Here is a 64,525-nt window from a genome sequence, read left to right on the forward strand (position 1 = left end):
TAGCTGTGTGACCTGGTGAAGGGAGTTAGCCCTGCGCCTCTACTTCCTCATCTGTAAAGTGGGAACGGTCATGGTTGCGTGAGTGATTCAGTGGACGAAATGAGATGGTACAAGTAAAGCCCAGAGCATGGCATTCAGCAAGCACTTCATATATGCCCATGCCTGCCCCCCAGGCTGTGACCAGCATCCTTCAGACCCCAAGCTGGTCTGATACCCCAAAATTCACTGAAGGGCAAGTTTGAAGCAGATGTCAGTTTACTACAAATAAAGAGATCGAACCATCAGATGTTCATGAAGATCTTTCTCCTGTTTATTGCCAAGGCCCAGCCCAGGCCTGTCCTGCTCACTCCTTATCAAAGGAGGAGGCCACTGGCCGTAGGGGGCCGGGCCCACAGGCTCCAGATGAGGCTCCTCCAGAGGGCGCAGCTGAGTGGTGGTGTGTGGGCAGCTGGCAGACAAATCCTGCCCTTGTCAGTTCAGCTTCAACTTCAGGACCAGAGCATTCTGGAAGGAAACAAAGGGCCAGGTGGGGTGAGGGACTATGGGCAGGGGCTACCCTCCACACAGGAAGTGATGGCTCAGGTCAGTGGCCGGGAAATGGAAGCCAGGGTGGTGTGTAGGAGCAGAGGATAAACTAGACCTGCGTGTGGCCCTTCATGTCTCTAAAGTCAGTTTTCTCGACGGTCAGGTAGGGACAGCATCCCTACCTCCCAGAGTGGAGAGATCAAACGAGAAAAATGTACATTTAACACTCCCAGCACAATACGTGGCATGCGACGTAAAGCTAATATTCATTACACACTTACTGTATGACTTTAGGTAAATTATCTCAATAGCTCTCTGAGGTGGATACACCCATATTAACATCCCTATTTTAAGCAACAGATAAAGGTCATGTTATTTGCCCTGGGTGCCAGAAAAGGAAAGTAGCCGAATTCAGGTTTCCACCTGGGGAGCCCCTGGCCAAAGGAGGCCCAGGTTCTGAGGGGCAGGGTCTTGCTCAAGGGAGTGGCAGGATCCTGCGATGGCCCCTGCCCTTCTCAAGGCTCCTCCCTCTAGGCTGTGAGAGGCAGGCTCTCGCTCATCACTCATTGGCCAAAAGTACTGACTGACTCCTTTCCTTGGCTCCTTTCCTCACCTCCACTAGGTCCAGCTCTGCCAGGTTGTAATCCATGTCCAGAAAGTCCGGAAGTGGGAACCCGACTTGGAGCACATCTGAGAAGCACAGAGTCATTTTAGGTGGCTGCTCTGCAGTTGACTGATTACTCCTTTAAGCCACTCCTTGGTCACCCAGAACAGAGCAGCGGGGAAAGAGCACAGGGATTCATTCATGACATCTGCCAGCCGCCCAGGCATAGAGAACAGGAGCCCGATCTCCACGTATTCACATTCCAGGTCTGGACCAAGATCTGACTCATGGTATGGAGTCAAGAGCCCAGGATTCTGGACGCGTGGGTGGCTCAGTGGTTGAGCAGCTGCCTTCGGCTCAGGTCGTGATCCTGGGGTCCTGGGATCGAGTCCCACATTGAGCTCTCCTCGAGGAGCCTGCTTTTCCCTCTGCCTGTATCTCTGCCTCTCTGTGTTTGTCTCTCATGAATAAATAAATAAAAGGGAAAAAAAAAAAGCCAAGTGTCCCAAACTGTGGGAGGGGCCTTTGGCCCCAAGCAGGTGACATTGAGACAACATCAAAGACCCAGCAATTACCACCCACTCCCTCTTCTCCTCCTGTATCTGGGATCAATGAAGGGGCTTTGAGACCACCCAGGTGGCATCCCCTCCCGTTTGCAGCGCTTCTTGCCACCAACAAAATCAAAGCCTACTTGAGCCCTCACCGTTGACGACTGGGACGTACGCTTCCCGGAGATAGTCAGTAATGAAGTCAGTCAGTTTCTTCTCCTGGGGGTAAGAGGGAAGGCGAGCATACCCACATCCCATTGTTCAATTCAATTCAACAGATTTTTGCAGCCCTCACTTCAGCTGGGTCTGGAGACCACAGGAATGAATATAGAGACATCAGATTGTCCACCTAGCATCAAAACTGCACCGGACCCTGTCTGACTGTAGGCTGATGACCTACATCTCCACTTAGTCCCTACTGAGTGACATATGGGCCTTGGGTCATGGTGCAGGCACGGAGGAATTTGGGACACAGTGGGTGACCTATGGACCCCATTTTGCTCCTGCAGAAAACTCAGCAGTTACAATCAGTCATTCATTCACTACTTCTCTGTACCTCAGTTTTCCCATCCGTGAAAGTGGAATATAATAGTACCTATGCAGAAGGATTCAGCAAGTTTACATAAGCACAGCGGAAGTGCCCAGGAAGTGCTATTGTTGTTATTATTATTCTCGGTGCCTACTGGTCAGGCTCTGTCTTGGGTCCTGAGGCTACAGAGACTAATAAAAATGATAGCTGGGCCAACCAAGCCAGTCCAGGCTGCTACTATGCATTACAGTGTTATTAAAATCAATCCAGGAAAAATAAATAAAATAAAATAAAATAAAATAAAATAATAAAATAAAATAAAATAAAATAAAATAAAATAAAATAAAATAAAATAAAATAAAATAAAATAAATCCAGGGAGATGTCCAGAGTCTATCCAGAGAAGAAGATGAACTTAGAGAGGCTAAATGAATTTCCCAGAGTAACACAGCAAATCAGCTGCCCCAAGTCCTACAGTGAGCTGCTTTATTTACTTGATCTCCTTTTCAGGGCTCACACCTGCAGTGGCAAGTAAGAATAGGCACAGTCATGCCCTCAAACCAGACCAGAAAAGAAGCACTTGAGATACTTACATTGAAAGCACCAATCGATGAGGACTTCCGCGATAGGCTCAGTAATCTGCATGGGGTTGTGGGGGGACAAAGAGAGGGCAGGACAGTCAAAGCCACACTCATGGCCCTGGATAAAGGGGATCTCAAACACCTACAACCCCTCCCTGGTGCAGAAGTTCCAGTATGGCCTTCAGACCAGGTGCTCATAAACCCCTGCTTGGATGCTTCTTATGACAGACACTCATCATCTTTCATCACAGCCCATTTTGTTTCCTACAGCTCAAAACGTTTCCTTTTCTCATTGTTCTTGACTCTTCCCTCTGAGACCCCCAGCCATATCTGTGCTCTTGGCCAAGGCCAGGTATGCAGAGGTTTGCTGCCCAACGAGTCAGCCTCATATCCTTGCAGGACACAGGATTAGGACTCTTCATGTAACTACCCCCCTCCCCTGCACAGCCTCCAGTAAGCACTGATACATGATGGCATCACAACAGGCAATGTGATGGTCATCTGGCAACTTTATCGTCTCAAATTCTGTTCTCTATACCAGTAGCAGATCTCCCCATTTCCACTCTCATGCCAAGACATGCAGAGCCCCAGGCCTGGTCAATCAGAGCATTCCATCTCTGGAGTCAGTGATTAGTTTAGGGATCATGTGATCCCTGCTAAACCATTGAGAAGAGCCTTCATAACAGTGAGAACTATTGGACAAGAGGCCTCTCTTGGTGTTGGGGTCCCTTTGCCACCACCTGGCAAGAGAATTTAGCCAACAAACTGGACAGCAAATACCAAGAGAGGAGGGATATCCTGAGGACTTTGTGCACCTAAGACCCAGCCATGTCTGAAATTAAGATATACCCCTAGAGTTTTCAGTTATGTGAGCCCAAAGATTCCCTTTTGGGGAATTCCGAGTTAAGTTGAAATTGTCTCTCGTGCTAAAAGAATCCTAGACTGAGACAAGTCAGCTCAAAGATTAAGACAAATATAAAAAGTAATGAGTAACTGGATGTGAAAGCATGATGTTGAAGTAGGATAATGAATATAATGTATGGAGCCAGTGCCTCACATATAGACAGCTCTATAAATGCTAGCTGTTATTAGTAGAAGGGCAGGCTTCCAGGAGGAGGTGGCATTTGAGGGGGGTGCTTAGTGGCAGGTGGCATTTGGATGACACAGGCAAAACTCTATCAGTGGAAGAGGAGATAGGGACCCATGATCAGACTCACTGTACAAGAGCCTAGTGGAAGAGGGGGAGCAGAGGTGGGAGAGTTTGATAAGGGCCTTGAGTGCCAAGCTAAGATTTGAGAAAAGATCGTGCAGATGAGGGAGAGCTACTGGGGATTCTAGAAAAGGCATATGGCCAGAGCAGCCTGGCAGTGTGGACCATGCTGGATGAACCCGAATGGTTCTGGAACCGGTGCCAGGAAGAACCTAGAGCAGAAAACCAAGTGCTGTTGGTGATGCCCATGCAGGGGAACAGACGCACCAGGATGGGCAGCAGACTCCTACCTGTCCAGAGAGGTGACCATCTGCAGCCGGTTCTCATGAACTGAGTACTGGATTTTCAGGTTGAAGTGCTGGCAGGAGGTGGATGGGGCAAGAGCAGAAAGAAGGCAGTGGGATAAGGGCTGGTAAAACCAGGGGCTCTACTACCTTCCCAGCACCATGTCATGGCAAAGCAGTGGTCCTCCTCTCTGCCCAGCCCACCTTCAAGAACGGAGTCCAGTAGTCTCCTCGTGCCCCGAGCCCAGGCTCCCCATCTTCTCTGTACCTGCCCCAGGACAGGAATCTCAAAAATATCTGGCACACTACTGGTCCTTGTGCACGCCATGTTACTGCTCCAGCCTTTGTACATCCTGTGATCTCTACCTGGAGTGTCTTCCATTAGCAGCCTCCCCAGCATCAACCCTTTCCCTGGCCAGCTGCTGTTCAACCTTCAAAACATAGCTCAGGCAACTCCTGCTCTGGGAAGTCCTCTGTGATTTCCTCATCTAGATTTGGGATCTTTCTAGGTTCCCATATTGCCCTGGGTGAACTCTTCTCAGTCTTTGTAGATGCTAATGAATGTTGGAGGGAGGAAAGGGGGAAGAGAAGGGAGGAAGAAGAAGAAAGGGAGGGAGAGAGGAGAGAGAAAGAAAGGATTCAACTATTGACTCTCAGTTTGTTGATCTTTCTAGCCATTCAAAGGTTAGGTGGCAGAGCCAAGGATCAGACATCAGGTGACAGCTCCCAGGATCAGGATCACATAATTGGGATTAATTAAGGATCTTTTAATCCATTACTTGGCTATCAACTAAAATCCTACATTCCAGCTTTGAATATCCAGAAGGTGGGGCCTAAATGGGAAACAGATTCTACTCACAGTTTCCAGGAGAAAGAGGGATACAGAGGCCTTGCCCCGCCGCCGAGCAGCAAACATCTCCAGGGTGCCATGGAGGTGCAGATGGCTGTTGCCTGTCTTCATGGTGACCTTGGGGGGCTTGTTTATCCTGATCTGAGTCATCAACGGCTTTGGCTTGGGATAGGCTTTAGCTACCTACAGAAACCAGGACACTCTCCTCAAGGCCCACCCTCAGACGAGAGGTGTCTGTTGAAACCAGGAGTCCATCATGAAATAGGTGATTGCTACCTTGGACACAGGAAACATGACCTGCAAGCGCTGGGATGTGTCTATCAGGAAATAAAAGAGGCAAAACAAGCAGTCTGGCTCTTATCAGACACAGAAAGTACAACTCACAAAAGCTGAACTGTTTCTATGCTGGACCCAAAGAGTACTTTATGGAGAAGTCAGGATGATTTCACACCAGACAAGGGAAATGTGGCCTTGAAGCTGCCTTTCAAATCCCTTGTCCCTTCAACAGGAGAATAGGGCAGGGGAGGTGTGGTGATCATAGGGAGTCAGGGCACTCACTTTAGGGATGAAGGCAGCCAGTGTCTTTGTGGTTTGTGGGGGCAGCTGACCAATCTGTAAAATAAAAGCAAGATTAGGATTTCTGAAGCCTTCCCCCACCCATTCTAACAGACACCTCCTCTGACTCTATAAGGTAAGCACTCTGAGGTTCCCTCCATCATCATATTATCACTCTGTGATTAAGTAGATAAGGAACTCCTGGGTAGACCGGACTATGGCTTACACATCCCAATGTCCATGGCTCTTAGGACAAAGTCAGATGCTGAGGAAATGTTGGATGAAAAAGTGGCAGACAGATGGGAGAATGGATGAATGTGATGTATGAGAGGAGTGTGGGCAGATGGATTTGGGAGTGAATAGATGAATGGAGAAATGGATCAACAAATGAGTGCTGAGTGGATGTATGAATGGTTGGATGAGCACATACGTAGGAGAACAAGTAATAGATGGGCAGGTGGACAGATGGGTGGAGGTATCAAAGGAATGATGGATGGGAAGATGAGTGGGTGAAAAGATGTGGAATGGTCTGATAAATGGATGGGAAAGTGTATAAAGAATGGATTGATAGGTGGAAGGATGGATCAAAAAGTACATGGATGGATGGTGGGTGCATGAATGGGAGGATGAATGGATGGATCAGTGATAATGGATGGAAGGATGGATGAATGGATAGAGGAGTAGGAGGAAGGATAATGGAGAGTTGACTGGGTAGATGAGTAGGTAGTTAAGGACAGATGTACAGACTTACTTATTCAGTAGAATCAGATCCTGTTCTAGATGTGGATGATATTAAGGGTGGATGGATGCTAGGGGGAAGGATAGAGTCTAGGGCATGAATACATGATAGCGAGATGAATGGATGAGTGACTGATGACTGGGTAAAAAGAAGATGGATTGATGGCCAGTGCATGAGAGTTGTAGGCTGATGGATAAATATCTGCTTGCATGGACAGTTGGATGGATGAATGAGTAGATGGTGGTTACATGGGCAGAGAGATGGTGGGTGTTGGGGCAACCTGATGATAGAAACCCAAATAAGTCCTGGATCTCTGAGTCTTGGCGCTGCCCAGAACCCCAGGATAATTCTCAGAACAGATCCACCAGTCAGGGACTTTAATTACAGGGCAGCTCACCTTCGTATCCTGGACATAAACATCCAAAGACTTCTGCAGAAGGGCCAGCTCTGCGGTGAGGAAGGTGGCCGAAAGCAGCAGCTGTGAGGAACCTTCAGCATAGTCCTCGGGGAACTCAAAGACCTCCCCGTCATCAGCAAGCTGAATGGTGTTACCCTCTTGCTGCTGCACCACAGGCTGTGGGAGGGAACAGGGAAAGAGATGCTCAGCCTTGGCCATGAAGGACTGTGGCTGGGGGCAAGACTCTGTCCTCCAAATTAAGTGGCACTCAAACCAGCCCCCAGGTCAGCAAGTCACTAGATGGTAGAGCCAAGAGCAGGCTATCCTCTCAGTGTACAGAGGGGTAACTGAAGCCCATGAGGATAAGAGAATCAGTTACTATGCCATGGGTGGTTGCTCATGGGATTGTTTAAGTAACCCCAGTTAATCTGACTGTTGAGTTAGAGTGCTCATTACAAAGAGGTGTTTTCTGTTTATTCTCAGAAGGAGGTAAATGGCAAACAACGTGGGGGAAGACCAACCACACTGGAAGAAGACTTCACAGGGAGATGGTATTGTGGGAATTTTCTGCCCATTCCTGGAAGAGGCATCTCACCTAGTGACCTGGAGTTCTGGAGACCTGGCTGAGGACCCAATTCTGCAACCAACTCACAGTGAGACCCTAGCCAAGTCCTGCGTCCCCTGGGCCCCAGTGTTCCCATCTGTACAACTGGTGACCACTCATTGGGAGAAGCACACCTTAGAGAAGGTGTGAGTGTGGGGTCAGAGGTCCTGGAAGTCAGCTCAGAACTCAGGATTCATGTTGAGAGCAGACAGTGGGAGAAGGCTTTGGTGTCAGGGAACACTCTCATGGTGGGCCCGGTCTGCCAGGGCCTGAAGGACCTCCCCCACCTCCACACCACAGTCCAGCCACTTCCTTGGCAGAAGAAGGCTGGTGAGACCCCAGTTCCCCAGTGGCCCCCTTGGCACTTACGCTGAAGTCCACTTGGATGTAGCTGGCCGTGGTGGTCGGTATGGACATCAGGATATATTTGACACTGCCCATCTGACCCACGGGCATGGGGGCTGTTCAAGAGGAGGTTCTACTCAAAGAGGTGGCCACTTGGGGACAGGTCCTAAACACTGCCACCAGCCATCTGACACATGAGCTGGCTGGGGTTCCAGGAACCCTGGCCCTCTGTGTGATCCAAGGCAAGCTGCTCAGCATCTCTGGGCCTCAACAATTTCATCTGTAGAATGGAGGCAATAGTGCCTGGCCTGCGAATCCCACTCCCCCAAACTGCTCTGCAGGCACAGAGCTTGAGAGTTTCCTAAGGGGCGTTGCAGCTCAGTCCCCACAATAGACTGGTGTGATCAGGATTCTCGGCTCTGTTTGACAGATGCGCAGACTGAGGCTCAGAGGAGTAAAATGTCCCAGGCCACACTGCTGAGCTCATGAGCCAGTTTTCTTCTTTCCCAGCCATTGGGCTTTCCTGTCACCCCACTAGGGAACACTCTAAACCTCGAGATAACAGAGGCGGTAGATCCCTTTGGCAAAGAAAAGAGTCAGGTGGCATCACTACAGGATTACTATTCAGGGTGGAAGGTCTGTGGGTGAGCCCATCATGGCTGCTGTCCTTGGAGCCTGGGTGATCATGGATAGAAGACTGGGTAGAGGACTAAGACAAAAACCCCAGAGTCCCTCAGGCTTCCCATCTGGAAAGTCAGGGGATAGACAGACACGGTGACCTTAGATCTCCTCAGTCCCAAGGCTGGGCCTGAAGCAGGTGCTTAAATGGGGAGCGGGGGCTTCAAAACTCAGCCATCCTGATGTTCTCCATGTGGGAGCGAGGCACGGCTAGTGCTACTCACCATTCAGGTTGGCCCACTTCTTGTTCACATACACCAGGACCGCGTCAATGGCTGGACACATCTGGAAGCAGAGAAGGTGCTGGGCTGAGGGGGCCCCTGGTGGAGGGCCTCACTCCTCACAGCTGAATGATGCTCCATGGGGAGACCCAAGAGCCCTGGAGGGACAAGGACTAGAGAGGAACCGAGCCCACGAGTCACACAGAGGGTCAGGGGCAGAGCCCAGAGCTCCTGACCACAGCCTATAAAATCAGCGGGGACTCGTGTTCCCCAGCAAATGGTAATCAAGGCAGGTGGACAAGCTGTGGTGTGCAGGCCACTATGTCCTCCTTCGGTGCTCATGGCAGACATCACTAGATGATCAAGGCACTTTCTCCTCCTGAGCCAGCCACAGCCTCAGAATCCTCCTCCGCTATGGCCAGTCCGTGAGGGTCACACCCACAAGAAGACACACTTGCCAGCCCCGGGGCTGAGCACCCCCATGGACGTGGGTAGAGGCTTGCTCTGGGCACTCACCATGCTGGGAAGAACCTTGTGTAGGGTGCTATCCAGGAACTTGTTGACTACCTTAGGTAGCATGCTGGACACAGAAGATGGGGACAGGACACAGATGGCAGGCAGTTAGGCTCAGGACATATGGGGACGTGACTAAGGAAGTACAGTGGCTCAGGAAGTGGGCTGCTGGGCAGGGGTGGCTCCCACCCCGCCCCCAACCCAGAGCCCCTCACTTGCTAGGCAGGTTGGTCTTCACGCTGACCAGGATGATCTCACAGCCCTCGCTCTTAAACATGGGGAGGCCCGTTTCCTCATCCTGCAGAAGCCGGTTGGTGGCTGTGATGTTCAGAACCACGATGATCTCCATGTTCCCACCCATGAAGCTGGAGGGGAGGGCAAGTAGGCATCATGGACACCTTTGCCACTGTGGCCACTATCCCTACCTCCTCTTTGCTCTGGGTCTCAGCAGCTCTGGGAAGGGGAAAGGGTGAGGCACCACCCCCACAGGCAGAGAAGAGGATGGGAGCTGCCCAAGGGCACCAAAGCAGTCTTTTTTGTTCCCTCTTGCTTTGGTGAACTCCTACACGTCCTTTAAAACCCTATTCAGTTCAGTTCTCATTATCTCCCCAAAGCCTTTTCTGATTCCCCACACACTGCTAGTGCTTCCTCTGTCCTACGTGAATCACCAGTCTGTGATCGTCTGTGCTCAGGTCTGGTTCCCACCAAATTGAGGAACCAAATATGGACCATCTCAGAACACAGCACCCAGCTGGTTCACAGTAGGTACTCGATGAGTGTGCGCATAAGAGTAAGACAGGGTCATCCTCCTCCCTTCCTCGCCTCCTCTGCCATACTCACCTCTTGCCAGTGATGGTCATGCCCGTGGACACACACTGGAAGATGCCCACCCCAGGGATGAAGTTCAATGTGATGACAGGCAGCTGCACATCCTTCACTTTCACACTGGGAAGGGATAGAGATCCACAGCAGTGAGAACCAGATTGTTGAGACCCAGGCCCTTAACCCATTTCTCCACCACCTTGTTGGGAACTCTTGGGCAAATTTCCCATCCCATGTCACAGGGATAAGCCTGCCTTGTGGGGCCGCTGTGAAACACAAAGGCTGGACACAAACCAGCTTGTACACAGAAATACTTGTCAGAAATACATGTGTGAGTCGGGACACTTGGCTGTGTGACCTTGGGCTTTGCCCTTCCCCTCTATGGGCCTTAGTTTCCCCATTGCCAAATGGGGAGATTTGCTTAGATCAGGGTTTGTCAACAGTACCACTGTTGACATCTTGGACAGAATAATTCTTTGTCGTGGGGGCTATCCTATGTCTTGCAGGATGCTTAGCAGCATCCCTGGCCTCTACCCATGAGAGGCACGAGATTCACCTCCACCCACCCAATCCAGCAAGCTGTGATAACCGAAAATGTTTCCAGACATTGCTGAGTGTCCCTTGGAGGCAAAGTCACCCCTGGTTGAGAACCACCAGTTGAGATCCAGAAAAACAAAAATAAGGCACATCTAAATCCCACCCCATCCCCATTCCTGAGCTCTCAGCAGACATTATTAATAGGCCACAGTCTATATCTATGTCTGTTCAATGCAGAGTGCTCAGAGCCCACCCTCCCCTGCATGTCATTCCAGGCAGCCTCTACTAATCTATCCCACTGGGAACTTGCAATGGAACCAATTTGCCTCATCATTAGGTGGTGGTTGATACCTTTCTGGCTCTGTCATTTGAGAACTTTTCATTCAGTTTCACATGCATTCAGTGAGCCCCTGCTGCACGCAGGGAGTTGGAGTTTGACTTCTCAACCTAACTTCCTCTTCCCAATGACCCTGCTCATAAGAGGCAGGAATTGTCTCCAGTGGATGACTGAGGTGCAGGCAGGAGCAGTGACTTACCCGAGGTCACACAGCAAGCCAATAGCAAAGCAAGGAAGAGACCCCAGGCCCTGCCCCCAACCCTGCCCCTGCTCTCCCTCCTGCCATCTTAGGTCCTGGGTACAGCATTCGCCCTGCCACCCCCGAAGCCCCTCTCCTGCTCACTTGGTGATGCCCTTGATGGGTTTCATCCCCGGCTGATTCTTGCCTGCCTCAGCTGCCATCTTTTCCAGGATGTGGCTCTCATCCATGGCGCTCTGCACCTCTGGAAGTGGGGCAGTGCCCAGAGAGATATTTAGCTGGGCTCCCCATGGCTTTCCTGTCCTGGGCCAACCTTTCTGGCATCCCAGGCACAGGCCTCTCACATGTGGCAGTACTCTGTGCCCATAGTCATTGCGCACCACTCCCCCGCCCCAGGCTGGGTGAGCCGGAGACCCAGAGAGGAGACATGCCCAGCTCCTGCCTTCCTCCAGCCTCATGAGGGAGACAGTCACCAGCAATAACAGTAACAAGTGACAAGAACCATAATACAGAGACAGCTGGAGGAGCCACAGGAGAGCTTCGGGCCAGGAAGAGAAGAACTAGGGAAGGCTTCCAGGAGGAGGTGCCATTCCAGTTGATCCTTGAAGGAGGGATAGGAATTTTCACCAGGAAGCAAAGACATAAAGAAGGCTACTCCAGGCAGAGGGCACAAAAAATGCAAAAGTGGAGAAGTGGGAAGAAGGCAACATGGTGAGTCAAGAGTGAGAAATTCAGCACGGCTGGAGGGCAGGAGGGACAAGACAGAGACTGGAGCAGTCTGCAGGGAGCGTTTCCTGGGGGACTGAAACCCAAGCTGGAGTGTGGACTTTATCCTGTGGCCAAGCCACTCTCAGCGCTGCACAACTAGGGAACTCATCTGAGAGCTATTGAAGATGCAGATTCTGCTGGTTGCCGGGGCCTGGAGGCCCCAACCCCGAGTGGCACCGTGCCAGAGACACCTGCACAACCATATAGGCTGATTCCCAGAGAGGCCAAATACCAGGCTGGAGTCAGCCCTTGACACTTGTCTGTGACCTCGTGTCCCTTGCAGTCATCGAGCTAGGTGGTGGCAAAGAACTTTTACTCAAGTCCCTCCAGGAGATTTTAATCTCACATTTCATTTGATCTGCCCAGGCAAGGACAAATCACCCTATTTGACATTTCTTTACATTTTACATTTACAGAAGAGCCAACAGTAACACAGAGCAGTAACATCTTGCCTGAGGTCACACAGCACATTGTTAGCAGAGCTGGGATTTGGCTCCTGTCTGTCTCCCCCACAGCCCATTTATGGCCACCAGGCCCACTGTCAGGGCCAGGAGAGGCTCCAGGGAAGCAGGATTTCCAGCTCTGTCTCCAGCTTGTAGAGGGACCTTGGATAAGTCACCCCAATTTCTCTGGGCCTCGGGTTCCTCCTCTGTAAAATTGGAGGAATAGTATCATTTCTGCTAACTTTGAGGATCATGGGATGCTCAAGGCCATGCGAACAGGAGTGGGCACCACATGCTACCTGCCCCCAACCCCACACCCGGGCCCACCAACTCACCGTGGTTCATGACGTCCATGCCCAGCCGCAGCAATGCCCCGGGGTCAGCTCGGGTGTGGGTCAGCAGGCCACAGAGTGCCAGAAACAGGATCCACAGCATGACTCCACCTGTACTGTGGGGCCAGAATTGGGTGCAGTGCCTCCTAGACCCTGGTTGCCCTGGGGACCTCCCATGCTCCAGAGGAGAACAGGCCTCCTGTTCTCTTGGGGATCCAGGAGCCTCTGACCCCCAGCCAGTTCAGCAAACCTCACTACTGAGGGGGTCAAAGAATGTCCAGATTAACCATAGGGCCTCCAGGGCACCCCAGGAAGGTCACTTCCAGGTCTAAGCCTCAGTTTCCCCATCTGTAAACATGATGCATTCTGACCAGCCTCCATTATGGGGTTGGTGGGATGTTCAGCTGCAGTTTTTCATAAGTTCAAGTGCAGCTCCATGCCAGACAATGCTGGGGCTGCGCAGGGGACTGGGAACTCCCACGACAGTATGGGAATGGGGGAGACGTCTGCTTCCCCCATGCTGACACTACAGCCAAGGGCATCCACCCCTTCGTTCGCTCAGTCTCACTTCCAGAAATGTCAGCTCACAGCTCCTGAAGGCCCCTTGAGATTGCCACACCAGAAGGGAAACTGAAGCACACCCCCAAGGTCTCATAGGCAGTGAGTAGAAAGCAGAATAAGGACCTCCCCGGGCCCTTCAAGTATCCAGAAAAACCTCACCCCATCCCTGGACTCCAGAAATCCGTCTCTCCTACTTACCAAGACCTGAAATTCTCCCAAGCGGAGGCCAGGTGTTTATTGCAGGTTTGAGCTGTGGCTGAAAAGAATTAAGGAAGGACCACAGGGCCTGCCCTGGCCAGTGTCACCCAGAGAAGGGGAGTTCCAGCTGGGCTCCTGCTAACAGCAGGCTTGGCCACTGAGGGCTCTATGGACCCACAGAGATGGGTACCTACTGGGGCCGCCTCCCTGGCCAGAGCCCATACCTGCATTCATTCATTCACCTCACACTTATTGAGTGCCTACTATGTGCCTGGCATACCGGGTCGCAAAGTACACATGGCAGAGATAGTCCTGCTCCTCCTAAATCTTAGAGAGGCAATAGAGTGGGATAAAGTGTGTGTGTGTGTGTGTGTGTGTGTGTGTGTGTGTGCACCTGTGTGAGCACCTGCATGCTCACCTAGGGCATGTCAGGTGGGGTGGTCTGACATTTAAGGCTGAGACCTGAAGGATGAGAAGAGGGAGACCATTGAAGCCTACAATCCATATTTGCTAAATGAAAGGGGGATCTCTTTCTCTCTCATCCCATTCAATTTTTAAAGATCTGTCTGGGGTTAAACACAATCAGTCTTAGTGTTTTCTCAAACCCTATGAACACACACATTCATGCACCATGGGCATGTGTGGGGTTCGTGCATGCCCAAGGCCAGACCTCTTTGAAAATGTCCAGAGGTCCTGTGAAGAAGTTCAGTGTCAGGGTGACAGAGATGGAAGGGGCTTGGTAAGGTCTCCTCCAGCCCCAGCCCTATCTTCCAGCCCCAAAACAGCATCACCTCAGTCTCTCCAGTCCCAGGCCAGAACTATTGCCAGCTGTTAAGGCTACTCCTGCACAATTTTTTTTTTTTTTGCCCTTTTCTTATACTAAGCAGCCTGGGGTTACAGGGTCATGTAAGTGTTTCTGGGACAGTCAATGCCAGGGTTTTGTTTCTGGCTTTGCTTGTCCTTTGTCTAGGCTATTCCTCCTTCTTAGAATGCCCTCCCCATGCTCTTACCCATCCACAGCCTGCTGACCCCTCAAGTCCTAATTTCAGCCTTTGCCTCCTCCACCAGGAAGCCTTCCCCAACCACCCCGAGTCCCAAAGATCACAGCTTGAACTTCACTGTATTCTTAATCCATCCCACCCAAGATGAGTGTCTTCTGATGTCCCCAACTCATCCTTTGCTCACACATCTTCCTCGATCAGAAGTCTCTGCCTGGAAAATGCCTAGATCCCCATTCCCTACCCCTGTCACACCAGCTCAGCCCTGAGCTCCTGCAAAGCAGGATCTCCATGGTCTTCCCTCAGCCTCAGCTGGAACCCAAGGAGGCCCCTCAGATCTTCTGGCCTAAGTCCTGCAGCATCTGAAGATTTCAATGTTCAGTAGCTTCCTGTCAGGTGGGGAGCACCAGGCAGGGGTCGGGACATAGATCCAAGCCCTGACCTTGCCACCCACTTGCGTGTGATCTCAGGCAAGTCCATTCTGCTCTCTGGGCCTCACTGTTCTCATCTGTAAAATGACGGGGCTGGAGAAGACAGTCTGGGGGGAGTTCCACGGATGGGGCCTGTCCTTACCTTGCTGAGCCCAGGGATATCCTGCAGATGACTGACCTCTACCTTCTAACCCTGGGATGAGAAAGTCCTTATATTCAAGAACCTGATTAGCTGTTTGGGTAATTAAGGGTTTAATAAGGCCCAGATAATTATCTAGAGGCCCAAAGAACAGGAGCTCCGATGCTCACGTGATGTTTCAGTCTGTTCCAATGTAAATAACACAGAGGAGGAGGGTAGCTGGGGAGCCTGGGTGGCTGCACGGGGGTAGGCGCTGGGGAGGGGATGATGCGGTGGCCTTAGCAGGCATAGGGCTCACACCGCCCCCCTCCTAGGCTCAGCACCTCCCATGAGGCTGGACACATAGCTGGCACTCATCGGTTTCTTCCACAAACATTTATTGAGAACCTATTGTGTGCCAGGCCTGTGTAGGGTGCTAGGAGTATTGCATTGAGCTAGGCTGTTGGGAGCCTCCAGTGGGGGAGATAGGCATGCCACAAATCAACAATCACAGAGCCAGGTCATTCCTGGGGAGGTGAGGTGGGTGGAAACTGCTGAGCTGGAGGGATGGGTTAAGAAGGGAAGACAGTGGTTGACATTAGAGCTGAAGACTCCTGGGGCAAAGGGTGTTGGAGCTGAGAGGTGAGCAGAGCCAGCTCTGCAAGGCAGTTGGAAAGGTGTTTCAGGCCAGTGCCGGCAAGTGCAAAAGCCCAGCAGACATTGCTGGACCATCTGAGACACACAGAGGGGGCCAGGAGCTAGTGGCCCCATGGGGGATCATCAGAGAAACCCTCCTGGAGGAAATGCCAGGAGCTAGTAAATACCAGGTGAGCTTCTCTCAAGGTCTGAACCTAGAGAACAATGAAGGCAGGGTGATCCCAGGGCCACACCCAAGCTGGCCATAAAGCAGGGGCTTGGGTGTCTAGCCTCTGGAGTGCTTTTCATGATGCCCTAGGAGGCCTGGCTAGGTGCAACTTGAGAGTGATGGAGAATCCCAGGGGGCTGCTGAAGGACTGAGGTTTTCCTCCTCCAGTCCACAGGGAGCCCACAGCTCTGGAAGATGGAGGAAGCTACTGTGGCCAATGTGTACCTGGGGCCATTGAGGCCAGACAGGGCAAGAGCCTGCCTCAGGTAAGCGGGAATGAAGCCAGGCTGGGACAGGAGGAGAGAAGGGGAGAGGTTGGCCCAGCCAGGCTCCATCCTGATCTGAGCCCTGAGCTGGAGGAGCCAGCCTACAGATAGCATCGTTTTATCCCTGCTGCTCCGCCCCCGACAGACAGAAGGACAGACAAATCTCACCTCCTCCTGCCCCAGTGTGCCTCAAGTCACCTGGCCCTCCCTGCCTCCCCCGGGGCCACCCTGGGTACTGTGGAGAGAGCAGGGAGGCAGGAAGGACACGATGGGGGCGGCTGGAGAAACCCCCTTGCCTGGGTCCAGCGATCTGGGCCAGCCACCTCACAAGCTGTATGACCTTGAGCTGCTGTTTTATCCCCTCTCTAATGAGGGAGAATAACAACAGGCTTTCTGAGAGGGAAAAGGATATTCATGTTGCCTGTTGCCCTAAGTTCAAAGTAAATTGGTTGTAACCAAGTTCTAATGGCCAGATAGGAGGCAAGCTCCCCCAAAATAAATTTACTCTAAGAAAACAGAGAATCTTTCCCGCAGCCTTGGATCACCACATGGCTTCAGGGTTCCCAGGGGAAGACTGGTCCTGCAAGCTTGTGGCTGGAACTGCTGAAAGCACCTCTGACCCAGCTATGGTTCTGCTGCTAATAATAGCAGTAAGAGGGCCCATTTACTGTGCCCGTGCCCCGAGTACGGCATCGAGCTAAGTGTTTGATCTGCACTAGAGTATTTAAACCTCAGGACTGCCATATGAGATGGGCACTTTGACAATCTTCTCCATTTTACAGGTAGAGAAACTGAGGCTGAAGGTCGAGTCACTTGCTCAAGATCATACAGCAAGAGATGGTACCACCAGGAGCTGAATCTGGATCTCGGGGACTCCAGATCCCAGGCCAGGACTTGTTAAAGCATGGCCAAGAGGGCTCGCGTCTGCCCACCTGACCTCCCTACCCCACACCCTGGCATTGCCCCACCTGGTCCCCTACAACATCTACCCCACCACTGCTGCAAATTCAGCCATTCTCTGGGACCCACTGTGGCTGCTTCCCCCAGGGAGCCCTCCTGTCCCCCTCGTCCCTCTGCCTCTCTGACACTGAAGATTTGGGTCCTAAAGCTCAGGGCCATCTTTACCCTTCCCTGCAGATGCTTTGGGGACCCAGCAAAGGTGACACCCACACCTGTCTACGGGGATTGGTCTCCACATGGCTTCCTGGGGCCACGTGTGAGCTACTCACTAACCACACATTTATTTATGTGCACTTGCCATGTGCTGGGCTCTGTGAGGGAAACCCCAGAAGCCAGCAAGCAGGGTCTGAAATTAAAGGACATCAGATTCACCAGGGCAGAGGGGTTTGGGTGTGACCAGGGGAGGCAGCATCTGAGCTGGTGGACAGATGCAAACCTGGTTCAGGTTCAGGTGTCCTGGGGAGAAAGAGCAAGGGCAAAGGCTTAGAGAGGAAGTGTGCAAGGTGTGTGTGGCCAGGTAGGGGTGGGTATCTGTGAAGGAGCCAGAGGTGTGAGGAGGCAGGCCTTGTGACTGCCCCTCTGCTCTGAATGCATCCTCCCCTCTCATCCTATGATAAATGAGGAAATTCCTATCAGCATTTCCCCTTCAGGGTGAGTGGGATGACCCTTCTCAGTTGCAAGCTCCAGAGGCGCTTCCTGCGGGGTTTCCTGTAGGGTCAAGGTTAGTCATACGGCTGTGAGAACAACCAGTGAAGCCTGTCCCAACCACAGCCTGAGCATGTGACCCCTCTGCCACCCTGCAGCTTCCACCTGGGACAGGCTATCCATGGCCCTTAAACAAACCAGAGACCTCTCCTCACCTCTTACCCCTCAGGCCCCTCCACTCTGACAGCCTCTCCCCTTGCCAGTGTGTGGACCCATCTGGAAGTACTCCATGTGGTCTGCACGCAGCCGCCTGTGGTCTAGAGAGCAGCCTGTTGCTAGCTATGACCCCCACCTGTCCCCAGTGCCTGCCCCACTCCTCTTGAAAGAACATATGCCCATCATGGAGACAGACAAGGACTGAACTGGTTGGAAAAGCTAATCAGATGAATGAGTGGATGTGTGGATGAACGGATGGATGGATGAATGGATAGATGGATGGATGGTTGGATGGATGGATAGATGGATGGAAGACAGGGAGAGGGAAAGGAAGGAAGACTGGTTGGTTCCCTGGACTGACCACTAACCAGAAGACTGGTTGGTTCCCTGGACTGACCACTAAATGGCACCCTGTATCCTGAGCCCACAGTCTTTTCCTAAGTCACTAGCTTTCTCTCCTGGCTGGGTCTGTATCTTAAAATGTTTTTCTTTCTCATATTCCACATCGCCTAGCCTTGGGTTCAGCCTATATTAAGTTCCAATAAAAGTAGGATTAATGAATGAATTGACTAAGCAACCAAATGAAATCAGAGCCGTGCTGTCCTGAGCACAGTCGACAGGTTGAATGTTATGGCCAGGCCCTCCCCTTCATGCCATTTGTACCCCCTCCCCACCGCCCAAACTCTGGGCTTGCTACAGGCCCCTCAGCCTGTCACACTGAGACTTTGAGGTGAATCTGTAACTCTTAGAAGGAGAGAGGCTAGTGACACACCATATCAAAGGCCTTGCATGTGGATGGCGGGAATTCAGGCACCTTTTACCCCCAGAGAAACATAAACAGAATGCTGCGAACCATGTATATCAAGGCAGGAAGGCACACTGGCTGAGAGCTTAGAGCTTGGCTCATCAAGGGAAGAAAATCACACAGCTTTGGCTCACGGGAGCTCACGGCCCTCTGTCTTCCCTAGGCCATCTTGTCATGTGCGTGACCCGCTGGGTTCAAAGAGCTTTCAGAGGCAAAGGACTAAGACACAATCCTGAGGCCACAGGCCCAGAAGGCAGGTCCCCTCCTTTTAACAGACACTTGCCTGTGGTCCCAGGAAGCCCAAGACAGAGACACTGCCTGAGAAGGCAAAGCACTCCCTGTCACCTGAGGCTTGTGACCCAAGGGCACACCTCAGATGGGGTGGGGGTGAGTGGAAGAAGGAACTGGAAATCTTAGTCCTGGAGCCCAGGAAGAGGGCACAGTCCTTGGCATCTGCTGCCATCCTGCTCTGAGATTCAGCACATTTCTCTCCTCGTAGGCCTCAATCCCCAAATCTGCCAAATGGAACCCCACCAGCCTGCCTGCCTGCCTTGTAAAGTTCCTCTGAGGTCCTAGGACTGTAGAGGGGAAACACCACCAGCCGAGGACACAGTGTGTAAAGTGCCACCGTGGTAACTTCTAGCCATCATGCTGCTCGCCAGGGTCCCCTTTCAAACTCTGAACTTCCCTGGTCAAGGAAGTGAGGGAGTCAACAGATACAGTCAACAGAGACATGGTCACATCCTCATCTTCTTCCAGGTGGCTTTGGTGGCTCCAGGGACAAACAGGATCCAAGAACTGGATGTAAGCAACTAGCCTCAGGTTTGCACAGAGTTCACCAGGCCTGGCTGGGAGTTGCAGCTCAAAAGAAAATGTTTAATGTGAGAGGGGATACGTTGGTACATCCTGGAAGAGGGGTATGCTGCTCACATGGAGGGGGAAGGAGACGGGAGGGACAGAGGGAGAGGAGGGGAAAGGAGGGAGGGGAGCTCAGTCACGCGGAGAAGATTAAACAGCCTGGCTGGATCATCCCGCTTGCTGCTGATGGTAAGTGTGGCTTTGCCTCAGTTTCTCAAGTGGCTTGAGGCAAGAGAGTCCCTGAAGCAGGGAGCTGGCCCACTCCTAGGTCTCCTGGTGGTCCCACCTCAGCGCTGGTATAAGAGTCCACTGGATATCACGACATAGCCCTGAAGGGTAAGGAACACCATGGGCCAGGTCAGAGGCCACATGAGGACTGATAGGACCCCAGCGGCCCCATCAGCCTGGCTTTGAGCTCAGGCTCTGCCACTCCTGCTGGCTGTGTCCTGAGGACAGTTCTTTGCTTCTCTGGGCCTCAGTTTCCTGCTGTCACTTGAGAGTGTTAACAGCGCCCACCCTGCAAACTTACAATGAGGATGCAGCCAGAGCACGTGGGCAGAGCCCCTGCATGGGGCTGGGGATTGATGTGCGCTTGTGGGCATGGTTGGGACCAGCGCTGTATTAATTAGGACAGGGCGTCCAAACACAGAGCATCTTCTCTGGGTCCAAGGCTCCCCAGCAGAGCCAGGAACCTCCCATATACCCTCTGCCGTCTACACTGCACTGCAGAAATGTGCTCAGAGCCTGCTGGTCATTCCTTCATTCACTTATTCATTCAACAGATCTTCACAGAGCCTCTGCTCTAATCCACGCCCTGTGCCACATGCTGGGGACAAAGCAGACCCAGGCCCTGCCCATGTGTAGCTCATACATGCCCCCAATACAGTAGCCATTATTAAACTAAAGCCAATTAGAATTAAATAAAATTTGCAATTCAGTTCCTTGGTTGCGCTAGCCACATTTCAAGTGCCCAAGAACCATATGTGCCCAGTGGCCCACAGTTACTACTGTGTTGGACACTGCAGGCTCCCAGAACTCTCCCACATTGTTCTGGGCAATGCTGGTCTAGGGCCCCTTGACTTTGGACCCAGTTGACTGGATTTGTGAGTACCAGGGTGAGTTAGCCACTGACGGTGCCTGTTTGGGAGAGTCTTGGGGGGAAGTTCCCACTAAGAGCCCATGCTCCAACATGAGCCTATTGTTCCTTTTTTGGAGGGTGGAGGGTGGATCATTCAAATGCCTTGGGACCATAGTTCTTCAGCAACAAAGGCGTCATCCCTGGGAAAACATTAGTGGGTCCCACTCAGGGAATATGAATAACACACAGATGTTAGGCTGCAGAGACCTGGGCTAAGCTTTCTGTCCTACACGCCTTGTTGAGTGAATAGAAAGAATATTATCATTGTATATCCCAGGTGAAACAGAAAGAAGTTGTAGGGTCTCACCCTAGGCCCACAATTTCTCATCAGGGAAAGTGACTTTAGAAGGGTCGGGAAGCCTTCTTCCCTTGTCCAGCCTGCAGAGGTTTTGTACAAAACTGGAAGTTCCTCTGTCATCTTCCTCAGACACCAAAGGGCACCCCAAGGCCCAGATCATGGGATGACTGAACCCCCCGATTATGGCCTGGCATGATACCTGATGAGGACTGAAGGGTGGGTGAGACCTTTGCACCAGTGTCTCTGCACATCCTAAATTTTCCATCTCATGACAGCTAGGGAGTCATGGCTGGTCTCGGCAGGAACAGGGGACACCCCCAGGCCTGGCTGACCCTGAGACCCCACTGTGTGTACCAGCAGGGAGGGAGGACGAGGGGGAGGAAGGATGGAGGAAGCCCATGTGGTCACACCCATAGGCTCTTACCTCATAGACAAAGACCTCAGGGTTGATGTAGTACAGGTTGACCATGCTGGGGAGGGTGATCCCCATGCCCAAGAGAGCTGCAGGAGGGGAAGGAGAAACCAAGTTCATTATGGGGGGCCTCAGTGGAGCACCATGGGAGGCCCACGCCATGCTGAGCTCCTCGTGCGCATCATGACACGGAGTCCCACACACGGCTGGGGGGTGGGAGCCATTATTACTGTACTCACTTTACAGAAGGGAAAACAGTCTTGGGGAGGGATAAGAACTGAAAAGCTAAGAGAGTGGGAACTCTCTTAACCTCGGAGCCCGGGCAGCGCGAAGGATGGCCGGAAGGGAGCCTGGAGCAGGTGTGGGTCAGGAGGGGGCTGCGGGGGCCAACTGGCGCGGGGAGCAGGGCTTACCATTGAGGTGATCCAGCAGGGGCCTCTTGAACACGGTGTCCATGAGTGGGCGCATCTGATTTGTCTGCAGCCATGTAGTCAGGGAGCAGGGGCCGTGGGCCCGCTCCAGCGAGGGGCCGGGAGAGATGGACAGGTGGGCCGCACGTAACACACAGCAGACACAGACAGACACAGAGAGCAGAGGCGGGGGGGGGGGGGGGAGGGCAGGACACCCCAGTCAGCCGTCAGAGCATCTGGTCCCCAGAAACCACCCCCTGAGAGGACCCTAGACGCGCTCCTGGCTGACACTGCATGGCCAACGGGTGGCTGACAGACTGCCTCATGCCAGGTGACCAGCTGCCCATCGGTGCTGAGCAGCGGGTGACCGACCGCTGGTGGGTAGGCTGGCGGGCTGTGTTGGCTGACAGGCCCGCCAATGGAGCATGGTGGCTAGGGACGCAGCTGCCTCACAGGGCCGAAGAAGCAACCAGCGCCATCTGATACTGGCCTGCCAGCGATTCTCAGACCCACCAGTCCTCAGCCACCTGGCTGCGACACTTGGCGGACTGACCCCACTGAAGAACCAAGGCTGACTGACTGGCTGACTGACAGCCGGATGGCCCGAGGACAGATTGTCTGATGGGTAGGCCCTCCGCCTGGCCACCGTCCCCAGGCACCTTGGTGGAAGCCCAATCACGGTGGCACGTACAGGTGCACTTGCGTGCAAGCACAGGGACTCAAGACCTGCCCCACCCTGTGAGGGGTCTCTAGAGACCCCAACCCCACACTCACATCAACGAAGCCCACATTGGAGGAGCGCACGGTGAGCTGGATATCCCTGAAAGAAACGGAGGAGGGCTAGGACTAGGCCTATATCCCCCTAGATCCCTCCTCCTACCATACCGCATGTGCTACAACCCAGCCTCCTCTGACTGATGCTGTAATGGGTGACATTGTGATAAAGTGGCTGCAGGCCCATTGCACAGAGGAACACACTGAGGTGGCTGGATCCGGAGGTGTTCAGCAGGTTGTCCTTGCTTACCCCAGCACAGATGTGGTGCCCTGAAGCTTCACCTTGGACACAGAGAGCTGGAGGTCCAGGTTCACAACCTGGGCACGAAGAGAGAGCAAGGTCAAAGAGCACAGAACCACAGAGGAGATTCCGGTGGCCACCAGCTTCCACCCACTCCCCGCCTGACTCAGGTGTTCGCGGAGCACCCATATGCACCAGACCCTGCACACAGCTCAGGGAACAAACACCAGGTCTCTGCCCTTAGGAACCCTCAGAGGCTGGGGGAGGAGGTGAACAATGGCCAAAGTAACCAGGGTCCTTAATAGCAGGTGCCAGGACAGCAGAGTGGCAGCAGGGAGAGGGCTGATGGGGACCATCTTTCTCAGGGTGGTCTAAGAAGACTGCCTGAGAAAGGCTGCAACATCTGAGCTGAGTCCTGAAAGATGAGGAGAAGCTAGCCGTGCTGAGGGCAAGGGGAAGAGTGTCCCAGGCACAGTGCCCAATAGCACATGCAAAGGGCCTACACCAGGAATGTCATGGCACAGTGAAGGAACTGCAGGGAGACCATCATGGATAGAGCAGAGCAACTGGGGAAAGTGGGGCAGGAAGTGAGATCTTGGGAGTTGCCACCCTCCCAGCCAGCCCCACCAGCCCACTTCACTCACCACATCAAAGGAGAAGAGGGACTGGAAAGCTGAGTTGGAGGTCACAGCCTGGACTTCCACAAAGGGCTGCAGCTGAAGCGTGGCATTGTTGGTACGAAGTGTGGCCACGGGCGTGGCACCCAGCCGCACCTTGAGAGTCACAGGCATGGGCTCGGGGAACCGGCGGGCCACCTGGGGAGTGGAGAGGGAGAGAAGGAGGAGGGCACCTAGGGACAAAGGCTGGGTGGGCTCTCCACTCATCGCTTCAGGCGCTCCTGATCAAGCCACTGTTCGTCCGTGACTGGGCCATAGAGGTGCAGCCACCCCAAGCCCCTGTCCTCGGGGATGCCCTGCCTGCAGCGGGTGGTAGGCATGAAGATGGGCACAGACTATGCGATTGGTGCCAGGAGGGATGGACGCTAAGGGGCCATGGGAGTTCAAGGAGTCTCCTGGACCAGATGGGGGGTGAGGTCCTTCCCTAGGAGGCAACCCCCAAGCTTGGACTTGAAGATGCACAAGAGAAAAGGAAGCAGAGAAGGCCCTCCAGGCAGAGGGCAGCAGCTGCACAAAGGCACAGGAGGGAGACAGCATAACATCTGGCAGAGAAGGGGCCACCCCTAACGTGGAGGAGGCGCAGAGGTCAGGACACATGCCGAAGCCCCCAGTGGACTGATAAGAGCCAGCAGAGGTCCCCCAGCCAGAGAACCTCCCACCTCGATCCCACGTCTTGGTCCCTGAAATGATTAAAAATGTCACCAACCTCGGGGATGAGCTGGCCCAGCACAGAGGTGTTCAGCAGGTTGTCCTCAGACTTCTGAAATTAGCCCCCATGTCATGGCAGATTTTAGGGCAGCCACTCCTCAAGCTAGACCACCTGTTGCCTCCCCATGACCACCTTTGAACCTTTGCAACAGCCACTCTGTAGCCGCAAAACTTGGGCTGCCCCACCCACAATTTGGCCTCTGCGGGGCCTCCCCAGGCTGGACCGCAGGGCATGCCTGTCCCACAGGCTCTGGGCGGCAGGTCCGAGCCTCACCAGCTGCCCTGTGATGTCCAGGTTGAGGGCACCAGCTTTCTGCAGCAGCAGGAGGGCGGAGTCAAACAGGTCCTGGGAGAGGCCCACGGTTGCCATGGCACCATCAGCACCCACGTTAGGCGGCAGTACAAAGTGGGTGGCATCCACAGGCAGGACGATGGGCTTGCCCAGTAGGAAAAGAATGGCCTACGGGGTTGGTGGGTGGTGAGAGGAGAAAAGCAGGAGTGCCCCAGTAGGATGGTGGTTCCATCATAGAACCTGGGCTCTCAGATGCCACCCACCCCCACATGCCACATGTTGTCCAGCCTCACACCCTAAATGCCCTTCTGGCTCCTCTCCCTTCAACATCCCTGCTCTTTTAGGAATGTCCCAGGACCCCACGGACCTCAGAGGCAATAAGCCCCCAGCTCAGGGCTGACAAGGGAGCACTTACGCTGATATCCAAGGAAATGTAGTCCTTAGTGATGTTGGGCGCACTGGTCATGGAGTAGCGGATCTGGGACTCTGGACCCACAGGGTTGAGGCCTAACAAAAGCAGAAGAAAAGAAAACACGGCACACTTAGCCTTATCCACCATGCCTCATCTATTCAGAAAATTCAACCATCTGACGACTTCAGTTAGCCAGACCCAGGACAAGAAACAGAAAGGGCAAGAGAAAAGGTCTCTGAGTAAGTGAACCCCAGTTGCAAAACGCACACAGCCAAGATTCAGCTACTCATGGCTTATTGACTCTTAGTTTAGACACAGTTCTGACAATTTGGGTTTCTGCCTTCCGAATTAATGGAAGACTAGAAACCCTAAGTTAGAAGGAAGGAGAAGGGTCACTCTAGGCACAAATAGCCCCTGAAAAAAGCAAGAGGGAACTACAGAAAAAGAATGGAGCTCACATTCATCCAGGTCCAGACATTTGACTTACACTGTCCCGTTCAATCATCACCACATTTTACATACACACATACATGTGCACAGTTTGATGAGTGCAGTTGTGCCCAGGATTATATACCTGGCCTGTCCAGCTGTAAAGTCACGCTCTCTCTCCACCTCATCACACAGCCTCTTACAGAAACTCAAAAGGCAAGCGCCCCTGGAGCCATGCTGTGCAGGAGCACAGGACCCTCAGGGAGCCTCCAGGGAGGCACAGAGGAGAGTTCAGTTCCTATGTGGCAAGTTTCCCCAGAGCTCAGAATATTCTGATTGGGAAGGTTGCAAAGGGTGAGTCACATCTCTAGATGCAGCTAGGCTAGCCGGCACAGCCGGGGAAGGCTCACCCCCACTCTCAGGAAAGCCCAGCTTTTAGCAATAGGTCTTCAAAAGCTCTGGATGACCAAGGGTGTGTGTGTGTACACGTGCATATACACATGCACACATGTTAGATTTCTGTCTGATTTTCTAATGTCTCTTCTGGATTTAATTTTATTTATTTGGGACACCTGGATGCCTCAGTGGCTGAGCATCTGCCTTTGGCTCAGGGTGTGATCCTGGAGACCCGGGATCGAGTCCCGCTTTGGGCTCCCTGCATGGAGCCTACTTCTCCCTCTGCCTATGTCTCTGCCTCTCTCTCTGTGTCTCTCATGAATAAATAAGTAAAATCTAAATAAATAAATAAAGTAATAATAATCATTTTATTTCCTCCAGTGTTTTGGAAATCTCTTGCAATTGTAAAAGAGATATAGTATGATTCCAATTCTACAGCTCAGATCGAGGTGGCAGGAGGGGAGAAGCTCAGAGGGATTTGAGAAGCTGGAGAGATGTTCTGTATTTTGAGTTTGGTGGTGGTCACACAACTGTATACATTCATCAAAACTCAGAGGACAGGACACTAAAAAGAATAAATTACTATTTTTTTAAGATGACTAAAAACATGAAAAATTTAAAATAATTCATATTCCCTGTGGACATATAGACATTTTTGAAAGATTAAAAAAATACATAGCTCAGAACCTCAAATGCATTTCTTTCGGAATTTTCTTCTGTAGAGACAAATAGCCCCCCATCTGTCCCTCCCTCAGCAAAGCTGTGGTGAAGCTCAGTAGCTTCGTGCCCTTCTCTGTTGTCTTTACGGAGTGTCGTTATAGCCTAGGTAAGGGCACAGCCCTCAAGGCAGACTGCCTCCATCTCTTCATCTGTAAAATGGAGCTAAGAATGCTACAGTAAATATTAGCTTTTTTTAAAGATTTTTATTTATTTATTCATGAGAAACACAAAGAGAGAGGCAGAGACATAGGCAGAGGGAGAAGTAGGCCCCCTGTGGAGAGCCCAATGCGGGACTCAATCCCAGGATCCTGGGATCACCTGGGATCATGACATGAGCCAAAGGCAGATGCTCAACCACTGAGCCACCCAGACAGCCCTATTAGCTTTTATTATACAGCATTTTGCCAGGCATGTTGCCAGGTGATTAAAATGCCCCTGTAAGCTGTGCGTTTTAGTGGCTCCTGTCACCCCACACTGTAGGCACACATGACTCATGTAAACAGTCCCCTAGGCCTGAATGCTTAGATTTCCTTTACTAGATTTTTTTTTAATTCCTCAAAGCAAAGGACAAGAGCCGGTCTTTGCTATGAACCCAATTCCAAGGCGTCTTGATGGAGAGAAAGGGGATCTGAGGAAGAAGGGAGGGACAAATGTTGACTGAGCCTGTCATCCACCAGGCACTTAGCCTATGCTGTCTGCTAGCAGCACGGGGGAGAAGCAGGAATTCTGAGCCCCATTGTTTTGTGGGGTTTTGGGGGGGATTGAAATATTTAGACTCAGAGAGATGGTGTGACTTCCCTAAGGTCACACAGCATTGGAGCAACAAAGCCAGAATTTAACTTCATGTTGTTTTATTCCAGGTCGCATTTCCTTGCCTTCTTGGTGCCTTCTGTTAAGGTAATATGGGAGTTATGGTGAAGAGGGGGGTGGGCGTAATCCAGGAATGTTCCCTGAGGAACTGTGAGCTGGGCCATGAAGTAGAGGCAGAGCAGTGGGTCACATGTAAAGAGGAGAAAGCCAGCATGAGTCAGTTCATGACCTTCTGAACTGAACTGAACTGTGGTCAATTCATGACCACACTACGGATTTGAGACTCAGAGCCTCCAATTCCTCATCTATAAACCGGGGATACTGATGCCACCTTGTAGGACTGTTGTTAAAAGTTTGCACAAGAAAGCCAAAGCTAGCTTGATATGAAGATATTCACCCACCCACCACAGGGGGGTTTAGCCATCTGAGTGGCTCAGTCGGTTAAGTGTCTGCCTTGAACTCAGGTCAGGATCCCAGGGTCCAGGGTTGGAGTCCTGCATCGGGCTCCCTGCTCTGTAGGGAGTCTGCTTCTCCCCCTCCCCCTGCTTGTGCTCTCTGTCAAGTAAATAAATAAAATCTTAAAAAAAAAAAAAAAAAAAGAACCCACCACAGATAAACATGGACTCAACATGCCGCCCTGCCTCCTGTCCCGACACACCCACTCCCACACACCTACCCCACACCCTGTGACCATTAGATGTAAACCCCTAAGTCAGAGCAAGGCCAACCAATTGCAGAGTGTAGCTGACCACAGTCAACAGCTCGGGATTTTACAAGTCAATGACGGTGACCTGAGGGAGGCCCTAGAATCCCAGGCAAAGCCACTAGATAGAAGAAGGTGCTTCACACAGGAGCATCTTCAAAACAGGTCTGTGGGAAAACAGAGGGAACCCTGGATTTTGCTCAGGGATCCCCAAGAACATATCACCCCCCAAATTAACAAAGGATACATTTTTGGCCAGTCTGGGGATAGGCAGGTTGTTATTCATGTTGATAAATACTACTGAAAACAGGATGAGGCTGGCCGGCTTTCATAGCTTTTAGCTTCGTAGTGTAAGATGAAGTCCTGATGGAGCCTCGCAGAGGCCACCACCGTGGCCACGCTTCTGTGTGGACTGTGCACGGTGGCTGCGAGCCCTGGGCGCCCGCCTGCAGTGGTGGAGAAGGCGCGGCGGGCAGCGGGGCGGTGACCGGGAGTGGTGTACAGGGAGGACACAGGCACCTACTCCGCAGTCTCCAAGAGCCCCTGGGTGGCCCCAGCTGCCCACAGCAGTGCTTGCTCAAGAACACGCCTTCCTCCCCTGCGTTGCTGCCCCCCTTCCCCACCAGCACCCTGGGGACTCACCCCATTCAAGCCACTTACCCTAACATCTTAGGGTCTGCTTGTGGGGGGGTCAGCCTACGGGACTTTCTCCTAGTACACTCCTAGTACCCTGAGTATGAGGAGCCCCAGAAAAATCAGAGATGAACAAGCCTCTAAGAACAGAGGAGAGGGAGGCTTGCCTCCAGGTGGGTGAATGGCCCCAGAGAACGGAAGCAGGGGTGAGGGCACTTGTGAGCAGAAGTGCTTGAGTTCTGCTGAGGATGTGCTGAGTCAGAGCCCGTGAGACCTCCAGGAGGAGGTGTCCAGAGGAAATGGAATAGAATGGCCCGAGCCACAATGTGCCAGTGGGGAGAGTCCGCCAAAGAATGTGGGAGATGTGGGAGCAAAACCAGAGGAGGATGGGGTCTCTGAGTCTCCAGGCAGGGGAGGAGACAACCGCAAACGGAATGTACTCTGCCTCCCCCCCGCATACACGCATACACACTTGCACACTTGCACACACACACACACACTAAACATTCAAAGACTTGATTCTAGTATTTGGAGATTCCCTGAGTTCATCAGTACCTATTCAGTCATCCTATGATTGATCTCCCAGAGGTCAACCCTGACCAGAGGTTGATCTTTAAAGGGTCTTGGGGGTCCCAGTGGAGCTCAGAGGCCCCAGTCCCCTCCCTCTGGGCTCTCAGGTCTTACCAATTAAAGTGCCCAGGTGCACGTTGAGGCCCTGCACCAGGTTGGAGATGCTCAGGCATAGCTGCGGCAAAACAGAGGCGGAGGCTGGTGAAGAGGGTGCTGGGGCTGAAGGGATGAGACCGTGAGACTCTAGGGTCCCAGTCTGGAAGCCTCCTCCAGCCTGCATGCCGCGGCCTGGAGTCCCACCCTTCCTCTACCTCCCAGTGGGCATCTTCTGGCTCCTCTCCGGGGCACTGAGGATTCGGAGGAGAAGCTAGGGCCCATGGGCATCAAGGAAAGAACAGGAGAGGGCCAGCAGGGGCGGGGGTGGGGTAGGGATGGGCACTACATGTGGTGAAGGCAGGCGGTGGTTAGCGAGGAAGCCTGGAGTTCCCCTGGGTGCAGTGGGCAGCCCAAGAAGTGTATTAAGCTGGGGTCAGTGGGATCGAAGGTGGGGCAGAGGAGAGACCACAAGGCTAAGGGTAGTCAAAGCCTGGTCCAGGCAGAGCTGAGGAGGCTGGGCTGGTGGAGGGCCAGGTCAGGCTGTACTGCCTTCAGCCTCAGGCCTCAGTCTCCTCATCTGCAAGATGGAAATGCTGGGGCCCACCTCTGCTGGGTGGGACGGCCTCGAGTGGGTTATCTGGGGTTGTAGGGACCAGATCAGGAGATGGGGTGGAGTGTAAAAGGGCAGAGATGAAGAAGTGGCTCCTCCTTGGCTGTGGGACCCTAGGCCCAGAGGAAACCATCTCTCACCAGGTCGGCCACAGGCTGCTAATGACAAGAGCTGAGATAGCAACAGCAATCACAGTGCCCACTCTGCCAAAACTGTTCTAAACTCCTTATGGATGTTAATGTGCTCAACCCCCACAAACAACTCCGAGAGAGGTTTACCCTCTGTATTACAGGTGTGGAGTTGGGGGCAGACGGAGGTTAGGTGATTCATCCAAGTGCCACAGCTAGGAAGGAGAGGACCAGGATTGAAGCCAGTGCCCATGTTCTTGTCCACTTTCATTTTGTCTCTTTTTCATAAGCCGCATGGCCCTTGAAAGCACTGCCTCCTCCCCACGCTCCAGCATGGACTGGGGCTGGCTCAAGAGCAACCCCCTGAGCCCACCCTTATTACGCCTCTCCATTACTGCCCTGGACCATCACCCCAGGCTCCTCCTGCTTCGTGGGAGAATGGAGAAGCCCCATGAACAGTCTTCTATTAAAAATAATAATAATAATAACAGGGGCACCTGGGTGGCTCAGTCAGTTAAGCATCTGCCTTTAGCTCAGGTCATGATCCCAGAGTCCTGGGATCAAGCCCCGAGTCAGGCTTCCTGCTCAGCAGAGAGTCTGCTTCACCCTCTCACTCTGCCCCTCCCCCTGCTTGTGCTCTCTTTCTCAAATAAATAAATTAAATCTTTTTTTTTTTTTAAATTAAAAAGCAGTAAGAATCCCAATCTCTCCCACGCCCGCAATACTCCTTTCATTCAGCATGTCTACTGAGGTTAGCAAGGCCCTCCTTCCTGGGAGACCTGGTAGGGGGTCCTGTACCTTGTTCCGCAGGACAGCTTTAATATGATTCTGCACCAGGACCAGCAGCCCAGGGGCCACGCTGAGAAAGAGAGAGAGAAAGCGCTCCTGAGCTCCGGCTCGTGCATTCGGGCCCGCTTCTCCTGCAGAGCCACTGTCTGAGAGAGAAGTGTCTCCTCTGAGCCGGGAGCCAGTGAGTCCCATTCCACCCCTTGCCGTGTGCCAGACACGGTGCCAGCACCATTGTCCCCACAGATGAGGAAACCGAGCCTCAAAGAAGAGGTCACTGGTTTTGAGGTTTGGAAGTGGCCAAAACATGCTACTGAGGCCAGGCTTGGGGGAGACAGAGAAGACCCTGCAAAAGCCAAGACTCAGCCACATTGTTGGCCAGCTGGCTTCATGGTCACTCTGAACCCAGGAAGCTGGGGGTGCTTCCTGCTTGGGCTCCAATTCTCTGTGACACACCTAGTAAATTTCCTTCCTCATTCTGTGCCTCAGTTTCCCCTCTGAATGATGGAAGATGGGTCTAAGTTGTTTCTCAGCAGGGATCCATAGGAAACCATGGTTCCTTGGGGGTTCTTTAAGTTGTTATTTATTTTTTTTTTTTTTATGATAGTTACAGAGAGAGAGAGAGAGAGGCAGAGACACAGGCAGAGGGAGAAGCAGGCTCCATGCACCGGGAGCCTGACGTGGGATTCGATCCAGGGTCTCCCGGATCGCGCCCTGGGCCAAAGGCGGGCGCCAAACCGCTGCGCCACCCAGGGATCCCTAAGTTGTTATTTAAATTTCAGTTAGTCAGCCTACAGTGTGATATTAGTTTCAGGTGTACAATATAGTGATTCAGCACTTCCATGCATCACCCAGTGCTCGTCACGACAAGTGCACTCTTTAATCCCATCACCCAGTTCAGCCATCCCCCACCCCTCCCCTCTGGTGACCCTCAGTTTTCTATAGTTAAGGGTCTGTTTCTTGGTTTGCCTCTCTCTCTCTTTTTTTTTCCACTTGCTGATTTGTTTTTTAAATTCCACATATGAGTGAAATCATAGGATATTTGTCGTTTCCTGAGTGACTTATTTCGTTTAGCATTGTACTCTGTAGCTCCATCCTGCAAATGGTAAGATTTCATTCTTTTTTATGGTTGAGTAATATTCGTGTGTGTGTGTGTGTGTGTGTGTGTGCATCACCTCTTCTTCATCTATTCATAATTGTTGATCCAAGTCGCAGCCCAAGCTCACTGAATTGCCTCTCAGGGGAGGTAGTTGGATGGCGGCTGTGTTTTAATGCCATTATCTCCTGGGCTTTCCTTCCTGTGAGCAGCCGCGGCCCATGGGAACGGCAGGGAGTCATGTGTGACTCGTGACGACTGCCGGACACAAGCGTGAATGGCTTTATGCCCGGTCCCCTCTGAGGGAAAAAGGCCAGTTCCAAATGCCCACCTAGCTCAAGTATGAGAAGGTAGACATGATGCAGGAGGTGAGTCAGCCTACAGGGGTTGAACCTCCCCCCCCCCCCCCACCGTTTGTCAGCTGTGTCAACTTAAGCAAGTCACTTAACTGTTCTGTGCCCTTTGAAAAATGGAGGGAATACTTACGCCTTCCTGGCTGGGCCGCTGTGATGTAGTAAAGGGCTTGGAGGCTGCCCTGCACACAGCAGGTGCTCTGGAGGTGGGAGCCGCCGGCAGCTTTGGAGGCAGCCCCGACTCACAGTGAGGTTGACGGCTCCCAGCCCCCTGGACCTCAGGATCCCCGTCTCTGCAGCGGGGGACAGCCCTCCGAGGCCCAGGATAGCCACATCAGGCCTCCCTGAGTACAGTAGTAACGGCTGGCACACGTCATCATGTGCTGCAGGGGGGCGGGATGCAGTAGAGGGACATGGCCTGGCTGCACATTCTCCCCTTCCCTGAATCTCAGTGTCCTCAGCCATAAAACGGGTGTGTCTTGGGCCCCTTGTGGCAACTGGGTGAAAGCTTGAGTGGGAAGCTCAAGAGGAGGCCCCAGAGCCTTGGTGGCAGACTCTGCAGCCCAGCCCTTGCCAGGCACTCACCTGGTACTGCCATCCAGCACCGCGGCACTGTTGAAGAGTGCGAAGCAGGCAGAGATGCTTACCACGGGGGTCCGGATGGAGCCCTGGGCCACCTGGGCGTCGGCCAGCAGTACCACGGGCAGCACCAGCTTCAGGGGCTCCGGGACTCTGCACGACACCATTCCTGAGCCCTGGCGGCACCGCCCAGCACAGCCTACCCTGCAAACCCCCAGCCCGAGCCTGCTCCCCACTGGGCACAGGCAGGACCCTCACTCAGCAGGAGATTCACCCCTGGGACAGGCTCAGGGCCCTCTAAACTCCACTCGGGCTCACAGACATTGCAGCAGATGGGTGTGAAGTCTGGATCCCAGCCCCCTCTCTCTGTGAGGCCCTGGGCCGGTCACTCCCCATACTAGGCCTCAGTATCCTCTTCTGTCAGATGGACATAAGAGTGACGGTACCTATCTCTTGAGGCTGTGCTGAGCGGTCGTGAGGTAGCCGTGTGAAAATGCCCTGCGTGGAGCCTGCCCCCCACCCCCGTGAGCACTCACACAATGGTAGTGTCAGCACAGAGGCGTTCCAACAAGAGATCCCTCTGAGTGCCCAGCCAGTAGTTTGGAAATCAAACACATACAAAGTAGCTGATACATAGAAATAATTCCAACAGCTACATTTACTGAGCACCTACTCTGTGCCTTGCACTGTGCAAGGGGAGGTGTGATTTTAATTCCAGCAGTGGAGCTGTTCACTGCATCCCTCAAAGCCGTGCTGCAGAGTTTCATCCCATTTCACAGAGCGGGAGACTGAGGGCTGCAGGGGTGAACCGGCTGCCAGGTTACACAGCTGCGGAGCAGGACCCAGGTTCTCAAATTCTCACTGTCTCGCTCCCCCGCGGAAGGGTGGGAAAGAGCACTGGACAGGGAGTGGAAGACTCGAGCACAGGACCTGGCAATTGCTAGCCCCCCTCCCCTCACTCTGCCCCTCAGAGCGTCCCTGAAAATCCTTCTGCCCACTGCTACCCCCCTCCTCCAGGAGAGCCACTCACCGAAAGACTTTGAAAGTAAAATTGGCTGCTACCAACATGCGCACCCCAAAATCGGCAATGAACTTCAGGTGGAAGTGGGGCACGTGGACATTCAAAATCTGGATCCTGCAGAGTGGGAATGGAGATGACGGGGGGCCCCCCATTAAACCCTGGAATCAACTCTGTGGTGGGTGTTATGAGCCATAGCCACACTACTGAGGTTATAAAGAACTTTCTGACTACTGGAACCATGGAATGAGGAAGAAGTGGAGAGTTCTCCACCCTAGGGGGCATGCAAGCAGTTGTTGGACAACTAGCTGGTAGGGAAAGGATGCCGAGAGGACTCCCATCCGGGGACAGGAATTGAGGGAGATGATTGTTCAGGACGTGGAGGGCTTTTAGTTTCTGACAGAGGTTGGGAAAGCTTGGAAGGTGGGATCCACAGAAGGTCAGAAATCCCCTCTGCAGCACTCTAGTCAACCGCTTTGGCTGGTAGCCCTTCAGGGACGGGAAACTCATTCCCTTCAAAGCTGCCTGTTCTGATTGCTAAGCACTTTTATAACTTTTTCTTTTTTCCTGAATGAGTCATTTTTTCCCCTACACTGTAGTTGGGGGTGGGAATTCAGACACTGGAAAATGATATGAATTTGAAAAGTTACATCAAAACTCCACCCTCAGGGCACCTGGATGGCTCAGTGGTTGAGTGTCTGCCTTTGGCTCAGGTCGTGATCCCAAGGTCCTGGGATCGAGTCCCACATCGGGCTCCTGCATGGAGCCTACTTCTCCTTCTGCCTGTGTCTTTGCCTCTCTCTGTCTGTGTCTCTCATGAATAAATAAATAAAATTTAAAAATAAAAACCTCCACTCCCCGGCACTCTCACTGTTGGCACTTAGTGGATTTCTTTCTGTGACTCTCTCTGGGACACAGACTGACCTAGAATCTAATTCTTTTCCTTTCTTTCTTTTTTTAAATTTTATTTATTTCACACAGAGAGAGAGCAGGAGAGAGAGAGAGAGAGAACACAAGCAGGAGGAGCAGCAGCAGAGGCAGAGGGAGAAGCAGACTCCCCACTGATCAGGGAGCTCAGACATGGGGCTCGATCCCAGGACCCTAGGATCATGACCTGAGCTGAAGGCAGACGCTTCACCGACTGAGCCCCCCAGGCGCCCCGAAACTGCTCCTTTTCACTCGACAAGCACCCTGGATGTCTTCCCACAAGGACACTCGGTGCGGTTGGCAAACAGCCACGTGTGGCCGACCACAGAACACTGAGGAATCCTGACTGTTAGGTGTGTCAGTGCCCTTCCCGGTCCACCCTACACCAGCCCTTCCCTATGGGACTCGAAATGGGGGCCTCCACACCAGCTACTGGTTTGTCCATCCAGTGTTTTAAAGTTTTCAATGTTTTTTAAGTAGTTGCCATCATTCAAAACTTGACAGATTTAAATATATATATGACTTCTCTTGGGAAGCCAGGGATCTGGGAATAGTGAGTCTGTTCCCGCGTGGTTGGGGACAATTGGCCTGGCCCCCGGATCTGAGTTTGAGATGGCCTCCCCATCTCTCTGCCTTTGAGTCATGATTCATCACAGGGGTGTGGGGGTACTTAGGCTCAGACTTGTGTCTAAATTCAGTGTCTCATTTTTGGGGAAAGTAGCCAAGGGTCCTGCCAGCCCTGGGGACCCAGAAGCAGCAGTCTTGGCCCCTGGAGGGCAGAAATCTAGGAATTCGGAGGCACCAGCCGGCCCGTATCTCCACCTCCGTCTCACCCCCTCAATCACCTTGGGACAGCTCACTTATGAGTGAGATGAGGTGAGGACAGCACTCATCTAGCTGGTGGGGAGCACTCACCTATACGTGGGGTTCACCTACCACTCATTGAGTGGGCTGAAGCATTTTTCTCAGTAGGTGGGAGCACGCACCTGGTGGGCTGATGCACCTCTTCATTCCAGTCCAAGAAATACGGGACTGTGACCCGCAGGGCCTGCTGGAGAGGGGCTGTCCCGATTTGTGACACTGCGGGGCCAGAGCAGGGTGACATCAGGCTGCCCCTGGAGCCACCAAGCAAGACCATACCACCACCACCCTCCACCCCACGGGTTGAGCAGAGAGGACTCAGAGGCGGGCGGGGTCGCACTTGCCCACAGGCGGGGGGCAGGGGCGGGGCTTGCAGCTGGGTCCCCCTGAGCCTGCCCTGGGTTCCACCCTCACACCAGGCCCTGCAAGGCATGCCTTTCCTCTCTTGCTTCTGCCTTTCCCCATCTTGTCTGCCTCACTCCTCAAAAACAAGAACATCCTTTTTGCCCTTTGATCAGATCAGATCCCATCTCTTCTGGAGCCTTTTCCAAGTCTCCAAGCCGAAGGAGAATTTCCCAGTAGAGCGGGACCGAAGGTGGGGTGCTGTTCCGGGGACTGGAGGCTGAGGATTCTTGAGTCCCTCAGATTCTGGATACAAATCCCCAGGTCTGCTATTCACTATCGATGTGGCTGTTCTGTGCCTCAGTTTCCCCCTCTGTAAACTTGCAATGATTATAATGGTACCTTCACATAGTGTCCCAGTAAAGCCTCAGGGCACAGGAAATGTTAGCTCTTACTGTTGCCATTTATTTGTGTAATGATCATGGCTGTCACTTCTCTGGCGCTCCCTTTGTGCCAAGCACTGTTCTGAGTGACGCAGGTGCTACACTGTGCCAGGTTTACCGAGAAGCGAAGACCTCTGGCAAGGGGAAGTTGGATCAGCTGAGGCACCTGGCTCCCAACCTGACTTCTCACACACCTGGGCTGCCAGGCGAGGGAGGTGCTAGTTAAACAATTCAACATGAGTAGAACGAAGATGAGAGGTCGCGGTGCTGGAAGGGAGCAAGGCCCTTGCTGAAGAGTCGAGAGGCCCAAACTTCACACAGACTCACTGTGGGGACTGGGAAGTCACTGCACCACTCACTCTGGGCTTTCGTTTCCTCAGACCTGGAGTAGGGAGCCAGTGGTCCCTGTGTTCTCGCTACCCCTCTCCAGCCCGGCCCTCTGAGTCTGTGGCTGAGCCAAGACTCACACCCAGGCCCCTGGACTCCATCCACAGTGCTCCCCCAACACAGGGCTTAAACTTTGGGGCTTGTGAGATGGGATTAGGAAAACACTATTAGAAAGCCACCCAGCCTGACCCTAGAAAGAGGTGTGTGCAGCCTGGACCTCCCGCTGAATGTCCCCCAAGAACGTAGGCAGGTGCACCTGGGATGGCTCTCTGGGGACAAAGGAGCCTCACACAGGACAGGTAGAGGGAGGATGGTCAGTGGAAGGCAGCAGACCTCATGTCCCAGCCTGTAGCTTCCGTGCATGGCTCCAGGGGCCAGGCACAGACTAACACGGGTCACTGACCCCTTTCACTGCCTGCCTATCTGCCCGGATGCAAGGTCCTGGAAGCCTGTGTGTGCACCACGGGGACACTGCTGCCTCAGTGCTTCTACTGTCTGACTTGAGTGCCTGACACTATAATCTGACTTTGTTCTGGGCTTGAGGGAAATGACTTCTGATTTCTCGCCCCTGACCCAGCTTTGATGGGACTGTGGAGGCCTCTGGGGAGAAGCTTTTGTCCCTCCCTTGGTCTAGTTTTCTCATTATGCCTTTCTCAGGGGATGGGGCAAGTCTTAGAAGGGTGGGACAATGTCATAGGATAGACACCTTGCCCGAGGGGCCCAGAGCAGGGCTGGTCTTCTCACTGTGTACCCCACAGAGATATAGCTCCGGGACGCTCCCTCCAATACTGTGCCAGACATGCCTTCCCCCAGCATGCGTGTGCACACACCCCCACCCTGTGCACATGCGTGTACACCCAGGGTGTGCAGCCACCCCTGCATACACACACCCAGGCACATACCATGACACCTGTATGCATGGCCGTGGTTAGAGATCCTCCCCGACACTCAAGTACACACACAGTCACATCTCCATGAATTTTCAGACTTACACACAGACACACACAAGCAAAAGTAGTCACTCAAACCAACGCGTGCCCTCAGCCTGGGGGCACTGAAGCACAATCATGCATGCCAGTGTGCATGTTAGATTTGACCACATTTCTACTCGTGCATTCACTCCATAAGTGTTTGCTGAGCAGCACTTTGTCAGACATTGTCTGGGAACTGGGGACACGGTGGCACATGAGATAAAAATCCAGGTCCTCATGAGGCTTTTGAGTTCACAGCCACACACAGACACACAAATACGCACACACATGGGACCGTGCACATGCACGTGTGCAGACACGCACAGGATAGGCCAGCAGCACATCTCTTACCGTAGCTCAGCATGGCCTCGTTGAGTCTGACCACGGTGCCCGGCATCAAGGCACCAACCACAGGCAGCAGCAGCGCTAGCAGCAGACCCAGCCTGAATGCCTGAGCCATGGCCATCCTGGCCACTGCCCCCCAAGATCTGTGGGCTGGGGTAGGGACAGGCATCAGAGAGCTTGTCCAGAGCATGCCCCCTCTGGCCTGCTTGAACCCCACCCAGCCTAGAGGTTGCAAGCCCTGCGTGGTAATCCCAGCCCTACCTGAGACCCCCATACATCAGTTCTACCTGTCTGCATTGGGAAGAATCGCCTGCCCAGCCTGCTTCCTCAGGAACCACAGGGAGATTTGGCCTGGAGGTGGGCCCCCAAACCCAGAGAAGACCTAGCCTTGCCTAAGGCCACACAGCAAACTGGGGTTAACCGTAGGACCCAAGCCATGCCAGAGGAAGGGAATGAGGTTCATGGGTAGGGAGACAGAGCAGCTTCCTGCCCCAAGGGCAGAGCCCAGGCCCGCCACTCCAAGGTCCAGGGCTGTGTTTCCTGGTGCCAGGAGTCTAGCCCAGTGTGACAGCCCATCCTAGTGTCCCAGCTCTATGAACGCATCCAGGGAAGGACCCAGGGTGGCTCCTATCCTCATCTCATCCTGTACCAGGTACATTTAAAGCAGGTCTTTGCATGGCCCCCTAACCCCTCCCAACCCAGCCCAGCCAAGTGGACGGATCTGTGTCTAACTCAGGAGTGAGAGGCCACTGCTGAGATGGGCTAATGGAGGCCCAGCGAAGTGGCACTTGCCCAAATTCCCAAAACAAGACTGGGGATGGACCCTTCCATAGAAGGCCATTGGAAGTAGTACTCCTGTTGAACAGACAGGGAAGTTGAGGCTCCTCCCTGGAGGAATGCCAGCCCTATCCCCATTCCTACCTGGGGTGGTTTCCTGGGACAACTGGATTCTCAGCCCTGGCCAAGGCCTCCTGAGTCCCTTGGCAGGTGCGGAAGCTGTTTTATGAGGCTCCCGGGTGTGCAGGACCCACTGTGAAGGGACCCAGGGAGGGGCAGGTTTGCTTGCAGTGATGTGTTTTCCCTGCAAACATGGCCTTTGCCAAAATGTTTCATCCTATGTGTGTGGTGGGGCTGCCACGTAACCAGGCTGCTGCCAACTGCTACAAGACCCTGGGGATGGGCTGCTCTGGGGCCTCTTAGGCCAGGAGATCTCTGGAAAGAGGACTGCTCTTAGGACGGCCCCCTCGTCGTCCCAGCCAGGCCTGGCCAGGCCCAGGAGGATGTGGATGCCCCAAGTCAGGGGGAGGACTCACTAACCTCTTGGGCCTAGTGCCTCCAAGCTCTCTCAACAACATGACCCTTTTAGGAGGAGCCGGAGGCTCCCTGAGCCCTAGCCCCAGTCACTGACTCAGCTCTGCTCCTGCACACACATCGAACCCCGACTCAAAGGACAAGAGAGGAGAGGGTGTGTGGATGCCCCAGTCCCTGCTACTTAACACCACCGGCTCCCTCCAAATGCGTATTGCACTCACAAGGGACGCAGCCCATAGTCTCTTTCTGCATTAGCAGCTGCAGGCTCCCCTCAGCTACCTGGGGCCCAAGGAGCTGTGTGTGCACAAGAGAAGTTTGTATATATGTGTGTACGAGGGGTATGTGGTTGTGAGTGTGTAGTCATGCATATACGTGTCCACTAGGTAATAATTACTAGCATCAGAGGAAAGTGTGTGTGTGAGTGTGTACATGGAATGGGCATGATGGGCATGTTGGCAGCACCGTTTATGATGTGACCTGCCTGTGTACATGAACCTGCATGAGTGCAGGTGTGGGAGTTTTGGGTACGGTATGTATGCATGGGCTTGGTACCCTGAGTGTGTCTGCGTGTATGGTGTTAGGTGCGTGTGTGTATGTGTATAGGTGAATAGTTGACTGCTTCCTGGCATGGGGGAGGTGTGTATGTGTTCGTGCATATAATGTGCATGGAAATTGATAGCATAACTGCAGGGAAAGCCTGTCTGTCCCTCTGCATGGCTCAGCTAGAGTACAGGCACAAAGGGACCTGGGGAAGAGGAAGTGTTCCTCTTCCCCACTCCACTCCAACACCCTTCATGGCTCCCACCAACTCCACACCAGTCCAAATATCAGGCCCAGAGCCCAAGCCCACCCTGTACTGGATCGCCACTAGTGCCCACAGAACTGATAGGGACCACAGACACCAGCAAGCCCTCCCCTGAGAGTGCAGAGTTCCCCTGCCCTATTCAAATGCCAGTTGCAAGGTCCCTAACATCCTACTTACGGCCTCCTGGCGCTCACCGTAGCCAGGGCAAACAGCAGACTCAGTAGAAAGGGTCACAAATATTGACCAAAGCCACTCTCAGTGTTTGCTCTTGGCATGAACACTTCCTCTTCCTCGACATATCCAGTGCGGGGGAGATCGAGTGACAACCGGTGGACACAATGGTGGGAGATTCTCACAGGCCCCGTCTCCCTGCCTCAACGGCAGCCAGGGTTGGGTGAGCACCTGCTACATGCAAGGCCCTCTGCCCTCATCCCCAGGGGTCTGCTTACCTCTGTAGCCAGTGCCTGGAACATACCAGGTGCTCAATAAACATTTGTTGAATGAATGAATCAATGAATGGACAAGTGAAAGACCCTTGTAACAATTCCAGTAACAGCATTTCAGGGCTTCTCCTTGGCTGAATATTCTCAAGGGGACTGTATTAGTTTTCTATTGCTGCTATAACAAATTACTACAAATGTAGTGACTTAAAAACACAAATGTATTTCTGGAAGTCAGTAGTCCAAAATGGATGTTGCTTGGCTGAAATCAAGGTGTTGGCAGGGCTTTGATCCTTTCTAGAAACTCTAGGGGAGGATTCGTTTCCCTGTTTTTTCTGGTTTCCAGAGGCTGCTTTCACTGCATGCCTTAGGGCCTCTTCACCTTCCAACCAGCAAGTCGGGCCGAAGGCTCTTCCTGCTGCCACCTGTGTGTCCCTTCCACCTCCCTCCTCCATCTACAGGACCCTGTTGACACAAGGCCCACCTGGATAGACTGCGATACTCTTCTATCTCAAGGTCAGCTGATCAGCAACCTTCATCCCAACTGCAGGCTTCAAGTCACCTTTGTTCTGTAACCTAACACGGTCACACGTTCAGGTTTTGGCGTGCAGGCCTAATTGAGCGGCGCTCTTCTGCTTACCACCCAACTCAGCCTACAATCTGATCAACAATTTGCCTCCAAGGGGCAAAACGAGTTCTTTTCGCTTCACAGTCCACATAAATTCTCCACAGGCAGGGCTGTCAGAGAAAAAACGTAGTCAGACATTTCTGCTCTGTTATGCTTTTATTTATGCAGAACTTTATTAAAACAACAACATATACATTATTTTGTGTTATACGAAACATCCACCAGCAAGAGGACCTGGGTTATAATATGTCCTCATGTACGGCCTAAGCAGGTGGCAAGTCTAGAAAGCCTGGAGCAGCAAAGGGTCTGGGGGCAAGAGAAAGCATGGCCTGGATATTGGAGCCTCAGCTGTCCCCCCTGCCTGGGCCCTGAGAGCCTGGCACGGCCCTCCCTGTCTTGGGGCCTCAATTTCCTTATCTTAAAAGTGGGAAGTGGGTCAGAATGGGTTCATCCAAGGGGGCAGTTGCAGGGCCAGGCTGGAGACTGGACAGAGACCCCCGCCCTCTCCCTGCTCTGTGAGGTCACAGTGCCCACATCTCCACTGGACCCGGCTAGAGCCTGCGTGCCACCTTCCAGGGAATGCTAGAAGGTGGCAGGGGTGGCAGCTGCTTCCCCCTTGCCAACACTCAGAGAGCCCCAGCACCATTCCCCCTAGATTTCCTAGAGAAAAAAAATCGATGCCACGGTCCTCGAGGAGCCCCGTGGACCAGTGTGACCTGCCTGAGGATGCCAGGCCCAGGAGGTGAGGACGGAGGCCCCTCCCTCTACGTGCTTCTTTGCACTTTACCAAAGGCCGGCCCTCGGCCCTCTCCCTGCAGGCCAGCAGGCGTGACCGACTGCACTTCACAGAGGCAGCCCCTGACGTCAGGGGGTTTGACTGTGGCTTTCCTAAAATCCCCCAGCCACGGACATGGGGGGCAGTCATCCTTTCAGCACGTGTTTATTGAGCACCTACTGTGTGCAGGCACTGGCGGGGCTCCAGGGACACAGACCACACCAGGGTTGATGTGCCCCCTGCCCCTGTGGAGGTCACAGCCTAGTGAGGGAGACAGACGGGAAGTGAGGAAACACGGCCCTCTGCCATCCACCTGCCTACCTCTAGGCCCCCCAAAACAGGGTGTACATCCCAAGAGGGTACACAGAACAATCCCCTTGGGTGAGGAAAGAAATTATTGGAACTTTAGTGAATATATTTTTAGCTCATCCTCTTTTAATTTCTATTACTCAGGATGTATAAATAAGTTTGCACATTTGAAAGAGTAAACAATATACTAGCACACTTGGCGATATATATCCCATACCATATATGTGATATTATATATATAATTTCTTAATAAGTAAACATAAATACATTGGGGGGTATAATAATAATGTTTGGAGACCGTTATCTTAAGAAAGAAAGAAAATTGGTTATCTCATGTACCCAGAGGTCCCAAGAGGTGGGTGGCGCCCGAGCCACGTTCCCTAAGATCCAGGTCCCAGCCGTGTCTTTGCTCCTCCTGTTGACCTCCTCGCTGTCACAGAGGCTACCACAGCTCCAGGGCATGGAGCGGCATGGCTGTATAGGTGCAGGAAGAGTGGCCATTGCTTTGCAGGTCTCATGTTAGTGAAGAGAAAGCCTTTTCCGCGAGGGCCAGACCCCTATACCCAGTCCACCCCCAGCCTGCACCCCGCACCCTTGTGGACCCCCTCCTCCCCGCCCCCACCCAGCCGACCACAGCAAAGGCACTGGGAGTACTGGAGCAGGCTTAGAGCAATCAGGATTATCCAAAATCACATGGGGTAGGAGGAGAAGAGGGAGCAAAATCAGCCTCCTGCCAGCGAGGGGAGGGATCAGCTTTTGGGCGATCACCACCAGTGATTGTCACAGCAAACGGAGTCCTTTCCTCAAAAGAGACTTGGGTTTGGGGGCAGTCAGACATGGGTGTCCCTGATTCACAGACCGGTGGTCTTGGGCAAACTTTGCTGCAACTCAGTCTCTCAATCTGCAACATGAGGACATCACGTTTCTCGAAAATTATAAAATGCGATTGTGAATCTTGTTATCCCCAGGGTCATCCCAAGAAGCCGGAACACCTGCAGGATAACGGAAGGTGCTTTGTCAAACTCGAGTGAGCAGGGAAGGGAAGGGGAGCCCTGGGGTCTTCGTGAACAGCCAGGGGCCGAGGCTCAGAGACGTCAGATGGGCAACCCAGGGTCACCCAGCAAGGGGTGGGTAGGGAGCAGGGTTGGCCGCACCAAGCTGAGGGTCCTGCCCTGGCCTTGTGTCTGCAGGGCACCATGGCCCTGAGGCTGGCACTGACCTGATAGCCCCATGCTCTCTGCAGATGATGCCTTCGTGTTGCCTATCCGCATCCATCCCCCGGCCCCGGGCCTGACCCAGTGCATCCTGGCATGTATATGTAGGTATATACGGAAGACCCGCCCTGGCCGTCAACGTGGGCCTGGGCAGAGGGCCCAGCCTCAGGCTAGGCTGACCTGGGGGGGTAAGGCCTATGTTGGGCTGCAGGGGAGGGAGGGAACTCTTCCCATTAAAGGCTGTCAGGGGTGTCATGCAGCCAGGATCTCTTTGGTGGTTGGAGAGAGGGAGTAGGAGGGAGGTTTGGAAGAGGAGTTAACCGTCAGCCCTCCCCTACTCTACCACCAGCCCAGCTCCTGGGCCAGAAGGCCAGTGGTGAAGTCATGACAACGGTTTGATGCAGTGCACGCACTTCGGGGACACGGTCTGACCACACCCTAAAGATCGGTCTTCTACTTCTGTGTTCATCCCCCTGCCCTTCCACTTATTCATCACTCAGTCCTTTCTCGGACCATCTGTCCACATATCCATCTGTTGTAATATCCATGCCCCCCATTATTCGGCCAGCCATTCACTGGGTCAACCATCAAGTCACCCCTACCTTTATCTGTTAATAATCATACCCACCCAGCCATCCACCCATCCATCTTCTATCCATTCTTCCATCCGCCCATCCATTTTCTTATTCATCCACCTTCTAAGCCATTCTCTTGCCATTCTTCTGTCCGTTCACGTATCCTTCCACCTACTTATCTTTCCTGAACCCCAACTTTTTATCTTGCTCCATACTGGGCAACACTGGGCCCCCAGAGATAAACCAGACAAGGAGCCTGCCCTTGAGAAGCTCCCAGTTCTGGGAATGGGTACAGTCTGAAATACCAGACTATTTGTGCTCCCCAGTCACTGTTAGGCAGCTATTAACTTCCGTTGCAAGCAGTTCACCTCTAGGACATGTCCTCCCTCTGAGCTGGTGCTTATCCGTAAGCAGAGCAGGATTACCCTGGGCTCAATTAGAAAATTGAGAGGGTCTCCCAGTTATAGGGCCTCGCCTCCTGCAAGACTTTATAGGATAAGAACCTGAGTGCAGCTACTGATCACTTTCCTGCCTCCTCTGCAGCCTGGATCACCTGCCTGGCCTGCTTCCTGAGGACTCAGGCTCACCAGGTTCTGTTCAACACCTGCAGGTGAGCAGCGGTGAGCAAAGGGAGGGTGATGAGGGCTGGGAACATGCAGCTTGTTCCCATGGCAGCCCCCTCACTGGTTTGAACCTCCCCTTGATCACTGGACCAGGTAAGCCAGCCCAAAGCTGGCTTTTAACAAATCCCTTGCCTCAGAACCCACTGTGGTTCCCCAGTGCTCCAGCACTTTGACCCGCAGCCATCTGGAGTCCTGTCCCCTGCTTCCTTTCCAAGCTGCCTCACGGGGATCCCTGGGTGGCGCAGCGGTTTGGCGCCTGCCTTTGGTCCAGGGCGCGATCCTGGAGATCCCGGGATCGAATCCCACGTCGGGCTCCCAGTGCATGGAGCCTGCTTCTCCCTCTGCCTGTGTCTCTGCCTCTCTCTCTCTGTATGTCTGACTATCATAAATAAATAAAAATTTAAAAAAAATTTAAAAATCCAAGCTGCCTCACTCTGTGTCCTGCTGTGGACCCATTAGGCCAGCAGGGCTAGGGTTCTCATGCCCTGAATAGACTATTCCTATTTCTGCCCTAGTACCTTGGCACATGCTGTTTTTCCTGCCTGGAATGTCTGTGCCATCCTTTCCCTTCACCCTTTTGGTCCATGCAAACTCCTCCGAATTCCTGCAGAACTTTCCACCTCCTTCATTCACTTAGAGTTTATATTCTAAATATCTTTATGCCTTCTCTGGGCCCAGCTTTGACCCTCATCACTCTTGAGCTCCCAGTGGGGCGAAAGTAGGCAGACACCAAAACCAGTGGTAAGGGGAGGAGGGTGGTGTTGATTCCAGAGGTAGTAGGAGGTAGGGATGTTTTTTGAGCTGAATTCTGAAGGATGTGCTCACCAGGACAGAAGGGAAGGACCAGACAGTTCGTAGATAGAGAAAGGGCATGCAGAGGATGTGGGTGATCACTGTGAGTAGATCTCTGACGGCCCTGGTTACTGAGATAAGGGCTTTCTTTTCTCTGTGACACTGTGCAGCCACAGGACTCTGTCGGCATCTTGGAGGGATGTCTCACTGCCCGGGAGGATGCTGCCCCTCAAGTGGGGAAAGGGCGAGGGCCAGGCCAGGACTCACTAGCCTATGCAAAGCCCTGCTTCATTTTGACTGCGGTTTCTCTGTCTTCCAGATGCAAGCTGCTCTTCCAGAAGCTCATGGAAAAGACAGGTGTTCTGGTCCTCTGTGCTTTTGGTATGTCTCCAGGCCCCATCCCAGGTGGAGATATTCCTGAGCTGTTGCCCAACCTGGGGAGGGAAAGAGTGAAGGCTCTGATGCTGACTGTGTGACACTGGGCAAGACATTGATTCTCTATGAGCCTCAGTTTCCCCATCTGTCTAATGAGTGTTGCTGTGAGGATGAAATTAACTGATGACCAAAGAAAAATTTTGAAAGCTAAGAAAAGCCTTGAAAACTGTAGGGTTCTCCTTTAACCATGGTGTGATCATTTTTGCTCGTTTTTGAGTTTTCTGTGGCTTCCTTCCAACCACTGCCACCACCTCCCACATCACAGCTTTACTTTCTCAAGCAAAGGGATCTCCTCCCTCCACTCAAGCATACTGGCCTAGGGAGGCTGGGGGCAGGAGGGGGAAGGGTGAGAGAATTTCCTAGGAAATTAGAAATTCCTAGGAAACTTAACCCAATAAATAATTTTTTAAAATAACGGCTTTTTTGAAATATAGTTTGCATACCATAATGATCACCGTTTTCAAATGTATAATTCAGTGGTTTTTGTCTATTCACAGAGTTGTGCACCCATCACTGCTGTCAAATTCCAGTATTTTCACTACCCCAAAAAGAAATTCCCTAGTCCCTAACAGCCTTCCCCATTCCCCCTCAGCCCAGACCTAGGCAACCAACTGCTATAATATGTGGTCTTGGTGGCTTCTTTCACTTGTCATTGTGTTCTCAAAGTTCATCCATGGTGTAGCATACAGCAGCACTTTACCCTTTTTTATAGCAATGAAAATATTCCATTGTATGGATATGCCACGTTTTGTTTGTCCATTTATTGGCTGGTAGATATTATAGTTGTTTCCGCTTTTTGACTACCATTAATAATGTTCCTGTAAAATGTTTGTGTGGACATGTGTTTTAAATTCTCTTGGGCATATATTTAGAAGTGGAATTGCTGTGTCATGCAGCAACTCTATGCTTAACTATCCGGGGAATTGCCAAACTTTTTTCCAAAGTGGCTGCACCATTTTACATTCCCACCAGCATGTATGAAGATTCCAATTTCTCCACATCCTCACCAACACTGGTTATTATCTGTCTTTTATTTTAGCCATCTTGGGGAGGGGGGTGAAATGGTATCTCATTGTGGTTTTTATTTCATTTCCATAATGACTAATGATATTGAGCATCTTTCCATGTGCTTATTGGTCATTTGTAGATCTTTTTTGGAGAAATATCTATTTAGATCTAGACCCATTTTTAAATTCATTGTCTTTTAATTATTGAGTTGTAAATTTCCTTATACTCTGGATATAAGTCCCTTATCAGAGACACAATTTGCAAGTATTTTCTCCCATTCTGTGGGATGTCTTTTCACTTTCTTGATATGGTGTCCTTTGTGACACAAATTTTAGAAATTTTGATGAAGTCCAATTTATCTATATTTTCTTTTATCATATGTGCTTTAATGTCAGATGCAAGAAACTATTGCCTAACCTAAGAGTTGTTCCCTCTTTTTCTTCTAAGATTTGTATAGTTTTAGCCCTTACATTTAAGTCCATGATCCATTTTTTTAGTTAATTTTTGCATATGATGTAAGGTAAGGGTTCAACTCCATTCTTTTGAATGTAGATATCTAGTTCCATTTATTGAAAAGACTCTTCTTTCCCTTATTGAATTATCTGGCACCCTTATTGAAAATCAATTGACCATAAGTGTGAGGGTTTATTTCTGGACTGTTAATTTTATTCCATTGATCTATATGTCTACTCACCAGTACTACCATGGATTGATTGCTATAATTTTGTAGGAAGTTTTGAAATCCAGAAGTGTGAGTTCTCGGACTTTGTTCTTTTTAAATTGTTTTGGCCATTTAGGTCCCTTACATTTCCATATGAATTTTAGGATCAACTTTTCCATTTCTTAAAAACTGGCTCCTGGGATCTTGAGAGAGATTGCATTGATTCATAGATGAATTTAAGGAGTAGTGTCATCTTAAAAATATTAAGTTTTTCAAAAAAAATATTAAGTTTTTCAATCCATGAACATGGGCTGTCTTTCCATTATATTATATACAAGATATATACATATATATGTATGTATATATCTTCTTTAATTTCTTCCAGTGATGTTTTATGCTTTTCGAAGTGCAAGGTTTGCACTTCTGTTAAATTTATTCCAAGTGTTTTATTCTTTGAGGTGCTATTATAAATGGAATTGTTTTCTTAATTTTATTTTCAGATTGTTTGTTGCTTGTATTTAAAAATATAATTGATTTTCGTATACTGATCTTGTATCCTGCAACCTTACAGAACTCATTATTTCTGACACTGGACAAGACATCCAGTCTTAGATACTTTAGGATTCTGTATGCAAAGTTATGTCATCTGCCTTTTATTTCTTTTTCTTGACTAATTGACCTGGCTAGAACCTCCAGGACAATGTTAAATAGAAATAGCAAGAATAGACATACTTGTCTTGTTCCTTATTTTAGGAAGAAAGCCTCTAGTCTTTTACCATTAAGTATGTTATTAGCTGTGAGTTTTTCATAAATGGACTTTATCAGATTGAGGGAGTTTCATTATATTCCTGGTTTGTTTATTGTTTTATCATGAACATGAATGCATTTTAAAGACTTTTAATAAGGCTTGAATGGTAGGATTTCAGGCAGCAGAGAGATCATGAAATGCAGAGAAGACCATCTCATTTTCTTCTCTTCATCAGTTATCCCTAGTAGAATTAGAACAGGGGAGGGAGAGGGGACATGGATTATTTGGTTTAATTATTTGGTTTAATCTCAGAGGTGAGACACTTTGCATATGTGATATCATTTGATCATGAAGTGGATATTACTGTTATTCCCATTTTACAGAGGAGGAAATTGAAGTATGGAGAGATTATGTAAGTTCTTCCAAAGTTGCACAATGTTAGTAAGTGTCAAAGCTATAAATTGAACCTAGATGCTTTAATGCCAGAGCCTAAGCTTTTAACCTTTCATCTTAAATGACTCACTCTCGTTCTCCTGGCCCCACAGGATTCTGGGTGTTTTCTATGCACTTACCATCCAAAATGGAAGTCTGGCAGGTGAGTATGTGTTCTGCTCAGGCCCCAACACTGACTAACCTCACCTCACCTAGGCAATGTTGCCTATATCTGCTTCTCTCACTCACCACATCTGGACCCTGATCAGTTCCTGACTCATCCCAGCCCCAAATATCTGCCTTTGCCATGCCACTCACCTGGAACCCTTGTCCCCCACCAGAATATGACTTTAAAAAAACAGATGTAATAATCCTCTTACAGAAGGACTCTCCTGTCACTCACACCCAGAGGTGACTCATCTTTCCTCTACCAAGTCTCCTTCCTAAAGTGGAAAGATGAGGATGGAACATAATTCTCTCTCTACTCAAGGCAGTTTGTTCTTCTGCTCAAGTGAAATGAGACCATTTGCTTTGTGGTTCCTAGGGAGGAAGGAGGAAGAAATCAGTGGCCAGAGGTCCCTGTCAGAGGACAGTAAAGAGTCTCAGAAGGCTTAAAGAGAAAGGGGATCTGATGAGATTATCCCTACCTCTCCTCTTCTCCCCTTATAAACTCCTTTGTATACTTCAAGATCCAGCTAAAGTGTCACTTCCCTCAGAAAAAAACAGATGGGGCTGATGGCATTCCCCTCTCCTCCCACAATTTTCTGTAATCATAAATGCAATATTCTGTAATCATGACTATTTTCTCAACTGTACTGGAAGCTCTTGAAGACAGAGACAGGTCTGATTCACTCCAGCAATGTATACCTGAGGGTTGGGCACAGGGTTGTCTCTCTCAGTGTTGGTTGACTGGATGATCAGATGGAAATGTAGAATGGAAGGATAATGGGCAGTCCAACAGCAGTGATGGATGCAGTGATGTGGGGAAATGGTTAGGGGGATAGATGGACAGATGAATGGAAGACCAGATAGATTAGAAAATGGACAGATGGGAGAGCAGATGGGATATATGGGTAGATAAATGGATGGATGGATGGATGGATGGATGGATGGATGGATGGATGATGAGAAATTGGATAGATGGGGAAGTGGATGGGGAATGGATTGGTGAAATGGTCCATATATAAGGATGGATAGGAGGATGGATGGATGAGGAAGGTTGGATAAATGGAGGAGTAGATGGGTGGGAAAGGGTGGTTGGATGGGATGGTGGATGGGTGGAAGGGTGGATAGATGTGGATATGGATGGATGGATTTGAAACGGAGGGCATATTGGATTTTTGGGCAAATGGATGGAAGAGTAAATGGGAAGGTGGATGAATGGATGAATTTATAGATTGTGGGAAAATGGATGGATGAAGTTCTATTGGGCCCAGATTAGGCCATCTGAAAAAGATCCCTTGCTTTCCTCAACACCCTACCAGGATGACAGCATAAATAGTCCACTGCAGAGCTTGAGGTAAGAAGAATTTGCTAAATAGTCTTATTATCACCTAGAAATATATCTAGGGCCTGTGATGTATTGGCTAAGAATGTGGGCTCTGCAGTCAGACCAACCTAGGTTTAAATCCCAGCTCCCATACTTCCTGGTTAAACTTTTGCAAGTTACTTCACCTCTCTGGGCCTTTGATTTCTCATTTATGAGATGAGACATAACACCCACCTTGCTCGGGGTAATTATGAATATTAAAGAAAATGTAAACTGTCCTGAATAATTCCTGGCCTATGGTTAGCCCTCAGCAAATGGTAGCTGAGTAGAAATTTTAACCAACAAGATACCACCTGGTGGCAGCATCCTTAATTGCAAACAAAATAGTCAGGAATATTTGGAAGAAGTAAGTTGAATTTAAAAATATTCCAAGTAGGAGGAAGAACATGAGTAATATTTTAGAGATAAGAACCTGCTGGATAGGGCCAGAAATGTGCCCAAGAGAGTGAAAGATTGTGAGGCTAGTTATTTGTGGACTGACTGACAAAGGTAGAAGCTGAGGTTGACAATAGCAGTATCACAAATCAGTCAGTACATGTGTTTGCTCCTTCTTTGTAAGAATGTACCAGGAAAAGGTGCGGCATCACACTGGGGAAATCCAGGACCTCCGAGGTAACATGACCCTGCTCATTGCCAAGCTCCAGTTGATGGAAGCCATGTCAGACGAGGTAAGATACTGGCCATTCTGCTCCCAAACATCTGACTTCTCACTTTGTTTAATGCCCTGTTTCCTATTTTTCAAGTTTTGGGTGGAGCACATTCCCCTAATAACTTCCTGGAAGAGAGTAAAATAGGAGGCATATTGATTTGTTTAGAACTCGCACATTTGAAAATATCTTTATTTTACTCTGCATTTGATTGATAGTTTGGCTGGGTATAAAATTCTAGATAGGAAAGTTTCCCCTGAAAATTTTGAAAGAATTACACTACTGTAGTTCTAAGTTACACTGTTGCTGTTGAGAAGTCTAATTGTGCTTTATTGGCCCTTTGTGTATGGTCTGTTTTTGTTTTTGTTTTTTTATCTCTGGGAGTTTGGAGGGTTCTTTTTATTTCCAATGTTCTATATTTAACCTGCTTGGGGTGGCGTTGCTGACCTTATTGAGTCTATGGGTTGATGTTTTTCCATAGTTTTTAAAATTTCTTAGCTATTATTTCTTAAAATATTGTTTCTTCCCCATTTTCTATCTCCTCTCCTGGGACTCCAATTACATCTATGCTAGACTTTTAGGGTGTGTTCTGCATGATTCCTATGCTGGTGTGTTTGATTTTTCATTCTTTTTCTCTATGTGCTTCAGTTTTTGATATTTTCTATTCACATTTCTTCAGGTTCATTAATGATCCTGTATTCTGTTCTGTCCAATCTATAATTAAATTTGTCCATTAAGTTTTTAAGTTTATATGTTGCCTTGTTTAGTTCTAGAATATATATTTGATTCTTTTTACTAAATTTTAATTCTGTGGTGAAGTTCTCCAACATTCCATCTATGATGTCCTTTTTTCTTTTATTTAACATATTGTCATAGTTATTTTTTTCCTTTTTTTTTTTGTCATAGTTATTTTTAAGACCTTTTCTGTTAAATCCAAAATTTGGATCATCTATGGTCTTTTTCAATTGTCTGTTTTCCTTTGGAGTATCAATCACATGGTCTTGTCTCTTCGTGTCCAGTAATTTTTTAGTGTTTTTCTGGACATTGTATACAAAAAAAACTGTATGCTCCAGATAATTATAACTTCAACCAGAGAGAGTTCTCCTTTTTCTTTGTAAGGAAGTTGAGTATACTGATCACTTCTATGTAGACCTTCATTGAACTGGTTCAGGACTGGATTGCAATTTGTGTAAGATTTAGTCAGAGATTTTCAGCTTAACCCTTAGCCTCCTGCTCAGACAGCTTCAAACTTTTGGTAGATGTCTTGATGGGAAATACTGACCATATGTCTGAGGCTTCCCAAGTTTTCAGTTTTGTCTTTCAGCCCTGCATCAAAGCAAGATCTCCATCCCCAGGGGTAACCTTCTCTGCCAGGGACAAGCTTGGGTTCTCAGACTCTAATTGTGCCCATAATTTGTTTAGTGCCTGCAGGTGCAGCTATAGCTTCTCAGTATTGATTCACCACTCCTTCTAGGGCAGTGGTTCTCAGAATCTGGCCCTCAAACCAGCAGCATTAGCATTACCTGAGAAAATGTTAGAAATTCAAATTAGTGGCCCGCTGCCCTCAGACCTACTGAAGATGGGAACCAACCATCTGTTTTTTGACAAGCCCTTCAAATGATTGACATATACTAAGATGTTTGTAGGGCTTTAGTCTCTTGCTTATTTTGTTTTGGGGTCTTTTCATTGAAAGAGATTTGGTTTCCCAAGCATTATGAGGCTGGAAAGTTTTACTCTCTCAGAAGTTTTCAAGGTAGCTCTTTAGCCTCTTTCATAGTTCTGGGTTTCAGTTAACATCTTACAGGGAAAACTGTTCAGGTTTGAGGCTCATCAAGTCTCCAATTTTGTCCTTTTAGTCCTGTGTGATTATTAAAATCTTTTCTTTCTCTTTCACCAGTAGCAGCCCCTGTTCAGCCCAAGCCCATGCCTTCAGCCCATGCCCGGAATCATCAAATGCTCCCATGGATCAAAAAATTGTCAGTGAATTTCAGAATGGTTCTCTCCTCTCTGGAATTTTAATCTATCCAATCCTCATTGCTCTTATAGCTCAGTGATGGTTTACCTTACATCTTAAATGTCACGATAATTTGCCTATGGGCTGGCTACCCTGGGGGGTTTTACAGTCTGGAAACTCATGTATTTTAGTCCTAACACGTGCTCTTTACTTGTGTGATTAAATGGATGTTTTCCCCCCAGCCATATTTGCTTTATTCTCATTTTCGAAACTCCTATTATTTGGGCGTTAAATTCCTGAACTAATCCTTTATTTTTTTCATTTCTCTCTGTTTTCTCCTCTGTTTGTTTTGAAATTGAGAACATAATCTTAGCTTTAGCTATCAAAATTTCTACTGGGTTTTTCATTTCTGCTAATAGATTTTGAATTCCTAAGAATTTTCTTTTTTGCTCTCTGGCTGTTCCTTTTCATAGATTTCTATTCTTGTTTTTTCGATGCAATATCTTTTCTTACCTTTTGGAGCTTAGGCAGATCATCAAACTTTCTGAGTTTCCACATCAACAAAACAAATCATAAATACTACCCTGTAACACTGTGGCTAGTCTAGCTACTACTGCTACACAGTAAACCACTTCAAAACTTGGTGGTGCAAAACAATTTTATTATGCTCAGAGATTCTGTGGGTCAGGGATACAAACAGGATACAGTGGGATGGTTTCTCATTGCTCCACAATGTCTGAGGCCTCACCTGGGAAGACTTGAAGGCTGGGGGTGACTTGGGAACTGTGTCTGGAAGCATCTGGAAGTGTCTTCACTCACATGGCTAGAAGTTGATATTGGTTATCAGCTGGGAACTCAGGGCTATTGACTAAACCACCCATACATGGGCTCTCAGTGTTATGTGGACTTTCTCACAGCATGGCAGCTGGCTTTCAAGAGTGAGCATCCCCAGAGAACCAAGTAGAGCTGTATCCTCTTTTGGGCTTAGCCCAGAAGTCACGCAACATCACCTCTGCTATAGCCACAGGGCCACGCAGACTGATGGAAGGGGACTTTAGCTCCACTTCTCAACAGAATGAGTGTCAGTCATATTGAAAGAAGAGTATGGAACAGGATACTTTGTTGTAGCCATTTTGGGGAAGTACAATCTGCCACAGTTTTGAAGAGTCTAATAAAAATAATAGCCAGCATTTACTGAGTACCAACCATGCTAAGTGCTTTGCAGTTTTCATCTGGTAGGAGAGCGTAGTAGCTAAAAGCCCAAACGCTGCCACCAAATTGCCTGGTTCTGCCTCTTACCAACTGTGTGACCTTGCACACACTCCCTTTTCTGCCTTACTATTCTTATCTTTGTTTTTTTTTTTTAAGATTTTATTTATTTATTTATTTATTTGAGAGAGAGGACAGACTAGAGAGAGAACAAGCACAAGTGGGGGGGAGGGGCAGAGGGAGAGGGAGAAGCAGGCTCCCCACTGAGCAGGGAGCCCACCATGGGGCTCGATCCCAGGACTCTGAGATCATGATTTGAGCCAGAGGAAGATGCTTAACTGACTGAGCCATCTAGGTGCCTCAAATCTTTAAAATGGAGGTGATCATAGCACATACTTCCTAGAGCTGCTGTGAGGGAATAAGAGTGAACGTATGTGACACTGAGGACAATCCTGGCACACAGCAGCAGCTTTACAAGTCTTGGCTCTATCCTCACAGCAGCAGGAAGGGGACATGATTACCATCCCCATGTTACAGACAAGAAGGCAAAGATTCAAAGGGGCGGTAACCAGACCAAAGCCCCACAGCAGTAAAAGTCTGTCTGACTCCAGATCCCTGCCTCTTAACTTCACAAAGGCTCCTGTCCAATGTGGGATACTCTGTCACAGTCCATGCGGAAGCACTGAGTAAAGCCAGTGGGTGGTACGGGTGGCTCTGTGTCACCTGGGCCTCCTCACAGTATGGCGACTGGGTGGTCTTGTGCCAGGACCAGCCACGGTCTCCACAGGCAGGGGTAAACAGTCAAGGACAAGAGGATATCTGCAGCCACCTGTTAGCTGCTGTGAACACACACGTGAACATGGTCTGTAAGAACACATCAGCACACAGCTTGTGTTTTCCACCTTCTCAGCAAAAAATGGCCCAGAAAATAATGAAGATGATACAAGGAGATTACATTGAAAAGCCAGACTTTGCCCTAAAGTCTATAGGTAAGTGGCTCCCCCTAACCCCCCACACCCCAACAATCTGCCCACATCAAGTTTCCCCAGAAACTCTTCAGAGGATGGATTTCAGTTCTGGCCTGATGTACTCTCTGCTACTGGGAAGTTCACGGTCAGAGCTAACCTCTGCCCCCCAGGTGGTTTTCTTGCTACAGTTTTCTGTTGTCTCAAAAAAGGGGGCTGAGGCAGGGAGAGGAGGCCCCCTACTGCCCCTTCACCCACTCACCACCCTCCAGACCCAGAGGCCAGCAGAGCTGCACCTGCCCCACATCAGGGAGACTGACCACATAAAAACCAACAAGGCCCACCTGCAGGTGGGAATCAGTGCTGCGGAAAACCAAAGCAGGTGGCTGGGAGAGAGGGGAATCCAGGCAGAGGGGTGTGCGGGAGGACATCGGAGTTGAGACCTGGCCAGAAGGGAATAGTATTCTGGACCCAGGGGAGCCCCTGTGAACGTACCCCAGCTGGGCATGTGGGGTCAGAAGGCTTAAACTGTCAGGGCAGGAGTGCCCTCCCCTGTGAAATAGGTGTAACAAATAGCCAGGGGAATACTAATGAGGCTGACGTAAATGAAGTGCTGCGGGAAGGACGGGAAGCATGGTGGTGTATTAATTCATTTCCACCTCACAGCAATCCTGTGAGGTGGGTGTTAGCATTACTATTGTTGCTGGTATTCTCACTCCTATTTCCCAGAGAACACTGAAGTCCAGAGAGGGCCAGTGTCTCACCCAAAGTGCTCACCTGGCACATAGTCAGTGCCCAGCCAGACACCCTCCTCCCATACAGGGGCCTCCATCGACTTTGAGCAAACATCAGCCACATACAACCACGACAAGGCTCGCTCCTACTGGAACTGGATCCGGCTTTGGAACTATGCGCAGCCCCCAGATGTGATCCTCGAGGTAGGAGGAGTGGGGGGACAAGGAGAGAGTGGCAGGGATGTGGCCAGGGATCTGGGAGCAGGACCTGGAAGCAGACACTGGGGGTGTGCACAGAGTAGGTGGGGGCCCAGGGTGGGGTTGGAGGTAGGAACAGGAGATAGGGCAGGGGCAGGAGACAGGAATAGACAGCAGAGGCTGGGCAGGAGCTGGGGCAGGCACAGGGAAGGGACAGCCTGCTTTGGCACTGGAAGGGACCACCCACCCACCCCCCTCAAGCCTTGAAGGTCAACAAACCCTCATGGACCCAAGCAGAGAGCCCTCCCTGTTTCACTGCCCTCCCTGTACTGGGCTGAGGGGAAGGTTCATTCTTGCCACTGGCAGTCAGGGGAGCTTCCTGGAGTTGGTTGAACCAAGCTTTATAGATGGAAGGATCTGGCTCATCCAGGAGGCACAGGAGGTCTAGGGGAGCCAGAGTGGGAGAAGGAATTCATCTTCATCCACACACCCAGCATGATCCCCGTTGCACCTGCCCCTTCCAGCCCAACATGACGCCTGGCAACTGCTGGGCCTTCTCGGGTGACCGAGGCCAGGTGACCATCCGAATGGCCCAGAAGGTCTACCTGTCCAACCTGACACTGCAGCACATCCCCAAGACCATCTCACTGTCGGGCAGCCTGGACACTGCTCCCAAAGACTTCGTCATTTACGTGAGCACGCCCCAGCAGGGAGCAATGCTTAACGAATGGGACAGCTCACATGGTGGGATTCTGGGCCCTCCATCTACACAGCCCAACAGGCTAGAGGGGCTGGATGAGGCTTTGTTAAGGCTGAGGATGACCAGGTTCAGAGTTGATCATAGCCTTTGAAGATGGGAGAGAAACAGCTACTTTATTTCAACCCAATTTTTTCAGAGCCAGTTTGGTCTTCAGAGACAGTGATAAGGAAACTGAGGTCCAGAAAGCAGTCAGGAAAACACCCAAATCCTACAAGTCAGTGACAGAAGAAGACCCTCAGGCTTTTGATTCCCAGTCAAGTGCTCTCTCTAATCCATTATTCTGTGTTGCAATGGAATGATGCCCAAATGGGAAGGAGTGTCCCATCTTGGGAGGTATGCAAGTCTTAGCTGGGGAGGGGCAGCACCCTCTGAAGACCCTACCCATACCTGATACTTCCTTCTTGGTTCTGACTCTACAGGGCATGGAAGGCTCTCCCAGGGAGGAGGTGTTCCTGGGGGCATTTCAGTTTCAGCCAGAGAACATCATTCAGATGTTCCAGCTCCAGGTACCTGAAAAAAGCTGCTCATGTTGAGCACATAGTGAATGTACTCCACGTGCAGGGCTTTCCCCAGGGAACCCCGTTTCATCCCCCAATAGCCCCGGGGTGCATAATCATCACTGGCTCACTTGACAAATGAGGAAACTGAGGCTTGGGAGTCTGGAGCCACCGCCCAGGGCCAAAAGTGGGACCTCGAGGAGATCCATCCAGCTTCTAGGATTACATCATCTCCCTGGCCTGCCCAGGAGCCCTCCCGCTGCAGCTCCCCCCAGGGACAGCAGACACTGAATAGCAGGGGCCCGCTGGGCCAGGCTTGCTGGCTTCCAACTTCCCGTCTCCAACCTGGGAGGCCCTGTTAGCAGCACCTGATCTGAGGCCTGACTGGACAGAAGTTGGGGACAGAAGCAGGACCTTAAGGGGTGGCCGCTAGAATGGCCCTGAGACTCAGGGGAATGTCTAAGCTTGGGAATCAGGCTGATGATGACCCAAGCCCTTGGTATTTCCTGGGAAGGTTAACAGCATCTAGTGAGATCACACAGGCCAAGGCCCCACTTTTGCACGGGGCTCTAGCAGCAAAAAGCGGAGGACCCAGCACTCACTGTGCGTCTACCATGTGCCAGGTGCCCGTGGGCCAGCTCGCTCCAGGCTCTTGTTTCACGCTCACAGCAAACCTGGGAAGCAGATATTATTACCCCTCCCATCATACAGAGAGGGGTCACTGAGGCCCCAAGAGGGGCAATGATCTGCCCTGGGGTCCCACAGCCACATGTGCCAGGGCCCCAAGCCTGGGACACTTTCCCAATCACAATATATCTGTCCTGGCCTCAGTACTTTCCATCCCAGTCCCTGAGTATCAACTTCCCGTGTGGCCTCAGGACAGTCCATTCCCCCTCCGAGTCTCAGTTTCTCCACCTGTGAAATGGGAAGGTAACTCTCTTCCAGAACCAGCCTGCCCGAGCTTTTGGTGCTGTCAAGGTGAAGATATCGAGCAATTGGGGGAACCCACGCTTTACCTGCCTGTACCGAGTGCGTGTGCACGGCTCTGTGACCCCACCGAGACAGCCCTAGAGAGCAGCCTATCTAGAGCCCCTACCCCAAAAGAGATTAAAGTTTATTCTTCACAGCCCATCCCAAGTCTGAGTGGTTTTTTGCTCCAAAGAGTGAGGGTGAACTAGCAGGTGGTGTCTGGGGTTAGCAATTCTCAATCGTGTCCCGAGTATCCAGGTACCCTCTCAATAGCTCCATGAGGCCCCACTTCACAGATGGGGACTGTGAAGGCTCCGAGCAAAAACTTGCCAGAGGTCACAGCTCACAAGTGCAGCACCAAGATTCAAACCTAGGCAGTCTCATACCTGCACATAAGCCATCTCCCTAGCTTGACATCACGCTCTGCCCCTGACCCAGGTGTGACTTTGGGCAAGAGCCAGCCTTCCTGCGGCCTCAGTATCCCCTTCTATACAACAGAACAAGATTGTGGCTGTTGTATTAGATGAGGTGGGGGATGAGAAGTCCCATCTCTGCCCATTACAGAGTGTTTTAACATCGCACAGACCATTTACTGTGTGACATTAGACAGGACACACATCCTCTCTGGACCTCATTTTTTCCAGGTATCACATATTGATTCCATGTTGTACCTCCAAAGATGATAAGTAAACAAAGTAAGAAGCTAACCCACAGAATGGGAAAAAATATTTGCAAATAATATAATAAAAGATTAATGTGCGGAATATATAGAGACTCCTAAAACTCAATCACAACCATCACAACAACAAAAATAAAACAATTCAAAAATGGGCAAAAGACTTTCTCCCAAGAAATATACAAATGGGCCAGCCCAGGTGGCTCAGCGGTTTAGTGCCTGTCTTCGGCCCAGGGCGTGATCCTGGAGACCCGGGATCGAGTCCCACGTCGGGCTCCCTGCATGGAGCCTGCTTCTCCCTCTGCCTATGTCTCTGCCTCTGTGTGTGTGTGTGTGTGTGTGTGTATTTCTCATGAATAAATAAATGTTGTGTTTTTTAAAAAAAGAAATATACAAATGGCCAATAAGCACACTCAAGACCACTAATCATTAGAGAAATGCAAATCAAAACTCCAGTGAGATACCACCTCACATCCATTAGGATGGCTACTATAAAATAATAATAAAAAATATTTAAAAAATAATAAAATAAAATAATAATAATAGTTTGATGAGGATATGAAGAAATCAGAACGCTGTGCATTGTTGGTGGGAATGTGAGATGATACAGTCACTGTGGAAAACAGCACAGTGGTTCCTCAAAATATTAAAAATAGAATTGCCATATGATCCATCAATCCCACTTCTGGGTACGTGCCCAAAAGAACTGAAGCAGGGTCTCAAAGAGGCATTTGAATGCCCATGCTCACAGCAGCATTGTTCACAATAGCTAAAGCACGGAGGCAACCCAAGTATCCAACAACAGGTGAACAGAGAAACAGAATAGGACAGATGCATACAGAGGAATCCCATTCAGCTTGTAAAAGGAAGGAGGTTCTGCAATATGCTACGACACAGATGAACCTTGAGGACATTACGCTGAACGAAATAAGGCAGTCACAAAAAGACAAACGCGGTCTGATTCCCCTTATATGACATGCTTAGAGTAGCCAAATTAATAGAGACGGGAAGTAGCCTGGTTGCCAGGGGCTGGGGCAGGGGAGAATGGGGAGCTAATTGTTTCATTGTAGACAGTTTCAATTTTACAAAATGAAATGGGCTATAGAGATGGCAGGTGGCAATGGTTGCACATGAAAATGAATATAGTTAATACCACGGAACTGTAAACTTTAAAATAGTTCAGACGGTAAATTTTATGTTATATGTATTTTACCACAATAAAAATCTGAAGGAAAAAAAAGCTACAAAATACCTTAAATCCTTTAAAGGAGAAAATTTGGGATACTTTAGCAATGTGAGAAAATCCTCTAAATTCTGATAGCACGGTCCATCATGACTGTATACTATTAGAAATGCAGATGTAAATTTTTTGAAGTCTCTGTCCCGTAAAGCAGTCACTCGTATTTTGTATGCACAATCTTTGCCTTAGCAGAGTCCCACCTGTTTAGTATTTTACTCAAGAGCTTACAGGAGTGCTAGAAATGTATGTAGTGCCAGGGTCTACCATGACACCATCCACAGAGCTCTCAGCGCAGAGCATGGCACACAGTAGGCGCCAGTAGGTGAACACCAAGGTGATTGTCAACCTCCATCCCCAGGCAGGTAATAGAAGGCCCAGGCCTCTGAGTGCGTGGGGGGTGGGGGGTGACACCACCCCTAAGCAGTGCCCCGAAGGAGTACAGGCTGGCCAAACTGTAAAGGACCCAGGGAATGGAGCTTATGAGGGAAGGAACTCCTACAGGAAAGGGCAGGCAGGTCTAGAGGCTGGCAAGGGCCCAGCTGGGCATTAGGATGGATAAGTCAGAAATATGTTTGTTTTGTGGGAGGGCACCCTGGACTGCACCTGTTCTGTTGCAGAATCCGTCCCTCTGGCCATCTGCCAGGCTCCTCACCAGCACCTGGCCCCAGGACCTGCCCTCCCATGGTCTCCATAGTGGGATGGGCTTCAGGGGTCACCTCATACTCCTGCCACTCCCTGTCTGCCACCAGCAATCCATGGACCTGGGAGCCACATGTAGCCAACTCGGCATTATTTCTGTAGATTTTATAAGAACCATTCTTGTTGTTAAAAAGTCACACCATACAGAGATTTGATGAAAAGCAGAGCCACCACATTTCATCCCCACAAATGCCCACCCCAGCCTCACTCAGCTGTTCTACATGTTCTAGTAATTTGTCTTTTAACTTTACATAAAACTTTGTTCAGCAGGTATTTTGCAAAATTTTATGTAGTTAAATCATCTTTTACTTTATAGATTCTAAGTTGTATGCATTTCAGGAAGGACCTGCCCAGTTCCAAGATTATAGCAATATGCTCCTACATTTCTACTGATTATATATATATATATATATAAAACATATATAAGAGTGGATAGAAATGTGATAGATGATGGATATGCTCTTTAGTGCACACACACAAGATTCAGATAGATAAAAGCTCTTTAATGTACCTGGAACTTATTTTTGTGCATGATGTGAGGCAGGGGTCTAGTTTAATTTTTGTTAAGTTACTACTCAAAGGCCACAGTACAGAACCATTATTGCATAGGCCATCTTTCCTCTGTAGCTTGGAAACAGAGTCAACACACAGCTTCTGGTCTCTTTCTCACTTCACTGAGCCCCCTGCCTCGTCCTGTACCAACACGCTATCCTTTGAGTCACGTTAGCTTTGGAATACGTGTTGGTGTGGGCTGTGGTGAGCACGCTCTTCATTTGTGTTTCATACGCTTTCTCTGCCAGGCAAACTTTCCAATCAGCTTATGTCAATCAAGTTGCATTTTTTCACAGCTGGACTTGTGGGGGTTTTATGGATTCATGTATAAAGAATAAATCTCTTGGCCAGGTCAGTTCTTCTCTTCCTGGAACATGGAGTCTTCTCTCTGTGTCTTCAAGTTTTCCTTCGACAGCTATTGGTAAAGCATCATTGCTTTCTTCGCACGAATTCTGCGCTTTCTTGTCAGATTAAATCCTGGCTATCTTACCAGTGGTAGGGCGATTACAAATGGGATCTTTCCCCTCAGGGACATTTTCTATGGTTCGAGTAGCTATGGAAGAAACTCCTGCTGCTTGACACTCATGTGGCACTTGACCCTCCGGGTCCTTACCTTCTGGAGGACTCACGTAACTTCTCCCCACTGTTCTAGACAGACTGTCCCATCACCCACAAGCGTTCCGTAATGAATGCACAGATGTGCTCATACCGCCACCTCCTCTCCTCCCCACAGCATCCCCCCAGATGAGGAAACAGGCACAGGAGACGCAGAGAAATGCAGAGAGACTTCCTGAGGTCACACAGTGAGTCATAGTGGAGCTGCAACATCAACCCCACCCACAGGCTCCAGGGGGCTTGCTCTCCCCTCAGCCCCTCCCACAGGCATTTTTAATTCCAGCAGGTTTGGGTGGACTGACTCTGGAACCCCGAGTAGAGAGCCGGAGTCCTGGGTTTTGTCCCACCTGGGCCCTGTGAGCAGCCTGCCCAGGCCCCCGGAGACAGTGACACAGATGGCACAGAGAGCGCACCTAAGGTGCTCAATCCCTGGAGAGTCTTCTTTTTCATGAACCCGCTACTTCAGCTTAGCCACCTGCCCGGATGACCAGGCTCCTTCATTCACCAGGGGTCTCCCCTTCACTGGCTCCACAGCCCATCCTCCAAGGTCAACAGGCCGCAGGCTGGGTGCTACAGTCCACAGTGAACTCGAATGGTCCTCTGCACAGATAAGAGGGACCCGCGTCCCAGTCTCATCCAAGCCCCACAATGGACACCTATTCAGCCCAGCAGGGGGCCAGGGGCTGTTCCTTCCCTGGGGGGCTCCCTGCTGTGGCATCACCCTGCAGGGGAACAAAAGCTACCTCTAGGCCTCCTGCACCTCCCCTTCCGTCCAGGTCCACAATGCACAAGGCTGGCTGCCCGCCCGCCCCTCGGCCCACCCAGGGGCTGGAGCAGAGGAGTGGGTGGCCAGCCAAGGTGGGAGTCAGCTCTCTGGCGACCAAGGCAGACCGGAGGTACAGAGTGCCAAACCACCCCCTAAGGCCCCCAGAGTGGCGCCTCCGATAAGCCTACCTCAAGCCCCAGGATTTAAGCTAATCCTACTAATCTTTGGACAGCAGGCTAGGTAGGGCAGATGGGAGGGGCCTCGGCTTCTCTGAGACCCAGAGACCCCTGGACCCCACCCTTGCCTTCTGCTCCCTCAGTGTGTGGCTTAGAGGAAGTCACCCTCAGTTTCCCCATATGTACCCATGAGATGCTAGTCTACCTCCTCCCGCCCAGTGGTGGACAGAGGTCCCCAAAGTGCTGGTGTGAAAGACCTTGTTGACTGCGGTGATGAGTATGAACCCCTCACATCCAGAGGGAGGGAAGTAACCCATTATTTCCTCAAGTCAAATCCAGCCCCAAGCCCCCAGGCAAGGCAGGCCCACCATAGTCATCTTTCAGGTCACTGTCACTCCCCCAGGGCTCTGGGATGATTTAGCAGTAAAGAGGAAGAGCCAGTGCTGCTAGTCACCATGCATTGTGGTCACAGGCCGGGAGCCTAGAAGGAAACACCCCCATGTACCCTTCTTCTCACCCATGGGGCCCAAGGGCCTATGGGAAGCTTGGAGTAGCCTGGCAGGCTCACCTGGACTCTGGGGCCCCCAGAATCTGTACACCTTCCTGGTCTACGGACACACAGAAGCTGCTTCCTCAATGGTGGCAAAACACCTCCTGCTCTATTCTGTTCTCAGGGGCAGTTCCCAGGGGCTCTGTTCCATTCTCAGGGGCTGGGCTCCGGGAGGGGTCTGACCAGGGGAAGGAGGAGCTAGGCCAACACCCCCGGGGTCAGTGAGCTCCCGTCCCCAACACACAGCCCTGAGTCTGCTCAGCCCTCAGGTTTGCAGTGGGTCTGAGGTGGGAAAGGGGAGGAGGGGGAGGCCTGGTCCAATCCCAGTGCTCAGAAGAGCAAAGCTCCCCAGGGACCTCTCCTCTCTTTCCTTGCCAGCTTATCCACCATCATTGCTACCAGCCGCCATGTACCCAAGTGATGGCATGACCTCCAGAAGGCCCCCGGGACAGGACAGGAGTTCCCAAGTGGCCCTTTCCAATTAGCACAGACATGCCAGGTGTCACCCCAGGAGCCTCCAAGCCCCTGTGCTTTACAAGGGTGGGTGAGTGATACAAATGACAAATACTAAGCACCATTCATGGAGGGCTGGCCCTGCTGGGCCTGGATCTGGGCTCTTGCTCTATATCCCCATATCCACCTCTCCCAACCACATGAGGGAGGTACAATCGGAGTGGCTTGCCATGTGGTCACTTGTGAGCTGCAGAGCTGGAGTTCAAGGCTGGTTGACTAACTTCATAGTCACTGCTGGTGGCATGTCTGGGAAAGGAGGGTTGGAAGGGGTAGGGGGCCTGTGACTGTGGGTCCACAGGGAGGGTGAGGCTGGCGGGGCTAGGGCCCCTAAAAGCTGGCATGGCTAGGTTTCTCCTGCCGCCTCTGTGAGAAACTAAGGGAATGTCCCCACCTC

General features: G+C 50.9%; 3 protein-coding genes across 3 annotated transcripts; 1 reads left to right on the forward strand and 2 right to left on the reverse strand.

Annotated features, from left to right (window-relative positions):
* Positions 1–388: 388 nt before the first annotated feature.
* Positions 389–12,723, reverse strand: BPIFB6 (BPI fold containing family B member 6). The gene is made up of 15 exons (XM_026009651.2): positions 12,624–12,723; positions 11,222–11,321; positions 10,023–10,127; positions 9,398–9,547; positions 9,186–9,249; positions 8,673–8,733; positions 7,795–7,886; positions 6,822–6,998; positions 5,689–5,742; positions 5,140–5,313; positions 4,287–4,354; positions 2,799–2,844; positions 1,833–1,896; positions 1,139–1,215; positions 389–504 (listed from the first exon to the last, which is right to left on the reverse strand). The coding sequence occupies exons 1-15, from the start codon at positions 12,721–12,723 to the stop codon at positions 472–474; spliced, it is 1,365 nt and encodes a 454-aa protein (XP_025865436.2). The 3' UTR covers positions 389–471.
* A 6,880-nt stretch (positions 12,724–19,603) lies between these two features.
* On the reverse strand, positions 19,604–38,221 carry BPIFB2 (BPI fold containing family B member 2). The gene is made up of 15 exons (XM_026009650.2): positions 38,113–38,221; positions 35,744–35,837; positions 33,843–33,947; positions 32,819–32,965; positions 30,797–30,857; positions 29,279–29,339; positions 24,907–24,998; positions 24,474–24,659; positions 24,198–24,251; positions 23,459–23,629; positions 22,824–22,891; positions 22,574–22,619; positions 21,803–21,866; positions 21,402–21,478; positions 19,604–19,870 (listed from the first exon to the last, which is right to left on the reverse strand). The coding sequence occupies exons 1-15, from the start codon at positions 38,219–38,221 to the stop codon at positions 19,829–19,831; spliced, it is 1,377 nt and encodes a 458-aa protein (XP_025865435.2). The 3' UTR covers positions 19,604–19,828.
* Positions 38,222–43,604: 5,383 nt separating this feature from the next.
* Positions 43,605–58,486, forward strand: SUN5 (Sad1 and UNC84 domain containing 5). Its single transcript, XM_026009706.2, is given in 12 exon segments — positions 43,605–43,692; positions 44,707–44,773; positions 45,898–45,959; positions 48,976–49,025; positions 50,347–50,381; positions 50,971–51,079; positions 55,132–55,210; positions 56,009–56,124; positions 56,643–56,810; positions 57,298–57,384; positions 58,321–58,431; positions 58,433–58,486. Coding segments are annotated over 12 exon segments (1,026 nt in total).
* The last annotated feature ends 6,039 nt before the right edge of the window (positions 58,487–64,525 follow it).

This window comes from Vulpes vulpes, chromosome 14, assembly GCF_048418805.1.
Source record: "Vulpes vulpes isolate BD-2025 chromosome 14, VulVul3, whole genome shotgun sequence".
Taxonomy (NCBI): domain Eukaryota; kingdom Metazoa; phylum Chordata; class Mammalia; order Carnivora; family Canidae; genus Vulpes; species Vulpes vulpes.

Coding starts and splice junctions, on each gene's coding strand:
- BPIFB2 (XM_026009650.2), bottom strand. CDS start 38,221: ATGGCTCAGGCATTCAGGCTGGGTCTGCTGCTAGCGCTGCTGCTGCCT. Junction 32,966..33,842: donor TTTACTTTCAAAGTCTTTCG/GTGAGTGGCTCT, acceptor GGTGTCGTGCAG/AGTCCCGGAGCCCCTGAAGC. Junction 19,871..21,401: donor CTGAGGTCTTTGTCTATGAG/GTAAGAGCCTAT, acceptor CTTACCCTTCAG/GGCTATGTCGTGATATCCAG.
- BPIFB6 (XM_026009651.2), bottom strand. CDS start 12,723: ATGCTGTGGATCCTGTTTCTGGCACTCTGTGGCCTGCTGACCCACACC. Junction 9,250..9,397: donor AAGACCAACCTGCCTAGCAA/GTGAGGGGCTCT, acceptor TTCTGTGTCCAG/CATGCTACCTAAGGTAGTCA. Junction 1,216..1,832: donor GTACGTCCCAGTCGTCAACG/GTGAGGGCTCAA, acceptor TGTGCTTCTCAG/ATGTGCTCCAAGTCGGGTTC.